Genomic DNA, 70,591 nt, shown 5'->3' with positions numbered 1-70,591 from the left:
ATAGCGTCTCTGTCACTATTCTGGGGCATTAGGACCAACACAGACCGCAGGGTGAGCGCCAACAGGTCCAACAGAGACAAGCAGTTCCAAGCTGAAGAGGTGTAAACGAGAACAAGCGAAAAGCAATAATAAAGCTCACATGGACACCGAGCGAGGAGGTCAGGGAAGACTGTGCTTCAGTGTATAATGAGATGGTGGTGAATGAGTGATCCGGTAGGTTGCCTAATTCAGCGCGGTCTACGCAACAGGGAAGCAGGGATCATAACAAGTAGCAAAGGAGCATTTTTTTCAAACATCAGCTGTATAGAGCCCTGTTACTCAGGAGTTAGTCAACAAGGCTCCCAAGAAGAGCTGGGTGTTGTAACTTGGGCATTTCTATCCACCTCCTCCATCTGAGGGTTTATGGCAGAAACTAAACTACACTTTGCCCAATACACAGCTCGCCTGTGCTTCAGAATGGAATGTGTTCAACAACTGTATAGAATAGTATGTCTTCCAGGGCGCCTTTTTGTAGGAAGGAAAATAATTCCCTCTTGCAAACAGGTTTCCTTTTCCTGCAGGTCTCACTCATCTAACATGCTTTATGCTCAGCTGCTGAATGATACATATCTGCTGTAGTCTTACCTGGTTGCTGCTTGAACTCAGTGTCTTACTGATACATACTCCAGAGAGGCTCTTTCCATTCAGACTGATATAACCTCTGACACCACCTTTTGTTTGTGTAACCATGGAGAGTATCAATATCAATCAATTATTTTGCACAATGTGTTTGAAAAGAGTCTTGTACATGCACATATACATCGTTGGATATATACTGTATATACTGTTGGTCAAGTTATTTTAGAGGCTAAAATACCATATAATAATCCCATTTAAAGTATTGCAAAAGAGAAAGTCAACATATACAGGCACTTTCTATACTTTACACATGCAAAAGCTTTTCACATTGCACTCTTTCAGTAAGAGTCTTCTCGCAAAGGACACAGAGATTTGCCACTCTTCTTAGCCACAAAGCGCCATCGCTGTTCATCATTCTTGAAAAGCTTGAAATTCCCCCTGATCTGCATTTTTTTTCTGCTGCAGTAACATTTTCACATATTGTTGTCTGTTAACATGGAACAAGAAAGCAAAATATTTAATTAAAAAATAAATATTGTAGTATTATTTACCCAAGATATTTCCTTTCAGTGACTTGGTCAGTGACTTGTACAGCTGTTCAGCTCATTGTAAGCCACCATTAGTTCTATATGCAGTTCAAAGCCACAGTCAAGTCTATATTTGTGAGCTTATTTGGGGAGCTGCTGGGATGAGACAAGACCTTTTCTCCTGACATCAGTCCAGCAGAACTGTGGACCAGCTCTCAAATGGGATCAACAGAGACTTTACTAACTCACTGCTGAGGTTCAGGCAGAATATCCCACAGTGTTGACCTCTCACAAACATGCTTTTTTATTTACAGGTCAGACACGTTGTTCAGCAAGATGTTCTCAATTTGAAAATCTGAGCTGTTCTATGATCAATTTACAAGAGTTGATCTGTTCTACAATCTTGTGCAATGACCTCACATCTCTAGACAACTAATATCAGAGTTTGTTTCCTGCTTTTCTAGGCACACAGAGCTGTCTGTTAATCACATGAAAGACACCTGATGTCAGGAACTAACGAGGGTTAGAACAATATCCACTGGTGCTCTAATAATGTTAGACACCAGATATTGCAATAGAAGATCGTAGGTCGACTGCATTATTTTAAAACTAATTTGACTAAAATCTCAAATTAAATTGAAGATATATCTGTTTCTCCTTTATGTGACAGGTGCAGATCTTCTGAAGGCTCTGCCCCAAGTTATATTAACTTTGGGTAGAAATATTTCAGTGGTAGTCAAAGGTATTTGGGAAGAATATACCCCAGACCCTGAATTAGCACTCTCTGGTTGTTCAGAGACAATGTTCACATTAACCATCAGCACTGGCGTTTGGAATAATTGTGGCTGAACAAAACTGCTTCTATAGCACAAGCAATCTGGAGCCATTCCATGAGATCTGGGGCCCTTTTTCTCAATATACTGTATCTAAAACATAGAGCTTTGTTAAATATCCCTGATAGTTTTATACAACCATTAATTGTGTGATTATAGCTGTCACAAATTTTGACTTAAGAACTGTTAAAAAGGCAGCAGCAAATTTGAGGATTTTTAATCTATTGTCTGTTTTTCATATGTTTCTCATTAAAAATATCAAAACTTTTTTGAAGATCCCAGAGAAGTCTATCCAGAGGCCAGTCAGCCAAGCAGCAGTGCCACCTAGTGGTCAGAAAGATGAGCACAGACGGGTAGGACTATAACGAGATGAGGGATAATGTGGGGAAAAATTATAAAGCAAATAATGTTAGGATATATAGTTAAGTGTAACAATTAAATCAGGAGATGCTATATCAAAACTGTACCACTAGTAATGCTTCATTTCAAATTTGCTGTCTGTCCAGCCCAAACTGTGAAGAGTGACCAGATACATCCTCAGGTTCAAGTGATTGTCCTGCACTATTCAGGGGCTCAATTTAAGTATTGAAAATCCTAAAGGGCAACAACAACTCTACTGTATGACCTTCACCTTCCTGTATGGAAACAGGAGTCACTTCTGTGCACAAAGTGTGGTCAAAAGTACTGTATGTAACCATCTTGTTGCAGTTGGTAATGATCTTTTGCAAAAACAAATCTCAATGACATTGTATCAGCAATTGTTACATACTCAGCCTACTTTTAAAGTTTAGAATGACATTATGAAAGATAAATGGAAAAACACTGATCACAAGTAAGAAAATAAAAATGTAAACAACCACCTGAAAAAAAAGTCACAGTTGAGTGGACTGTATGCAATACTGGGTCACATGATTACAAATATACACACACAACTTGAACTCGAACATTATTGCCATATGTAACCGGTACTGGTACAATGGAATTCTTACTTACAGAAAGTCTCTCGATTGTAAAACAAGTGTAAAAAAACAAAACAAAGTGCAAACAGTGCATCAAGACAATGTACAAACAAACAATAGACAATGTGCAAGTAAACATGCAGGCAGTTTGAATGTAAACAATACAGACGTGTAAACAATGACTGGAGAAGTACAATAAATAAATTACAATGAGGTAGATGGTGATGGTGTGGGTGTGGTCCGAGGGGGATGGCTAAATGTGTTCACCAGTCTCACTGCTTGTGGATAGAAGCTATTGAAGAATCTAGTGGTAAGTGTCCGTATGCTCTTATATCTCTTGCCTGAGGGCAGTGGGGTGAAGAGCTCATGTCCGGGGTGGTGACTGTCCTCTATGATGGCCAGAATTCTACCACGGCAGTGGTCCTCATAGAGCTGTTTAATCTCGGTGAGACCGCAGCCGATGATCTTCTGGGCCATATTGACCATTCTCTGCAGTGCCTTTCTTTCTCGCGAAGAGGTGTTGCCATACTACACGGTGATCCCGTTGGTGAGGACGCTCTCGATAGTGCAGCGGTAGAAGTTCACCAACACATGTATTGGCAACTCAGTAAAGTACTAATACTAGGTGTTATTTTTGCAGTATGTGTTGTAGGTATTCATATGGCATGGACTGTATTTTAAAGTTGTACAAGTTCACCAAGCCCCATCCCACTCAACTAGTTACAGCAATGTAGTATTACACCTGAACTTGAGCTAAACCTCAAATGATTCAACCATGAAGGTGAACTCAGTTGTAAAAACAAAAACCGAACAACACTGAAAGCACCCAGTCAACATGGTTAGGGATGTAATAGAAAGTTAAGACCAAGTGCTTAGTGCCAACACATTATGGGAACAAACATTACACTGGAGCCTCAACTCACATCCCTGTTTAGGGCCACTGGAAAAGACCAATCAGTGACGCTCCCCAAGAAACATGGGGTCATTTTAGCTAATCCATTCACGCCCAAAACAGGGACTAAGCTACTGTGGAAAGAGACTAGATGTTTAATTAGCTTATTATAGGCAAAGGACCCTGTGATTAGAGGGCTTACAGGTCTGGATAAGAATACTTACTGTGACATCCCAGGTAGTCTTACTCATTAAATCAGGAAAACTGGTTTTAAGTTCATTAAACTATCTGAAGTCACAGATTTAGACACCACAGAAGAACAGGGTTTTTCAGGCATTTTTATTGCAGCACAGAGAAAAACCAAGACAAGCATTAGTGCCTCATTCCACTCTGAATCCTTCATGCAGCCCAGTCATGTCTGTCACTTTCCACTCAGGACCAGACCACACAGGCTGCTCAGACCTGGCACCTCTGGACTCGGCCATCTTTGCACACAACCCAGAGGATCCCTCGGTCATAGGACACATGCCTGGCCACACCAACTGCCCTTAGAGCCCACCATCTACTGCCAAAGGGGTTACAGGCATCAATACCAAGCCTGCAGGAAAAGGCACAGGGTTAGAGCAGCATAGAATTAGGACAGTCATTCAGGCAACCATGTGCATTAAACCCTCCCCCAGCTCACCTCTTGAAGACCACTCCATTCCTGTTCACCCCATACACACTGCCATCTGAGCCCACCTCCACCAGGGACAGGGAGCCCTGAATGGGGTACCACCTGTCAGAGCCTCTGCAGGAATCCCCACTCACATCTAACTTGACAAAGATCTGGTCCAACCTGTTCACTCCCCAGCAGCCAAAAGGCCCACAGGAATAGTACTTGAGGGAGCCCACAACAGGAATCCAGGGGATGTTGCCCTGGCCAGCATACTGCAGCACAGGCCCGCTGTTCAGGCAGAAGATGGAATTGGCAGCATTGACACCAACCACGAACTTGTCTCCACCAGCATCAATCTGGATGAGGGAGCCTGCAGAGGAGAGCAAGAAATACAGCTGTTCTCAGCAGGGGGCAGTGCAGTGCTCATCCCTCAGTTACAAGGGAGTGAAATAGCTGCCTTCAGCCAGAAAACGCATTGACAGGTGGCCTGGCAGAGCCTGGTGGATTCATGGAGAAATCTGAAAGCTACCATTTCCAGCCTCTCTAGATGAGCTGTAGCCTCACCTGGTTGCACTCGGATCCACCTTCCTCCAAGCCACTTGAACACAAGGCTTGCGAGACTCACACTCCAGAGTCCTGCTGACCCCACACTCACATGTTTCCCCTTCATGGCCAGAGAGACCCAGCTGTTGCCCTGGTAGCTGACCAGGTTGTCTGCATTGTCAACTCCACACACCCTTCCAGCACCAGCATCTATCTGCTTCAGACTGCCAGGCACAGCCCGACACTGCAGGGCTTCAGCCACAGACACTGGGGAGGAGAGGACACCACTGGGTCAATGATCACGTGGAAGCAGCCTGGGCTGAGGGCAACATAGGATCATGAGCATCCGACACGGAGGGACTAAGTCAATATACGAGGACAGAAGAAACAAGCCAATAGGGCATTAATGAATCAGCAACAGCCACAAGTGAACAGAGCTCCATACACAGAATCAAAGGTTTGCAGAACTTCAAGAGCACACAAACATCCATGTTGTGGATTTAACACTCAGGCAACATCTATACTCAAGATCACATAACTATCCTGAAACCCTTAAATACTAGCAGCATGCAGTTAATCCTCCCATCTACCTTTGTGCTGCTCCTTTTATTCAAAGTAAGAAACCCAAACATTACCTAGAAAGAATCCTACAAGGCAACACAACACACAGCCTCTCCCTTCCATGTTGATGAGTGATCACACAAACCTCATGTATGGTATAAACCCCCACAGTGGCCTTTATATACTCAAGGCTGCTGGGCTTCAGCTCCTACACACACCTGTCTAACCAGGTGTTAAATTGTGAACCATAACGAGCTGCTGATTGAATCACTCAAGTATCAATTACAGAAGACATCATTAATTATATTCTTTCCATAGACCTTATCCTCAGGGTTTAGGAATCATGGCGACAAGAACTGAAATTGAAGCCCAGTGCTTCAGATAGTCATGAGCTGGATTAGTACTAATACCAGCAGTGACATCCTCCAGTAGTGCAGGTCAGGGGTGGTCTAAATTAGATAACGAGACAAATAGTTTCATTGCAAAGCTGAATGTTTGGTTACTCTTGCTCTTTGTCATGAGATATTTTTTTTCATTTCAGATTTGATCTCCCAGATTAAAGATTACATTTTTCTGAGCACTTAGAGGAAAATATCTGGGCCCTAGACTGAAATATTCCAAGTCCAGTCTTGTTTTCTCAGTTAATGTCATGTGGGAGAGGATTAGTGATAATTCAAATCTATGAAAGCACAAGTTCCTGCATTCAGAATGGGGAATTAATGATACTGTAGCTCTTAAAGCACTTAAATCACAAGTGACCATTTGGACAGCACAGTGGTGTGGATTAAGGACTGCAGCCTCACAGTTCCTGGGGTTGATGTCCAACTGAATTTCCTGCTGTGTGGAGCTTGCATGTCTTCCATATGGATTTTCTCGAAGGGATGTAATGGAAAGTTACTGAAAAAAAGTGTTTTATCCTAAATATGTCCGTTTACGGGCAGAGCTGTGTTGTAAAAGCAACTGGATTCTTAGAACAAAGTGTGATTGTACCCAGCGAGTCAAGGCCATGGGATGTTCTAAGAATATGTTGATCTCTGTCCCAGCAAAAAGGTGATGGGTAACTGCATGTAGCCGTCTTCTCTGTCCTAAGCCTAAGACCTATAAGGACTGGAAAATGACTGTCTCGCCTGTCTTTGTTTTACCAACCTACCATAATGAAGTAAACACGTTGAGGTGTTGCATCAGCTAAGTGTATAAAATAAGGGACCTTTTCCTATTTTACTTTGAAAATCAGCTCTCACTTGCTGCACAGACTGGTGGTTGCTGTTTTTCCCTATTGCGCAATATGAATAAATGCCTTACTGAGTGAATGAGAACACCTCTCCTGGCTCGTCTTTGATAAAATTCCAAGACAGGGACCAGTTTGCTACCAATTTAGAAAGGCATCCTGGCTTTTCAAAGTAGTTTACATGGATGTAAAAAGTTATGTCAATGATTAAAAAATTGCAGTTGGAGAAAGTGTGGACATTCAAAGGAAGTAGATAGATTGATACTTTATTGTTATAGCTGTATCAGTTTACTTTTCAGTCCAGAAACTGGTCCCTGTCAATGTTGCCTCTGCCCAGACACACAGTGGATGCGTTGTACAGTCTTATGGCAGAAGGCAAGAATGACCTCCTGTAGCGCAGGGCTTCCTTGGGGCGCCTCCCGGACATTCTCAGACTCAGCTGCTCCTGGACATCCTCAGACTCAGCTCGGACCACCATGTAACGGCCAGTGTATCCGAGAGTCAGAACTTCACTTCAACAAGTGAACTACAGTCGGAACTGTGGACAGCTGAATCTGTGGATTCAGGACTTGCGCTACATCAGGAACGAACCGGTCTTCTTCCTGTCTAAAGAGTGTGACCTGCTTGGACCCACAGTCACTTTTCTCCTGTGGACAAACTCTGCTAGTTTCAGCCAACACTAATTGTCTGCTAACCCTCACAATAAGATCTGTTATGTTTATATGCACATTTTATGTATTAATAAATGTATTGTGGTGTATTAGTATCCGTGTGTGTGTTGCTGAGTATCCCTCTGGGTCGGTCTTATAATAGCCATCAAAGACTCATTTTGTGACTTAATGCTACAATTAATAATTGTCCCAGTAAATGCACAAAACCCCTACATTTATTGGTGCCTCATGAGAGGATGCCTACCCCACAATTGCACAATTGCAGCACATCTGAGAACTTCTGCAGGTGGCATGACTCTGAGTTGTATTTAAAGTCCAAAGTATAGAGGGTGAAGCGGAACGGAGAAAGAACTGTCTCTGAGGAGCCCCTGTGTTACTTACTACCTGTTCAGACACAGTTCTGAAGTCTCACAGACTGTGGTCTGCCTGTCAGATAGTCAGTGATCCACAAGATCATGGAGGCACCGACTTGTATCTCCTCCAGCTTCCTCCTTAGAAGTAAGGGCTGGATAGTATTGAAGGCACTGGAGAAGTAAAAAAAAATAATCCTTACAGTGCTGCCAGCCTTGTCCAGGTGTGAGTAGGCCCTTAGCAGCATGTAGATGATTGCAACCTCCACACCAAAACTGGGCTGGTAGGCGAACTGTAGGGTGTCCAGTGATAAACTAACTAGAGATCTCAGGTGGGATAAGACCAGCCTCTCCAGTGCCTTCATGACATGAGAAGTCAGCTCTACTGGTCTGTAGTCATTGAGGACAGAGGGGCACCCTTTCTTTGGTACCGGGACCAGGCATGATGTCTTCCAGAGCACAGGGACTCTCTCCAAGCGCAGTCTCAGGTTGAACAGTCGCTGGAGCACTCCACTCAGCTGATCCGCACAAGCCCTCAAAACTCTGGGACAGACGTCATCTGGACCTGTGGCCTTACCCTGGTGAAGCCTCTTCAGCTCCTTCTTCACCTGGTCCGCCGTGATGGTCAGCCTGGCCTGGGGGATGGTGCTCATAGCGCTGTAGGTGCTGCAGGTGTTAATGGCGGAGGTGTTGGAGAGTGGCAGCTGTGGGGGATGGGGGGGTGAGTAGCTGTCGGGGGTTGTAGCTGTAGGCGGCCATGATTGTGGGGGATGGAGGAGGTGTTGGGCAGTCGCAGCTGTGAAGGCTTAGGGAGCGTGTGGCTGTGAGGGGATGGGTGTTGAGCCACAGAGGGCCCTAAATCAAACCTGTTAAAAACTGGTTCAACTTGTTGGGCATCTCCAGGTTCCCCTCCGTTGCACCCCCAGCCTGTTTGAAGCCAGTGATCTCTCACATGCTCCTCCATACGTCCCTCACCCTATTCCTTTACAGCTTGTCCTCTACCTTCCTCCTGTAGGCGTCCTTGTTCTCTCTAAACTTCTGCTTTAGTTCCCTCTGTACACCTCTTCCTTATCCCCCCTCCTAAAGGCTCTCTTCTTATCATTCAGAAGAGCCTTCAGGTCGCTGGTGATCCAGGGTTTGTTATTGGAAAAGCAGTGTACAGTACATCTTTGGTGGGGATGGTGTTGTGTACGCAGAAGTTAATGTAGTCAGTGACACAGTCCATCATGTTGTCTATGTCGTCCCCATGTGGTTCGCACAGCACATCCCAGTTGGTAGCCTCCAGACCACCACATAGATCCTTCCCTGCCAAGGGGGGGAAGGGCTGTGGAACTATATGCATCCTTAGCGTTGGCATAAAATAAGTCCAGTGTTTTCTGTTCTCTGGTCGGGCACTTAACAAACTGGGGGAAAGTAGGCAAAGTGATGGAAATAGAGAAGTGGTTTAAGTCCCCTGAAATAGCTATAAAAGCGCTAGGGTGCTTTGTTTGTAGCCTGGCTGTGACTGTGTGTATGATGTCACACGCTGCCTCTGCGTTCGCCGTGGGTGGAATGTAAACAACAACAAAGATGGTGCATGTAAACTCCCGCGGCAGATAGTATGGATGCAGTCCTATGGCAACCAGTTCAATGTCCGGGTTACAGAAGCGCTCCTTTACATGAATATGTCCAGGATTACACCATCTGTTGTTGTCAAGCAGAGCAGAGCCCCCTCCTTTCCTCTTACCGCTCATGGCGTTTCTGCCCGCACCGGCTGAAAGCCGCCGATGGTAACATTTGAGCCAAGTCTCGGTGAAACACATGATACTGTATTCTCTATACTCCCTCTGGCTCCTCACCAGTTCGTCCATCTTGTTCACTAAGGACCTCGCATTTCCCATAATGATCGAAGGAAGATAGGGTTTAGATCTCCTTCTCTTTGCCTTTCGCGTCACACCAGCCCTACAGCCTCGGCTTCTCCTCCTCAGCTACTCTGGAACTGATGGCTTCTCTCCAGTGAGTAGAGCTGGACGCGTTAGCGCTATCAGCTGGTTCCGCGTGTAGACAATGCCTTTGTAGCTATCGGCATTGCAACCCGATAGAAACAGAGGTCCGAGTATCAGAAAAAACAAGAAAAAGTATCTCAGCTTTCCTAGCATCCATCATGTTGTGATCGCAAATCTAGTTGCCGGCAAGGGTATGAAGAAAAAACACTAACACACTACCATTAACTAACTGAAAGAAACAAAAAGACAACAAAAAGACACAGAGCTGCTGTAGAAGGCTGCCACTAACACAGCGCCATCTTCTTAGATGCGTTGTTGTAGCTGCTTGTTGCCCTGTTTAAGGTAGAAGGTCACCCCTGTCTTAAGCAAGACATCCCACTGATTCTCTCAACGTTGATCTGCCAGTCCAGATTGAAAAGAGATGAGCACGTGGGGTTCAATCTGGAGCTCATACAGGACTGTGCCACAGTCATGGGATTCACAGTCTGTCTTGGATCTCCATTTACTCACTTGTGAGTTTCGGTTCAGTGCTGCAGGGGTTCAGGGAAAGACCTTCAAGCTTGTGGTGGTGGAACATCTGTTCCAGTGTGGGCTGCCCACGAAAGACCTGCTTTGATATGATTGGAGACATAAGACTTCAAATCAGCTTTCTAGATGAAGTGAAAAACAACTGAGCCGCCCTGCAGTGAATGGAACCTTTCTGAGCTGCTGTACATATCAGAAAGCACTCTGGCTCCTTCTGGATTCTCTCAGAGGTTGACAGCTCAGGGGATTCATTTTGTGTTGAATGTGGAGTTAGTCTTCTCCACAGCCTTCTCATAATGACAAAAATCACAGCTATTGATTTCACATGGGGTCATAAACTGCATACCATTTATTTTAATGATGGTGCTTGTTTTACAATAAAACTGAAAAAAAAAAGAATTAAAAAAACATCTGATTCAGCATAATCCAGTCCAATATAATAAAGTTTATAAAGTGTCAACATCATTAGAGATGAGGCAAGAAGATTTCAAATAAGATCCTGAACAGTGCTCCCAGGAGAAACAAATACAACTCAAATTAAACTTTATTGCCATATGTAACTTATACTCATTTTTCTAAACTGATATACTGGCAGGATGTAACACTGAGTTTTTGTCAGAGTTCCATCTCTGTTTACATCATGCTGAGTCTTGAGGAAGAGCTGCTAACAGTGTCCTGTTGTTCCTTGTCCCACTGTAGCTGCAGCCCAGAGCTCCCTGCAGTGCAGAGCACCTGACTCGTGTGCTTGTGGAGGATGTGCTGCTACTGCCTCTGCAGGATCCCAGGGGCCCTGAGCTCCAGGTAGGACTGCTAGACTCAGCTGCTAGTGTTCGGTACAGGCGGCAGACGGTGTCTTAAGAATACCTGCTCTTGCACTGTGGAACCTGTGAAAATTCACAATGGCTGTACATTCTTTTGCAGAGCACAATCCCTGACACATGTGCTGTACCCTTTTCTTAAAAATGACTCATTTCCAAGGTTTTGAAAAGGAGACATTAATTTGGAAAACATTGGCAGAGTATTTAATATTTAAATGATTAATTAAAGATTTGCCATTTGTGTACAATCACACACCCGATTCCTAGTCTCTACTTTGTCCTCTTCATCTGCTGCATCTGGTCAAGCTGCTTGGACCAAGGCTGCACTCAAAGGGTTCTGTGTTTTTTCAGTCTGTGTCAAGGAGGCCCTGAAGGAGTATGTCCTCATGAGCTTTGTGGCATCCCTTCACAACCCCAGCAATCAGGATCAGTCAGAGCTGCAGTGATCTGGCCTCACTGTGCTGCCATGTGTCTGTGCTCTGTATTCTGCTGCGCCTGGGAATGTGTGAAGTACTCCTGAGGTGTGTGGAAGGTGTGAGGGTGTTTGTGTGTCTCAGCGTGTGCAGACTGGTCCTCTGCAAACTGGATGTGCTGTTATTCCTGTCCTCAGGTGAAGTATCTGGAGTCGCAGGTCCTGATTGAAATGGGGCAGAAGGGCTACCTGGGGCTGGGGGCCACAGTCTTAGCTCTGGAGTACATAGTAAAGAACTGTGCCCTTGCAGATGACACCACCCAGGTATGGAGCTGCAGTTTACGGTTCTTTGTCAGTAATGTTCCTGAATGAACATGAAATAAAACCTTGGACTTCCTGTTGAGCAGCGCCCTGAGAACTGTCAGTCCATCCCAAGTGTTTGGCTTTACCTCTTCTTGCACAGCATGAGCACGTCCCTGCTCCACACACAGTGGGATAATGTGTATGTTTCTGTGTGTTCAGGCCGAGCAGAGTGTGAGCAGCAGCACTGTGAGGCAGAGCTTTGAGGCTGTGCTGGCCTGCTGGTGTGCCGATGAGAGTGTGACTGAAGTAAGTGCCTCTGTCTACAGTCTCTGCCACCTGAGACTGGAAACCTCTTCCAGCTCGATTCTCAGGCAGACTGTTGTCAAGCTTGTCTATTATCTCTTCCTGTATCCTTTCATCCTCTTTCACTGTGTTTCTTTAGAAAGTGGTGCTGCTTTGGTCGTACCTGCTGAAGTTCCTCACCTGGAGGAGTTATGAGCTTGGTTAGTATTGGGGATCAGATGGAGTGTCGCAGTCCAGTCCAGAGCAAATTTGCTCTTTGGTTCTGGGACTAATGATTGCCTCCTCTGTGTGTCTGCAGCTCCTCTCTAACACACTGAGCGCAGTGGCGGATGAGGTGTGGGCCTGTAGGCTCACTCAGGACACAGTCAGAGTGCTCTGCCCTCTCAGCTCCACCTCTGAGGAGAAGGTGAGTCTGACAAAAGGCTGAGCTACATGAGAATCTGGGACTTTTACTCACTAAAAGTCTTATTCCTCACCTAGTGTTGTGACATAGTGACATAGCAGGTTTGTCTGTAATTTGCTGTGTATTGGATGTTGTAAGGTGTGTGGCTGTTCAGGCTAGATTCATTCATGTGAGCTGTGAGCTGTGTTTCCATGAGCAGTGTTTGATTGTCCAGTAGAGGAGAGAGCCCATTCAGTGTGAAATGTGCGTTCTGCGCTCTACTTCAGTATGTTGTCTCCAGAGCTAACATGTCCTCTCAGTGCAGCTGTACAGAGCAGCCTCCTGAGCTCAGTGCTCACTGTCCTCTTCTCCGGTGTCACAGGCCTTCCTGTACCAGTGTGTCAGTGCAGCTGCCCAGAAAATCTCTCAAAAGGAGACTGTGAGAGATGCGCTTCAGGACAGTCTACAGGAAGTTCATTTTGAGAATCCTGCAGAGAGAGAGGTGAGGTGATCTGTTCCCACTCCTCACACAGACTCAGGGCTTCTACTGCTTCTACAGCCATGAAAACTGTAATTCTCTGAGCGTTTTCTTTCTACACAACTGATTGACAGACAAGGAATATCTTTGAAAATCTTCCCATCTGATCTCATACATGGAGTATGAGGACAGATGGGCAGTTTTCAAAGTACTTTTCCCAAGAGAGGCATGTTCTACCTTCTTCAGAAAGTCACTGAAAGCTGAGATATATTATTCTAGAAACTGACAACATATGAATGGAAAGTAAACATTATACCAATGATCTCTGGTATTCCTTTAAAGGGGAACTGTAACACATTTTTATATTTAGAGCTTAGAAACTATCAGCATTGATGAGTGTATTTTAAACCACAATAAAAGTCAGATGTAAGCTGGAGGCTTTACAAGTTACTGTGTACATCACAAAATAGACAACATTTCCAGAAATGCCCAACATCTGCGATTCAACAGAAATATTGCTCTCGACATTAAGACAGTCTAGCTGATAAATTGAACTGACTTGTTAATTCTGAATGCAGATCACACTGGAAACTTTCTGTGGTCAAATGTCTGCAGCACAACCTGTACGTATTCACTCGTACCTCACAGTACATGTATCATTTTAGTGACTAGTGAGCAGGAAGGGCCGCTTCACGGCGCAATTCATACGAACTCTTGCTCTCCCCGTGGAGAGAACAGGGGTTTGTGACAATATGGCGACTTACAGAACTTTCAAAACGTTCATGATTTTGTGGTTAATTCGATATTTGTCAATGTTTTCTATGCCGTTAATCAATTCATTTTGCTACAGAGATTTACTAACCGGTCTGAGAAACTGGGACTGCAGTTCCCCTTTGAAATTCTATCGGAAAGCTGGGCGGCGCATGAAGAACCTTTGACAGGCTTCCGTCACCTTGCCAAGACGTCACCTTTAATAATCAGCTCTTGCAGGTCCAGTCACTCGGAATGCTCCGGCTGCCACAAAGAGCACTGCAGCAGATCGAAAGGTATTGCCCAACACCGTTTCATATTTGCAGATGTTCAGGTGCAGGACAGCATTACTCTGCTAAACTGCCACGTGGCACAGTGAATCCTTAATGTGCCATGTATCTAACACACAGTAAATCTTACTTTTATAATTAAAATTAAATGTCTATTACTTATATCTGATGTACTGATATGTGACCATCTTTGCGTATTCTTTCAAGTTAAGTGAATTAAATTAAGTCAGGAAGAATGTATCTGAATCTTATGTTAAGAAACGCCACATCAATTAAACAACAGCTGAGAAGTTTAAAAACATTTTAAATAACGTTTCATGCACAGTGTCACCCCCTTCTTGCAACAATCTGGTTCATGCTCGGAAACTTAAGGAAACTTAAGAATATCACACTCACTCATAACACTCATTGGATGAATGAGGAGATACAGTACTTCAGCTTAAGAGAAATTGTCGCAAATCAGAGTGCTTACTGAGAAAACCTAAACTGCAGGTTCATTATGACTTTCTGAGAGAACAGATTTCCACCTACAATACTTCCATAAAAAGGGCAAGACAGTTGTACTTCTCTAATGTAATTAACAAACACAAAGATAACACTAAAGTACTTTTTCCCCCACTATAGACAGTTTAATAAACCTTACTTTTTCTCGTATTTTTTCTTATGATGTATCTTCTATAAAATGTGAAGATGTTTGCAATTCATTTCCAAGATAAAATTATTGATTAGACAGAATATAGCTCAGACAACAACGACGAGTCTCATCGATTGTCCTGATCAGCTAACAGACCTACATCTGTTATGACATCTGTTCTCTGTTATTAATCTTCAGACACTTAAAACTGTTACAGACATCTTCCACATGTGATCTTGACCCTGTTCCTACAACTCTTTTTAAGAAGGTTTTTGATTGTGTGTAAGATAATGTTTTTACTATTGTAAATTGCTGTCAGCTGGAGTTATTATGTTATTAGCAATTTTAGACCTATTTCAAATTGTTTTTATTCAATTAAAAGAATATCTGGTCTCTAACATTTTTTTGAGTAACTTCAGTCAGGTTTTCGTTCTAACCATAGTACAGAGACGGCATTGGTCCATGTTGTGAGTGACCTGAGACTGAGTGAAGATAAACATAATTTGGTTTTACTTGATCTCAGTACAGCTTTCGATACAGTTGATCACAAGATTCTGATCAACCGACTTGAAAACTGGGTAGGTCTTTCAGGGTTGGTTTTAGAATGGCTTAAATCTTATTTGAAGAATAGATCATTTTTTGTTGCTTTGGGAAATCAATCATCAAAACATTTTGACATTTCTTGTGGAGTTCCGCAGGGTTCCATTTTAGGACCTCTGCTCTTTTCATTATATATGTTACCTTTAGGTCATGTAATTAGGAACTGTGGGATCAATGCCGATGATATAAAACTGTATATCTCTGTTCCATCTGAAGATCAAAACTCCTTCAACAGACTAATCGGCTGTGTGTTAGATATATCTCAGTAGATGTCCCAAACTTTTCTACAGTTAATCAGGACAAGACTGAAATATTGATATTGGGTACTAAAATTCAGAAAGAACTCTTGCAGGATAAATTCAAGTGTTAAATCTGTCCATGCATTTGTTACCAGTAGAATCGAATATTGTAATGCTCTGTTTAGTGGGCTTCCCAAGAAAACAATACATTCCTTACAACTTGTTCAAAATGCAGCAGCACGGATCCTAACAAAAACAAGAAAGAGAACACATATCACTCCTGTTTTGAAAGATCCTCACTGGTCACCTGTATTTTCTAGGATAGATTTTAAAGTTCTTTTACTTGCTTTTAAAGCTCTAAACGGCCTAGCACATATGTACCTTACTGAATGTCTGTCATTATAGGTTCCTATACGTGACCTGAGATCTGCAAATACTGGCCTTCTGCAGATACCACATGTGAAATACAGAAAGAGTGGAGAGGCTGCTTTTTGTTTTTATGTTTCTAAATTATTAAACTCACTACCACTTTTTATCTGGTAGTCAAGCTCGGTACATTGTTTTAAAAAACATTTGAAAACATCTTTTTAATTTAGCTTTTAGTTAAAATGGTTCTCTGTTCTTTCTATTTATCTTTCTTTTTTATTTATCTTTTATTGTTCTTATTCTATTACGACCTTCCTAATTTCTATTTCTTTTTCAAGCATAAATTGACATTGATGTTGCTTTACTGTATTACTGTGTTTTCCTTTACAACTAAAAGTATATCTCTTAATTTAAGATTTTATTTGTACGCTTGGTTTGTAAAGCACTTTGAGATGCTCTCTGTATGAAAGGTGCTCTATAAATAAAGTTTATTATTATTATCAGGAGCACAGTTTAAAAATGTACATAGATTACTGGAGGAATGCAGGAAACTAGATGATGAAAGAGCTAGGTAGAGAAGGAAAAAAACAGAGGACTTCTGCTTTATAAGGCTGAAGCTGAAATTCAAGCTCTCAAAATTACACAAGGCAAATGAAAAGTTAGGACATGGAAGTGTTAGGAATGTTTATAAAAGGCTTAGACGCAGGGATAGTAAGCTTCGGACACTTGAGCAAAATGTTGTGGAATGTGAGCAGGCAGTCATTCTGAATGAACTGCAGAAAAGTGAGTGAGAAGGAAAAGGCACAACTAGAGAAGAGTACTGATGAATTGCAGGAACAGTTGCAAAAGATTAGATATACAGTACAAAAAAAGGAATCACAGAAGGTTGCGTATTACAAAAGGAAATGTGATTCTGAAGCAGATTTAGCACATGGGGAGAGGGACCTGGATGAGCAGGTGCAGTTCTGGCAGGGAGAATATGAAGGCTTGAAAACAGAGACAGACAGGAGAGTGAGTCACAATATTAGCACGTGTGAAAAAGGAAAGTATAGTGATGCTGTAAGAGAGGCTTATATGGATTTAGTAGCAAACATGGGCATTCGTGCAGGAAAGGCTTCTAAGATAGTCAGAATAGTTTTGGATAAATTGGTAGGTATTCAGGTCGACAGATTGCCAGGGGAAAGTTTTTGTAAATATCTTGTGTTAGAAGAGAGACAAGTTTCTAAAACATCTAAAAGAAAAACTGTTGCAAGAAAGTAATTGAAGCCTTGCCACAGATGGGACCACTTAATATGGCCATAAATATGGAACTGCAGGGACTTCTTTCCAGGAGGGTAGCAGGATGCATTTGGGACTCAGAGAGCAGAGAGGTGGTGCAAGATGTTGTTAACAGTGGAAGCAGGGATTCGGATGCAACGCTTTCTGAGAAGGAAATTGTCTACAAAATTACAAATCTAATTGGCGACAGGGCAAGTACAGAAAAAAACATTAATGAAATCCTGGCACGGTACAGAACTGATATCTTGCCTGAAATTGTATATGGATTTGATGACCTCAGTGAGACAGACAAGGCTAGGATCAGACTTATCAATGAGTTGTTCTCTGAATTGCATTTAATTGATGCCTTGGCACATGAGGCAAATGTTACACTTTCTGTCTGGGATGATTGTTGGTGGCGAAAAGGTGGGCAGTGTTAGTTTAGACTGGATGCCTAGAAGGGTTGGAGAGAGTGGTACAGTTAGATTGATTAGATCAGTGTGCAAAGCCATCCATGAATGAGGGTGTGAGAAAAGTGGCAAATCTGTACAGTTTAGATCTTTTTTGTTGAGCCAGGGAAAATCTGATCATGTCCCTCTGATTCCCTTTAAAGGAAACTGAATTAATGCAATGTTCCACAATGCAGCTAGAGTTTATTTTTTGCAAGCTGAATTGCTGGAATTCATGCATGATATACTGTAGGTGATGAAAACAAATTAATAGAAGCACTGTTTAAGGTGTTGAGTGTAGCTCAGTTGCAGGATGCAGAGCACTGGGAATTATTTGTAAGGTTGTGACAGAGCAGTTGTGGAGAGCTCTGGGAGCACGTTTTAGAAATGAATGCGAGATACAGGGAGCTAGTGTGTAAGCTGAAGGAATGGCAGGCTGATAGCAGTACGTTAGTCAGAGGTGAGGTACGCTTGTTTACCAACATGGAGGCAAATTCCGGACCTGTTCTGCAGAAGCTCACAGAATAGAGGAGCCCTGAATTATAGGACATGACTAGGCAGGCAGAGGAATTGATCCTTCCTAGTTTTGTAAAGGTGTGTTGTAGGATGGTAGCAGATCATTTGGAATATGGCAGGTACTGTATGATAAGGTTTCAGAGGAGATGTATAAAATGTTTGAATCAGCACCAAGACACATGTAAGCTATGAGAGGGACTTGGGAATCTTTGACAATTTACTTAAAATACTGGTCAGAGCAACTGCAATAGCTGTTGAGGGTTTGATCATGTTTAAGGAGAACAGGTCTTGGCAGTGGCTTGAAAAACTGGATTCTGAAAAGAAGGCAGAAGTTTTATCTCAAGCTAGAGTATCAGTTAAAGAGCAGAGGGCTGTGTTTTGGGAGAGGATGGATAGGATAAGAGATGCCAGGTTGCAGACACTTAGAGAGAAGAAGGAAAAAAAGATAGAAAAAGAAACGAGATATAAGGACAAAGGAAGTAGCGGTAGAGACAGGAAAGTATGGGGGACTTTGGAACAGCGAGGAAGAAATAGATGAGCAGCTGAGGCATTTAGATGAGAACAAGAAGCTTCCTGCAGTTACAGCACAGTTGAGGTTTAGGATATTTGTTAGAGGAATGAAACATGAAAATGGAGTTTTCAATTTTTCAAAGGAGGGGAAAAGGCTTAGTCTAGAACAGCTGATTGATAACTAAAAAAGTGTTTTCAGCAGGCCAGAGGAAATCCCAGGTACATCTAGAGAAGACAAAGATTAATGTTTGGCACCATCAGGACATACTGTTGAAGAAAAGGTAGAGATTTTAAAGGATGCTTTTAAGCAGCATTTTAAGGCTGGGGATCTAGGTAGAAAAATGGTTTGTATGGAAAGATTAAGAATTCTTATGTTAATTAAACCAGAACATTTGTTAGGAAAGAGAGTTAGACATGCTTTTGAAGAGAAAGATAGGAAGGTGTGATACAAGGGCACAGTGGTTGAAATGAGCCTAGATGGCCAGGAGTATGTTTTTAAATAAATATGATGGATTTAGAAAAATGTGGTGGTTTGCTTTGTGGAAAGATTATATGAATAGTTATTTAGAATTGCTTCCTGTTAGTGCAGAGGACTTTGTAGGCACAACAACACGCAGTGCCCACCAGCACCTGTACCACCTCCAGGCCCTGAACGAGGATATATTACTGATCATTAACACGGGGACCAATAACAGAGCCCAGGGGGACTCCTCCTATGACATCCTTAGAGCTAGGAAAGCACTGACTGTGGCAGGAAGGAGAGCATCTCCTTGTAAGGTTCATATGGCAATTTGCTCAGTTTTGCCACGGCTCTGCGATGCCTCTTTGCTGCTGGAGCTGTGAAAGAAGCTGCCCGGGCTCTTCTACAGCTCCCCTCTCACATGGACCATGTGCAGCTCCTCAGGAGCAACAGAGTGCTTCTGCAGAACCAGCAGCCCGTTGCTCAGGCCTTTGCTGCTGATGGGCTTCATCTCAGGGCCGATGGGAAAAGGAACTTTTCTCAGTAAATTTTACATTTTATTTCTCATTATTTTAGAACTTTGATATATTTTATTTAAATAGTTGTACATTTTATTTTTTATAATTTACTTGTTTACTTTCATTTTGTGATATTTTGATTTTAGTTTGTCAGATCAAATGCACATTTGACCAAAGTCTTGTAAATTATCACTTTTTACAAGATGTGGAAAAAAGTGCAACAATTGACTCCAACGTTATTTTAATATTCATGACTATATTTGAATTCATACCTTTTATTATGCATAATAATTATTAAATGTGTAATTTATATGTACATTGTTTTGTATAGGTGAAACCTTTTCAAAATGTATAAATCATTAAAGATGATTAAAAACATTATTTTCCATGTGTAATATAATTAGGAAGTACAATAAGATCCTGCTTTAACAATGTTATCAAATGATCAGTCTAATTTGTTAAAAAACCAAAGGACTTGAAGTAAAAAGAAATGACTAACATTGTTTGATTAATTTTAAACACTAAGTTATAAATGCAGACGCGATCGGTGCCATTAGCGCTCAGTCTGTGCTGCTAGGCTCTGCCCCCTCTGTGACGGACGCAGTGGGCGGGGCGCTGTTCTCCAGCCTGACTGGGGAACACGGACCCGCTGATCTGTTTCACACCACAGGAAGAGAAGAGAAGGAGATTGTTTCTGCACGAAACGCATGTTGTGTTTCACTGGGAGCGACAACACCCGAGATCAAAGCGTGATGAACTATTACGGAGCGGATATTGCCTTAACCCTCTGGGCTGAGGGCCGACCTCCTGCCCACAGGACGCAGGGTGCCCAAGGGGCAGCCGTTGGGGTGGAGCTGGGGTGCGAGAGTCGCATGCGAGGGAGAGGAGGAAATCATGCTGGGATTTATAGCGTCTGGTGGAGGAAGGATGACGGGAGCGATTGCTTATTACCGACAGCTGAGTACAATTGAGCGTGGTTGTTGTCACCCCTCCCGAACTTTCGCTATAAACTCCATTCATGAAATTCAAGTATTTTAAAGGGTTAATTATAAAGTAAAAAACGTACAATGTACACAAACATTATAAGCTGATCACCCGTTTCTTAATGATCTAATCCCGTTTTTTATAGCGTTTAAAGTCATGCAATGTTCCAAGCTGGGACACTTCACTGTATCATATTGTAACGCCCTCGCCTGGTGGTGAGGAGGAAGCGCCCCGAGTCAGCCGGGGGGCCAGACAAGGCGGCGGCGGCGGGGGCTGAGTGTTGCGTGGAAGCGAGGCGCACCGTTGAGGACCTCTACCAGCGGAGCTACAAGGGCCTCGATCAGGACCAGCGGCAGCGGCTCCAGGAGCTACTCGCCCAGAACGAGGATTGCTTTGCGGCGAGAGATGAGGACTGCACCCGCACTGCCCTGGTCCAACACGAAATCAACACCGGCGACGCTCGGCCCATCCGCATCCCACCGGGACGCATGGTTCACGCCAAGCGCAGCTCTCTGGGGTTGGCCTCGTACTACCGGAGGTTCGTCCGGGACTTTGCCAGCATCGCTGTCCCGCTGCACCGCCTCACCGACAAGGGCCGCCGTTTCGACTGGGACTCGGGCTGTGAGACGGCCTTCGGCCGGTTGCGTGAAGCTCTGGTGGGGGCCCCCGTGCTGGCTACCCTGACCCGTGGTTACCGTATGTTCTCGATACCGACGCGAGTAACTCGGGGGTGGATGCGGTGTTGGCGCAGGAGGGGCCAGATGGGGAGCGCGTAGTGTGTTGGCGCAGGAGGGGCCAGATGGGGAGCGCGTAGTGGCCTACTATAGTCGGGCTTTGACTAGGGCTGAACGGAACTACTGCGTGACCCGTCGCGAGCTGCTGGCGGTGATGGCGGCGGTCCACCACTTCAGGCCGTACCTGTTCGGGACCCGGTTCCGGCTGAGGACCGACCATGCGTCCCTCACCTGGCTGCTCCACTTTAAGGAGCCGGAGGGGCAGATGGCGCGATGGATAGAGATCCTGCAGGAGTACGACTTCACTGTCGTGCACCGTCCGGAGTCTCACCATCTCAATGCCGACGCCGTCTCGCGGCGCCCCTGCGAGGCCGCGGACTGCAACCACTGCGCCCGGCGGGAGCAGTGTGAGGAGGCTGTCCGCACCATGGCTGAGGCGAGAACCGCGGCCATGGCCCAGGAGGGGCCGCTGGGGGTGGGCCTGTCAGAGTTGGCGCAGCGTCAGGCAGCTGATCCTGACGTGGGGCCGGTGCTCCGCTGGAGGGCAGCAGGAGTGCGGCCTACGCGAGAGGAGCTCGCCCCACACCCGAAGTCCGTCAAGGCCCTCTGCGCCCTGTGGGAGGCCTTGGAGGTAAAGGACGGGGTGCTGTGCTGGGGGTGGCGGGTACCCTCCAGTGGCGAGGTACGGTGGCAGCTGGCGGTGCCACGGTCGCTCCGCGGGGCGGTGCTCCGAGCGGTGCACGGCCAGACGGGCGTGGGGCACTTCGGTGGTAAAAAAACCCTGCAGCGTCTCCGAGGCCATTTTTATTGGGGTCTTTGCCACCGGGATGTGGAGTGGTATTGCCGAACGTGTGCGGTGTGTGTGGCGCAGAAGGGCCCCCCTGAGCGCTCTCGGGCCCCCCTCCAACAACACCAGGTGGGGGCTCCTATGGAGCGGGTGGGGGTGGATGTTTTAGGCCCGTTTCCACGCACCAAGTCCAGGAACCGCTACGTCTTGGTGGCCATGGATTATTTTACGAAGTGGCCAGAGGCCTACGCCCTCCCGGACCAGAGTGCCCCCACGGTGGCCGATGCACTGCTGGAGGGGATGTTTGCCAGGCTGGGGGTGCCGGAGGAGTTACACAGTGACCAGGGGCGTAACTTCGAGTCCCAGGTCTTCGCCAGAGTGTGCCAGCGTCTGGGGATCACTAAGACGCGGACCACAACGCTGCATCCCCAGAGCGACGTGTTGGTGGAGCGGTTTAATTGGACGCTCGCCACCCAGCTGGCCACCCTGGTGTCCCGGCACCAACGGGACTGGGACCGCCACCTCCCCCTTGCGCTCTGGGCGTATACGACCGCGGTCCAGGAATCCACCGGGTGCACCCCGGCCTCGCTCATGCTGGGCCGGGAAATGCGAACCCCGGTGGACCTGGTCTTCTGCCCACCGCCCGGAAACGGGTCGGAACTGCCGGTTGGACCGGACTGCGAGTGGGACCTGCGACAGCGGATGCGGCGGGTGCACAGCTTTGAACGGACCCACCTGACTCAGGCGGGAGTCCGGCAGAAGCGGCACTACGACTTGCACTGCAGGGGGCCTGCTTTCCAGCCCGGGGACTAGGTTTGGGGGTACAGCCCGCGCCGCCACAGAGGCCTCAGCCCTAAGCTGGTGCCGTTGTGGGAGGGGCCCGCTGAGGTACTCGGGGTGGTGGGCGAGGTCTGCTACCGTGTCCGGTTGCGAACACGGGGGAGAGTGGTGGTCCTGCACCGAGACCGCCTGGCCCCCTACCGGGCCCGGGAGGAGGAGCCGTGTGGGGAGCCTCTAGAGGAGCAGCCGGGGCTGGGCCGGCCGATAGTGGGGCGTCTGTGGGTCGCCAGCCGTCACCGCGGCGCAGCGGTCGCTCACGCAGGGTTCCGCAGCAGTTGACCGAATACGAGTACAGCCTGAGGGGGGTGTTCGACGTCGGCGAGACGCCAGACGCTTCAGGTGGGGGCAGTGTAACGCCCTCGCCTGGTGGTGAGGAGGAAGCGCCCCTAGGCGCTCGTAGTACCGCTGGGCATGCTGGGCGTGGTAGCCGGGGAGAGTCTGAGGGTCAGCACGATGACCAGCGGCTGACCCTACCTGTGTAAATAATGTCATAGTAGTTCTAGTGTCTTGTGTAGTCTTATAAGAGTATAGCGTGTTGTTAAGTAATTACCACCCTAAAGATGTGTACGTGTTCCGTCAGTCTCCTCATGTGCGTGTATATTCTGTGTTTGTTTTTGTGCGGTTGTTAATGAATAAAGCAGCGCTTGGTTTGTTAATCACATCTCCACTGGTCCTTTGTTCTGAAAAGAACCTGTAAACGCTACAATATTTTCAATTTCTTTTTTTAAAACTTCAAAAAATCGTTTGCCCAGCAAGATTTTAATTTTACACGGTAACAATATATATCACGATATAGATTGTTTTCTCATAATTTCAATAGAACATGCTTTAAAAGGAGTACAACTTTTTTATTGCCTGGAGTTAGCTATTAGGTTATTATTAACTGTTGGTTAGCTACCGTGTTGTTCCTTTAGTATTTTTGAAATTTCACACTGAACTGAAGTGCATGTCGAACAGTTTAAGCACATTTTTATTTTGCAGAACTGAAACAATACAATAAACTTATGAACATGAATTAAATAAGTAAATATGTAATACTTCTTAAAACAAAATAAAGTAAAAAAATAAGATAAAAACTCTTCAGGCATTAAAGTAATAACCCCTCCAGTATTCAAACGGCTGCTTCGTGTCCACATGGAAGCCCGCGTGGTGAATGACTCGGGCAGCAATGTCTTTTCACCCCGACACGAGAGCTGCTGGACTCGCACCCCTGTTCCGTCTTGATCGGACGGAAGAGGGCGCTTGTACTACCGCCTCTGGCTAAAATCGCCGCCCGACAGAATTGGCAGAAAACCGGTTTCTGCTCACGGTCCGACTTTTTAAATCCGCGCCATTTCCAAACGACCGATGAAGCGCCCTCCTTCTCAACAATTCCGTATCTTGTGGCCGGCTCGCTAGCACTGCCTTTCTGCATTTCTCCGCGTTTTCCGCTTGTTAGTGTCCGCAGACCGGCCCGGCGAACTGGTGTTTGTTTTCAGGGAAAGGGAAGAGGACGCCCGCGTGTTTATATTGGCCGCCATGACCTCAGACGCGTCATAAACCGGACGCCTGAACCACCGAAGATCAATCATTCTGAACCTATCCGATTTCCAAATATCAGCAAGATGAACATTTTCAGAATTAGAGAATTGGAGCTAAAATATGGCAGAATTGTAAACTATGACGGTGCTGGTGGCGCAATCTGTGTAAACATCAAAATCCATTCTCTACCGGTATAAACGGTTTAGCCAAATCCATATCGGACACATGTTTCTACCGGTATACCGACTATACGGGTTATACTGCCCACCACTGTTTCAGTCCCCTCTCATCCAGCTCAAAATCTCTTTCAGCTTCTCCCCTCTGGAAAACATTTCAAATCCTTCCTCTCAAGGACTGCCCGTTTCAACCTCAGCTTCTATCCCACTGCCAGACGAACTGTGAATTCACGTTGAACTCTGACATTTAGTTGTATAATGATGCTGTTACATGGAAAGTTGTTTACATATGTGACAATGTTTGTCTTCTGTCCTATTTGAATTTGTACTGTATATGTTGTTTGTATGTCTCATCTGTGTTCTTTGCTGTACCGAAAGCCAATTCCACCAACTACTGTTGTGTGGCAATAAAGAATAATGAATGAATGAGTCCCTGAGGCGTACCGTCCAATATTTTGAAAGAGGGAAAAAACAAGCTTGCATGAGAGAAAAGGGTGCAGTGAACTGCGCAGAGTAGCTGACGTTGACCAACAGCTAAAGTTGCTTAAAGAATTTAAAATCCGTCTGACTACTGCAGATCTCATGTAATTGAGCAGAAAGTCACCGGGCTCTTATAAGCGGTTCTGTTAGCAGAGTTTGAGTTAACACACTGCACCCCTTTGAATGGATTTTTATCACCTTTATTACCTTTGCCTGTCTGGGGTATGGGGCTGTATCTCTTCCTCAGTTTAAAGTCTGATACGTCCGCAGTAAACCGAGAGACTAAAACCCACTATCGATAAAACATCTGCTTTGCGACACTTCTCAAACGGCTCCAAAGTCGGGCGCAGAGTATCATCCTCTAAACTGAAAGCTACAATGGAAACCACAATCTCCCGTAATATTCAATTGAATTCAATTTATTTTATATAGTGCCTTTCACAACAAGGTTGCCCCAAGGTGCTTAACAATGCAAGTAACCATGCATGTTGTAAATACAGAACAGAAGACCGGAAGACAACGGAGGAGAGGAACCCAAAACTCCTTAGGAAAAGAAAAACCTCTGGGGGTCCAAGGTCAACTGGCTGCCCAACTCCTTTGGGCATGCTAACATTATACAATTCAAAAAGGAAATAAATAAATGAGGGTATTAATCCATCCATCATGTCTTCTGTATGTCAGTATTACAGACTGCAGTACCGTAATATCTGTAATACAAAGGACCACCACAAACTAAAACAAGCCCAAGAGCAGCATGCGTGAACCAAGGAAAAAATATCAGCTCCACAAAACAAGTCCCCAAACATGCTACATCCCCACTATATTAACGGCAAGGTGAAAGTGGGGAGGTGATTTTTAATTTTTTTTAAAGAAAATTAAAAATAAGAAACAATGACATGCCCCTGCCTAACTTTATTGCATGGCTTTAAAAGCTATAAAACATTTTTAGATAGTTAAACACCACTTATGCATGAAAAGCAGCTGATTTTTCTTCCTCATGATCAGCTTAGAATCTTTGTGAGCGCTGTAAATTAAAATAAGACTGCCAATGCAACACGAAACGTATACACAAAAATCACATTCTTCTCTAAAACCAGGAATGACTTGGCTAAAGCTGCGTCAGTGACTATCGGGAAGGTGTACTGATGGAGAGTGGAATTACAGCCCGCTTCCCTCCCCCACTGCAAGGTGGTAATGCGCTGGCTGGCACGAAACAGCCCTGCTTTCCGGGTCTCCCGGTTCATTCATCAAGCTGTTACTTACAGACCTGCTGACCTGCTTCACACCACAAGAATAATAATAATAATAATAATAAACTTTATTTTATATAGCGCCTTTAAAGGTGGCTTCTCAAAGCGCTTTACAGGATGACAATAACAATAAATAAGAAGACTACAACAATAAATAAGAAAATTTCACAAGACAGGACACAATTATAATTACAACAATACAACAATAACAATAGAGGAGACCGTGGAAGATGGTATTAAGAAGAGCAGAGGGGTGAAGAATGGAAGCAGTTAAGTAAAGGCTTTTCTGAAAAGGAGGGTTTTGAGTCTGGATTTGAAGGAGTTTAGAGAAGGTGACTCTCTAATATCCTTGGGCAAGGAGTTCCAGAGCTTGGGGGCATAGCAGGAGAAGGCCCTGTCGCCCATACAATGTAGACGGGCTTGGGGGACAGTAAGGAGGGCAGAATTTGAAGAGCGGAGGTTGCGAGGTGGGGAGTAGGGCGATAAAAGTTCAGACAGGTATTGAGGTGCCAAGCCATGTAAAGCCTTGTAGGTGAGCATGAGGATTTTAAAGTCTACGCGGAATTTGACCGGAAGCCAGTGCAAGGACTCCAGGATAGGAGTAATGTGAACACTTGCACTAGATCTGGTCAGGATTCTGGCTGCTGAATTTTGGACATACTGCAGCTTGTTCAGAGTAGATTTAGATACCCCAGGGAGCAGAGCATTGCAGTAGTCAATTCGAGAGAATACAAATATGTTGATCAGCTTTTCAGCCACAGTTAATGATAGCATAGGGCGTAGTCTTGCGATATTTCTAAGGTGAAAAAAAGATGTTTTGACAGTATGCTGTACATGTGGGTCGAATGTTAAGCCAGAATCGAATATAACCCCAAGGTTTTTCAATTTTGATTGGAGCTCAAGTACAGAGCCATCTACAGACAGGGTTACAGGACTGGCTTTACGAAGTTGATGGGGGGTACCAATAAGCATGACTTCAGTCTTGTCACAGTTAAGATGAAGGAAGTTTTAAGTCATCCAAATTTTTATGTCAGAGATGCAATTAGATAGAATAGAGACAGCCACATCAGTGTCGGGTTTGGTATGGATGTATATTTGAGTATCGTCAGCGTAAAAATGAAAGCTGAGGCCATGTGATCTTAAAAGCTGACCAAGTGGGAACATGTAAATGCTGAAGAGCAAGGGGCCCAGTATTGAGCCCTGAGGGACACCAGACTTGACAAGACCAATTTCAGACCTGTACCCATTGAGAGAGACAAAGTGACAGCGATCAGTGAGGTAAGACTTAAACCATTTGAGGGCAGTGTCAGAGACTCCAAACACAGTCTCGAGACGAGAAAGCAAGATGTTATGGTCAACAGTGTCAAAGGCAGCACTGAGATCAAGAAGGATGAGTATGGAAAGAGAACCAGAATCAGAAGCTATTAGGAGATCGTTGGTGACTTTGACTAGGGCGGTTTCTGTGCTGTGAAGTTGACGGAAGCCAGATTGGAGGGGTTCGAAAAGGTTGTTTGTCATGAGGTGGTTATGTAACTGAAGTGTGACAGCACGTTCTAGAATTTTAGAGAGAAAGGGTAAGTTGGAGATGGGGCGAAAGTTGTTAAGATTGTCGAGAGCCATGTTAGGCTTCTTTGGCACTGGGGTAATAGCAGCAGTTTTGAGGACCGTTGGTACAATGCCGGTGCTCAAGGATTCATGTATTATATTGAGGACAATGGGACAGAGAGAAGAGAAACAGGACTGGAATAAAGTGGTGGGAATGGGATCTAAAATAGATGTGGTGGGTTTCATGCGACAAGAAGAGAGGACAATGTGATTCTTTCTGTAGAAAACACATTGTTATGTTTACAAAATTAAAGTGTTTTAAAAGTTTAATTAAAAAGTACAAAAACACTTAAGATCATAAGCTGATCATGAGAAAGAAAAGTCACCTGTTTATCGCACATAAAAAGTTGTTTTAACTATCGTTTTTTATAGCTTTTAAAGTCATGCAATGTCTGATTTAGGAAGGGACATGTTCTTGTTTCTTATTTTGGATTTTCTTTACAACGTTAAAAGAATCAGTTGCCCATTGTGCCATACAGTGTGATGTTACATTTTGTATGTTTTTAAGACACTTAAGAACACTTAGACTGATGCATAAAAATGTAGCACAATGCATTCTCACGTTATGAACTCGTTTACACCTGGGATCCACTTAATTCACACTAAGGTTTCTAAAAAGGCAACCTGGTACTAGATATTGTTTAAATAAAAGTTGTGAAAATCGCGATCTTTAAAATGCCTGTGCTTTGAAGGTTCTGTGTTACTGACATCAGAAACTTGTCTTATAAACAGGCATTTTAATTAGAAAGCAGAGGTAATGAAAAACGAAAAAACTGAAAAAAATACAAGAAATTTGAAATGATCATTTATTATTAATACATTAATATTGTTAATAATGATCAGATATATTATTATAGTTTTAGTGGCCTTTTTAATACCACTTTGTTATTCCCGATTATAATTACAAGGTATATGATTTCGTTTTAAGGCTTGTTGTAAAGGCTTGTGTTAAACTGCCCTACTGGGATGAATAAAGTATTTTGTATTGAACTTAATTAAACCGGTGGAACAGGTTTGTACTTCCACTGTTGACAGTATTCACATTTGCTCATTCATGTTTTTATTTTATTATTAATATCATTTAACACTGAATACACTGTGATATACAAAAAAATAATTTAAAATGTTAATATAGTCTCCATAATATTTATTGTTTTATTTTTTAAAAAGTGGACTACGGTAATACTACCTGATTTATATATAATATTTAGATCTTTAAATTAATATCGTTATTAATTTCTTTAGTTACGCGATTCCATATTACATTCCCTTTTAAACTGATTCTAAAAGGTACACATTTTTTACTGTAATAATAACAGCAAGCATGCATAGAAAAGGTTAAAACATTATAGCTTTTACAAAGTATATAAACTTAATATAGCCAGAACGAGCACGTCAAAACGTTTCCAGAATATCCACCGTAAGTGACCGTATTAAAGACTTTGATGCATAAAATGTTTATGAAGAAAGTGGAATACTGTTGTGTACTTTTTATTTAAGCAACCATTACCAGCCATATACAGTATGTATAATATATTTATATTCTTAAATTAATATCGTTTATGATGATATGACGTTCAGAGACGTTATGTTCCTGTCATTTTTATACTCAGCTACCAAAATTTCCCTTAAGTTGTAAAATTCCATATTAATATTCCAGATTAAGAGGATTTAAACATGCACAGCAGAGAGATTGAATGAAGCAATCGTTTCACTAACATCTAATGCACCACAAGTGCCACCTGTCGATCATCTCTGCCCAGCGAATCACGTGCCGTGGCAACCTGCAGCCCCAATCCCACGTTACGGGGTTTTACTGCGCATTGTGGATGTCTACATCTGTAACAGGTCATTTAAATCTCACATAAAGGCACACTGACAACTAGATGAAACGTTGCATTTACATTTTTGAAACTATACATTTTTTATTCTACTCAGTGTTCCACAAATCGGCCCATCTGACAGATGATCCTTTTAGCTGATAATTCAATTACTAAAATAACAGTAAGAACATGACTGAAATGTATCAAGTCAATTCCACACGGAGAGATTTAGCCCTCTGGCTTGAGTGCAATATAAATCCCGAAAGTGAATCCCAGCCGGACTGACCTCCCCATGGCCCCGCCCCCTCTTTAGATACTGTGCGCAGTCATGCCTCGACCAAGTCCCCACAGACACCAATGGAAACACAGAGCAAACCGCTCATCTCCACCTTCTCACAATATTTCACTGATCTGTCACAAATCCACGTTTGGATTAGGTGAGTCATTGTAACTAGACTAATGGTTACTAAGAGTTCAGTAACTAATCACCCAACTCGTCGATTGTCACTTTAGCTAATTGCCTTAATGAATTAAAGACTTGGATATGTGAAAACCTTTTGTCACTCAACTCTGATAAAACTGAGCTTCTGCTGTTTGGAGGCAACAGTGCAGATACGACTGCTATAACCTCAGCACTCAACTCTGAGGGTTTAAAAGTTTGCTTCAAAGATTCGGCACATAATCTAGGCATCATTTTAGACACAAGACTCTCATTTAACTCTCATGTCAATACAGTATCGAAGGCGTGCATCCTACAGTTAAGAAACATTGCAAAACTAAGGCATTTTCTCTCCACTCAAGACACAGAGAAACTAATACATGCTTTTGTATACAGAAGATCAGATTACTATAATGCCCTGCTATCAGGGAGCACCTATCACACTTTCAACACCTTATAGCGAATTCAAAACGAGGCAGCTAGAATTGGTACCAGGAGCAGAAAGTACGACAACACCTATACTTAGCTCTCTCCCTTGGCTTCCTGTCAGGTACAGGGCAGACCTCAAAATTCTTTTACTTATAAGGCTCTCAGAGGTCAGGTGCCTGTCTGATTAATGGAGCTGATTAATGTATACAATCCAAGTCGCCCATTTAGATCACAGAACACAGGTCTTCTTCTTAATCCACATATTAATAAAATAACAGCTGGCGGTAAAGCCTTCAGCTACAGGGCCCCTAGTTTATGGAACAGTCTGCCAGCCTACGTACGGGATGCCGAGTCAATCTCAGGACTTAAATCCCGACTGAAAACCTATGACTTCAGCCCAGCCTACTCACACCTTACATCATAGCCCGCTGGAGCTATGGCTGCTGGTGCTGCTGTACATGCCATTGTGTGTCTCTGTGTTGGCCCACCAGGTAGATACATCTGTTCTGACCAGACTATCCTATTCTCCTCCCCACATGTCCGGACGGCGCCCGGGCTGGGGACCATCTGAGTCGGATGCTGCATCACTGCCATGAATCTAAGGGGGACATCGTGAGTATAGCTATCGTTTAGGGAGGATTTGCTGGTCTACAGGGATCTGCATGGAGTACTGTCACACAGAGGGACATGATGGAAGGTTTAATACTACACACTTGGACCCCCAGAGGTTTTTCTTCTCCTTACTGAGGAGTTTTGGGTTCCTCTCCTCTGTTGTGTTTTGGCCTCTTCTCTTTCTGTACTGTAACACGTAGTGCAAATTACGGGGGAGCTAGGGGGAGCTTAGCTCCCTTGAATAAGACACGAGCTCCCCTGAAGAAACCATTTGCGAAATCTTGGGGGGTCACTAAAATATGGAAACTGTCAATTAAAAAAAATCCTATTTATACAGTATGGGTCAATTTTTCCAGTATAGACTACATTTGAGTTTCTGTTTTGAGTGTGTTGCTACCAAAGAAATACCTAAGCAATTGAACACTATTACCGATCAAGGCATGGTGGTGCTGTTACAAAAGTAGGCAACGTTCCTGTTCAAGTGACAAACAGACAAGCTAACAAGTCACTCTTGGTTATGTCTTCTCAAAAAAAAAAAGGCGCACAGTAAATATGCAGAGAAACTTTCCAATGACGTTCAGTTTTCAATACATATATAAAAAATTCAGTTTTCTATATATATTTCTGAAAAGCGGCGATAATGCCCAAGAGAAGACAGGGAACTTTACTCGCTAATTTTGGGTTCACAAAACAACCTAAACTGCGCGATCTGACTGTTGCTGCTAGCGGCTGGGGATGTGGACAATGTATTTTTAGACATCACAGAGCTGACGGATGGCACAGACACGGAATCAATCTACATTTGCCTGAGAGGGAGCCTTAGTAACCTGGGTTTGGATGATGAGTTCTTGAAGAAATATCTCATCAGCATAGCCACTGACGGGGCTGCAGTCCTCACTGGCAAATCCTCTGGACTGACTGCTATACTAAAGCGTGACTTTCCTAAAGTGCAGTCCATACACTGTCTGGCACATCGCCATGAACTGGCAGTACAAGACGCTCTCAAAGAAGTGGCTGGGTGTAACCATTTTAAATTCTTTATCGCAAAACTATATTCACTTTATCACCAATCGACTAAGAACGCTCAGATACTCGAGAAAGCAGCCGCAGACCTAAATGTGCAGATTTTGAAAATTGGCCAGATTTTAAATATTAGTGGCAAGCAGTTTTAATACCGTGAAAGCAGTATGGAAAGCATTCCCTGCATTAGCACACCATTTTCAAACAGCAAGCGAGGGAGGATGCATCACGCAGTGCCACTGAGAGACAGAAACACAAGGGACTACACAAACGCGTCACTAACTCCTCATCTGTTGCTGATTTGGCATCTATGAAAGACGCTCTCCGTGAGCTGCTGGGCCTCTCCCTGAAACTCCAAAACACAGACACATCTCTGGTGGACTCCAGTTGCCACATTCAGCAGACCTTCGATATCTTGACAGCCAAGAAAGACACCGGCGGTCAATCCGCAGTGAAGGCCGAGCAGCGCTCGTCACTGGGCGTGTTTAAAGATGTTGACATCTCAGAGGGTACAGGAAAGATAAACCGGCTCCAGGTCTATCAGTCTGTGATCAGTAGCCTTACAAAGTGACTCTGATTCTGAATAAGTCCAGATGCTGAAACCGCTGGATAAGGGCTTCTGGCCACAGGATCGTGATGTCTTAATTCTTTACGGTGAAGTTGGTGCGCTTGCTAAAGCACTGGGCGAACCCGTCAGAGAGGCAGTGGAGGAATTCCGAGACTGGAAATTACAAGGCAAAGCATCAGGACAGACGCTGGGAAAACTCTACACCAGGCCGGACGTACCTCACCACCTCAGCCGGCTGCGAGCGGGGGTTCTCTGCCCTGAGTGACACTAAGAGAAAACGAAGCCTCTCCTCACTTCTTTTTGTTGATCTGAATGGACCTCCTTTGGAGAGATTCGATCCCTGCCTCTTGTATCATCTTGGAGTAAAGTAGGCCACCGCTCGTCCACCTCTTGGGCAACAGGACGGACACCACAGACAGCTGAGTCCAGACCTCTGTGGACACTTCTATTGTAAGGTAAGAGTAACTCCAGTTAAACTATAACTAAATAATCCAGTGCTCACTTTGTATGCGCTAGTTGACTGGCCTTTCACACGTGATGCGTCCCCCCCCAAACCAGGGGTGAGCTCCCCCTAATGCCAAGATATCATTCGCACCCTGCTGCAACATCATGTGTTGTCACACAGCTTTGTTTAGTGCCTTGGGGCAACCTTGTTGTAAAAGGCGCTATATAAAAATAAAATAAATTCAATTGAATTGAAATTGAATACAGGACAGCTTTTGTCCAAGTCATTTCTGTTTGAGGAGGTGCCAGTTACTGAAAGTAACGATTCACACACTTCAGACACCACTTTCCTTATTGCAAGCACTCCGAGTAGCCTACACAGTAAAAAACCGCTCCAGTCACAAGGAATCACAGCCCTACCTGTGAACAGACTGTGAGTTTCTTTAAACGCTGAGTTCCAGTACGATGAGCTGTATTAACAATGTGATTTGTGCCACAGAAAGTAGTATTTGTGCTGCTTTTGTTCCTCAGATATATTGAACTGATGACTAAAGCTAGAATACAGCAATAGCTAGTCTGTATTTTACATTGTTTACATTTTTCTAATTTACTCATATTTTTAGCTGTGGATAAATATTTTTTCCTAAAACTAGATTAGTCCAATTATTTCAAGCAAAAAAAATATCTGGTTAATTATGACATTTTTCTGTTATGTAGTATTCTTTTTTCCAACCTTTTTATAAAACGTATCTGGCGAATTCTGATCAGCTTCCCCAGCAGAATTTAGGTTTGACTGTAACTATAAATATCGTTTGCACCCTTTGTGTCATCAATGTGTCACTGTCAAGCTTAGTTCGGTTCTGAAGAGGTTCGGTAATTCTGTTTTTATCCTCACCTGCTTATCGACATTGATGCTCTGCAATGAACTGTTGAATTTAAAAGACCAGACAGTTGTGAAGACTTATTGTTCATGAGTCCAAATCACGTCCATATTAGCTCAACCCAACAGACAACACTGAGGACTGGATGGAAATATTACACCATCATGAGAGCTCTCCGCTGCTGACAGTCTCATCACACTCTGTTGGTAAAGGTGAGCTGCAGGGATCAGTGTGTGTGATCGGGAACAAATGGCAAATCTTTAATTAATCATTTAAATATTACATACAGATGAACCGCAATGTAACTGAAATCACAAATTGGAAATAAACTCTGCCTCCTTCTGTTATCTTGACACAGGTAGATTTCAGCTTGACTGGCTGAGCCACTTTCTGACACCCAGCCAACTGCAGTCTCAGACCAACATGAGTTAAAGCCCAATGTTTTTCAGGAGGATGATTTCAGAAACACGGACGAGATCAGCTTGAGTGTATTTCAGTTTAACACCATTATATTTATGTGTAGTGAACTTCATTGGGTCAGCATTATTTTGATACTAAGATTTCCATATTTTTTCCAAATTAATGTCTCCTTTTCCAAACCTTGGAAATGAATCAATTTTAAGAAAAGGATACAGCACATGTGTCAGGGATTGTGCTCTGCAAAAGGATGTACAGCCATTGTGAATTTTCACAGGTTCCACAATGCAAGAGCAGCTATTCTTAAGACACCGTCTGCCGCCTGTACCCAACACCAGCGGCTGAGTCTAGCAGTCCTACCTGGAGCTCAGGGCCTCTGGGATCCTGCAGAGGCAGTGGCAGCACATCCTCCACAAGCACACGAGTCAGGTGCTCTGCACTGCAGGGAGCTCTGGGCTGCAGCTACAGTGGGACAAGAAACAACAGGACACTGTTAGCAGCTCTTCCTCAAGACTCATCATGATGTAGACAGATGGAACTATACAACCTGTCACTATAACTCTTTTAGAAAAAGCATGACCACAGGCCAGTCCACAGTATGTACGGCTACAGAGCTGTGTGTCCGAACAGATTGTTAGCAGTACTGTCCTAGCTCCATTCCTGTTCACCTTTTACACCTCTGACTTCAGGTACAACTCTGAGGCATGTCATCTGTAGAAGTTTTCAGATGACTCTGCAATTGTGGGGTGTATTAGAGAGGGGAGGGAGGAGGAATATAGGAGCTTGATTACCAACGTTGTGGAGTGGTGTCATCTTAACCATCTCCAGCTAAACACCAGCAAGACCAAAGAAATGGTCCTGGACTTTCGAAGGAATAAGTCTCTGCTGAACCCTGTTTCCATCCAGGGTGAAGCCATAGAAGGGGTGCAGTCCTACAAGTACTTAGGGGTACACCTGGATAATAAGCTGGAGTAGTCTGGTAACACTGACGCCCTGTACAAGAAAGGCCAGAGCTGACTCTCAGGTCCTTTGGTGTGTGTGGAACACTGTTACACGTTTTTTATGAATCAGTGGTGGCAGCGGCCATCTTCTACACTGTTGTATGGTGGGGTAGCAGCATCATGACAAGAGATGCAAATAGGCTCAATAAACTCATCAAGAAGGCTGGCTCTGTGTTGGGGCTGTCACCCTGGAGCTGGTGGCTGAGAGGAGAATGCTGACCAAGCTCACAGCCATCATGAACAACGCCTCTCATCCGCTTCATGGGACTGTTACTGGGCAGCAGAGCACTTTTAGCAACAGACTGTTCCAGCTACGGTGTTCAAGGGAACATTTCCGCAGGTCTTTCCTCTTGGCTGCTGTCAGGGTGTATAACGCTGCCCTAGGCTAGGACTGTTAGCCCTTCATTTGCTCGTCTATGGACAGCATGTTGCTCCATTGTACTTTTTGGACACTCAATCTGTATATACCTATGCACATTTTGCACATATTTTATTGTTTTTACAGTGACTATAATCATATTTTGCACACACCTATGTATTTATTTTAATTTATTTATTTTATATTTATTTATAACTAATTTCTCGTCCACCTAATGTCTGTTTTTGTTTTGCTTCTCTTGGTCTGCTGTAACACATCAATTTCCATTCAGGATCAATAAAGTCTAATCTATCTATCTTATTGCATCAAACATAATGCCCATCTGCCTCAAACACACTTAAAAATGTAATTGTGAAGAAATGGAAGCAGTGAAGGCAGTTTCATCAGGAAACAGTACCTCAGTGTGGAACAGGCGCGCAGGGCCTGCAGACAGACAGCTCGGCTCAGGGCATCACTGGGCTGCTTTTTAACAAACGCCTGTGAAGAGATGGGAGAGAAATGTAAACCCCACTTCCCTCCATCAAAAGACACAAGGACAGGGCCTGTGCTCATCTAGAGGCACAGCTGAGAGTCCAGAGACTGTGTGCAGCTGCAGCGAGGAAGAGAGCGAGGGCACCTCTCTCCCCTCTGATTTCTACTGACAGTAAGGACTGTCAGAGCATCCGTGTGGGAAAACAGCAGACAGGCGGCTGCGTCAGACACACTGACCATCATTGTCGCCAGGAGCTCAGTCTTGGCAGGGAAGCTGGGAGCTCCGGAGGGACTGGCGCTGCGCACTGCCTGTGCCATCATGCCCACACTGCGGCACAGGCTCAGTCTGACACTGGGCTCCTGCAGGGGGACACACAGCAGCTCACTCACTGACAGCCCAGGCAGGCCCTACAAGGAGTGAAAAACTCACTGAAATAAATCCTGGCTGCACACACCTTACAGAATGTACCAGCAGGTTAGTCAAGTCTGCAGAAAGCAGTTGTGAGGTTCACACTATGAGATCTTCTGTTCTTAATAACAAATTGAAACATAAAAAAATTAACTGTGATCTTTAAATTTCCTTCCTCTCTGGTGGTCAAATGACCAGTAAAACTAGTTTTAGTTCAAGTCCTGGGGTGATTGCTGTGTGGAGTTTGCGTGTTCTCCCTGGGTTTCCTCCAGGTGCTCCAGTTTACTCCCACAGTCCAGCGACATACTGGTAGGTTCACTGGCCTGTGGTAACATTAGCCTGGTGTGAGTGTCTGTGTGCCCTGTGAAGGACTAGCGTCCCGCCCGGGGTGTACCCCGCCTTGTGCTGTTGCTTGCTGGGATAGGCTCAGGCAGTACACGACCTGCACTGGATAAAGCAGTTAGAACACTGGTTTAACGTTTACTTTCCATTCATATGTTGTCCGTTTCTAGGATGACATATCTCTACAGTCAGTGACTTTCTGAAGAAGGTGGAAAATGCTTCTCTAGGGAAAAGTGCTTTGAAAATCTCCCCATCTGTCCTCATACTTTTAAATGCTCCCCGTCTGTCAGTCGTGTAGAAAGGAATCACTGAGATTATGGTTGTCATGGCTGTCGTCAACAGCAGTAGAAGCCCTGAGTCTGTGTGAGGAGTGGGAACAGATCACCTCACCTCTCTCTCCATAGGATTCTCAAACCCTGCTTCTTTCACACTGTCCTGAAGCGCTTGTTTCACAGTCTCCTGCTGAGAGGTGCTGGGCAGCCGCACCGACACACTGGTACAGGAAGGCCTGTGACACTGGAGAAGAGGACAGTGAGCACTGAGCTCAGGAGCACTGAGCTCAGTGAGCACTGAGCTCAGTGTAGCTGCTCTATACAGCTGCACTGAGAGGACATGTTAGCTGTGGATAGGGATGCTCCGATCGATCGGCCGCCGATCGATATCAGCCAATTTTCACACAAAATAACTCGATCAGTGGTATCTAAACTGACCAATCTCAAAAACCAATTTTGCAATGACTACATTTCCGACATTACCTGAACATACAGTAGCAACATGTCCTCCCTGGTCTGGCAGTTTTTCCACACTTCTACAAAAGACGAAAAATTTGCAGTTTGCAATACATGTGCAAAAGAAGTCACTCGTGGGGGATCACCAGCTAAAACGTTCAACACCATGAACCTCATCAGAGATTTGAGAACTCAACACCAAAAAGAATCCGCAGAGTGTGAACAATTAGCAAGTGCAAGAGCTGCAGCGACTCGCAAACCGACTCTCGCTCAGCCATCAATAACGGCAACACTTAACACACTGGAGCCTTACAGTAGGCACAGCAAGACAGCCGAAAGAACTAGGGGCAGGATCTCTGCAGGCGACGTATGAGGAGATTCTGAATGAAGATAAAACCGATGGTTGGGACAGGAATGACTCAACAGCATCAGAGATTAATCTCCACCTCAGTCAGCAACTCATCCCAAGAAGCGCAGAGCCAATGGCTTTCTGGAAGAGCAATCCAAGCCGTTTCCCTGCCTTGGCAGAAGCAGCTCAGGTCTGCCTTGGTGCTCCTTGTACGAGTGTGGACAGCGAGCGTCTATTCAGTACACCAGCTCACATTTTGCATGAGAAGAGGAACATATTGTCTTCAACACACGCACAGCTGCTCCTATTCATAAACAAGAATCTGCCCTCAATGATTAGTAAACAAGAGGCTCAGTAGCTAAAGAGACAAATTATTCTGACTTGTTTTCTTTTGGTCATAGTCAGCTTGTTAAACATCCTATTGAACATTTTATTTATTTTATTTTATTAAAATTGTGGGTTGTGATTAAGACAAGCCTTTAATTTTATTTTAGCTGTTTTTTTTGCTATATATGTGCCAAATGTATATGTAATATTTTTAAAGGTTTTGTGTGCATGTTTGATGAGTAAAAAGTTTTTATTTTATTTTAAGTGATTATTTTATTTCTTTTAGTCAGGAGTTTTATTTTATTTTACAATAAGCCCACTACATATCACTGTGTTAATAAAAATAAACAAATTATACCGGTGGTCTAGTTTATTTTAATTGGAAAAAATAACCAGGGTAACACTTAGCCATGGGACATGAGGCGTGTACAGGGCTTATTGTAATGATTTTAACAGAAAAAAGCGTCCGATTCTAATGACAGGGAATCAGCCCTCAACAGCCTGATGGGAGCATCCCTAGCTGTGGAGACGACACACTGAAGCAGAACACAGAGCGCAGAACCCTGAAGGGGCTCTCCCCTCTACTGCACAATCAAACACTGCTCACAGCTCACATCAACACAACAGCACACACGTATGAACCTAGCCTGAACAGACACACACCTTACAACATCTAATACACAGCACATTACAGACACACCTGCTATGTCACTACGTCACAACACTAGGTGAGGAATAAGACTTTTAGTGAGTAAAAGTCCCAGATTCTCATGTAGCTCAGCCTTCTGTGAGACTCACCTTCTCCTCAGAGGTGGAGCTGAGAGGGTAGAGCACTCTGACTGTGTCCTGAGTGAGCCTACAGGCCCACACCTCATCCGCCACTGCGCTCAGTGTGTTGGAGAGCAGCTGCAGACACACAGGGAAGGCAATCAGGTCCACAGCAGAATGAGCAAACACACCCACACACCACACTGGGCAGCTGAAATTACTGCACAGCTATGAGGACTGACAACGATTCTCTCTCGCTGCAGCACATTTCTGTGCTTTGTAAAGACAAAATATAAATCCTAAATGGGAAACACTAAACTAGAAAAGGCTACCGATAAAAAAGACTTGTGTGTTAAAGTTCCCACTTTGTGTGTGGAAAGTTCAGGAGAGGAAGCACAAGACAGCTGTTACTGCATCTGAATGATATGACATTACCTAATAGAGGAAGAAGATCACTTTCCCTGTCTGTGCGCCCTCCTTCTCACTGTGTGTGTTATCAATCCCCACTCCACACGCTTCAGGAGAGCCAGCACACCCTCTCAGGAGCAGACACGCCGGAACGCTCCTTCCTCCGTGACGTCACTGCTGCGGGCCGGAGCAAACTCTCCCAGAGTGCTTTGCGGGAACTGAAGCCCATCGCCGCTGCAACCCGGACTCGCTGAGTCTGAAGGCAAAACCTCTCTTGAGAGCTTCGCTGTCAGTGTGTGAGACTGACACACTGCTGCTGGAAATACCTGCGGCCGGGAGCAGCAGAGACCCGTCGCGGAGCGGGGCTGCAGGTCTGCCCTCGGCTCTTCTCCGCAGTGACAGGAGGCAGAGAGAGCCGCGCCTCAGGAGCCCCACACGCCTCCACAGGGATCAGCCGCAGGGAGACGATCGCTCCTCCGACACACAGCCGCTCACAAATAACGGCTGCGCTCCTCTCGCGCCCTCAGCGGAGCGGGCAGCCGCGAGCCGGAGCCGGAGGGGCGGAGACGCCGAGCGCGCGGACCTGCGACTCAGCCAATCAGAAGCCGCGATCAACAGGGGGCGGGGCCTGAATGTTACACAATAGTACAGTAGGAATATTTTAGAGTAATTATTCACACAGTAATAACACAGGCGCCAGTGAAAATGCTTGTCAGATACACCTCAGTTCAGCATCCTTCCTTTCCTTAAAAGAGGTTTCAGTAACATGGCTGGGTAGCTTGTCCCACACTCCTACAATACTTTGTGTAAAGAACTCACTCCTGTCCTGACTGGTGAGTCATGTCCAGCTGTTTCCTGAAAGACGCCACTGTTGGGCAGCTTGTTCCACACTCCAACAATAACATTTCCATGTACTGGGTCAGTTTCTTGAGAGACTCCTGTATCTTCCTTTCCAGTTTTAACACGCCGGCAATTCATGTTTGTAGTGAAAGGCTCGTCCCATTCAGGGAGATTTGAGTTGTATTTGTTTCTCCTGGGAGCACTGTTCAGGATCCTATTTGAAATCTTCTTGCCTCATCTCTATTGATTTTAACACTTCATAAACTTTGTTAAATCGGACATGATTATGCTGAATCAGATGTTTTGTTCATTGATTGTTTTTTTGGTTTTATTGGAAAACGAGCACCATAATTAAAATAAATGGTAGGCAGTTTATTACCCCGTGTGCAATCAATACCTGTGATTTGAAATCAGGTATAGAATCAGGTCATTATGAGAAGGCTGTGGAGAAGTATGAGCTCCAGATTGAACCTCAGCTGCTTGTCTCTTTTAAATCTGGACTGGCACACTAACGTTGAGAGAATCACTGGGATGTCTTGCTTAAGACACAGGTGACCTGATGCATGAGGTGATGGAGGGGTTCTCACCTGCAAGAACATGCCTGTAAACTACATTGACATTGTTAGGACCCCCAGCCCCAGTGGAACAGTGTCAGGCAGCGTGTGGGTGAGCAGTCCCCAGGAGTAGATCCTGGTGAGAATGACGGAACTAGCAGGACGAGCAGTTCAGTCCCTCTGACCGGTACAATACCTTGGCTGAGTGTTTTCCTCCTGGAAGAATCTGGTGCAGCACAGCTCCTGTCCCTCTGTGTGTTATTGGTGCACAAATGATAAGAATCGTGTGAATGGGAAGAGCTCTTTTCAGCTGCCTCACATTTTCAGCAAGCGCTTCACAGGAAGGGTGGGGCCCAGTGCTGCCACCAGGGACTGGAGACCAGCCTGAGAGACACACAGCAGCCAAACAGGGGCACCAAGGGGAACGCGCCCACCCTCGCGATCAGTGCCAGTGAGAGTTTCCACACCCACACAGCCAGTGTCTCAGCTTGATGTCTCAGCTGAGGATGTTCATTATATCTGGAGGTGAGGACAGCTTCTCCACCAGAGTGTTTCCTCTCTCGGACCCCTGTCAAACAGCCCTGGAATTTGAGCTGTTAATTCAATGATTAGGTCAGTTTGGTTGCATAAAACACATTGGATTGTCACTAAATCTGATCCCAGATAGCTCAGATTGATGTTTCAAGAGCTCATCATTGACATGAATCTGTTTCTTGCATGTGCACTAAACATTAATGTGTCTCATGTCTCGTTAGCTGTGAGGAAAGACTGTAAATACTGTCTGCAGCACAAGTGAGTGTGTGTGTGTCCGTGTCTGTGTTTGTGTGTGTCTGTGAGTGTGTTTGAGTGTGTATGTGTCCGTGTCTGTGTTTGTGTGTGTCTGTGAGTGTGTTTGAGTGTGTGTGTTTGTGAGTGTGTTTGAGCGTGTGATTGATAGATACTTTATTGATCCCATGAGGGAAATTGCAGTGCAACAGCAGCTTTACACAGACAACACAGCCACAGTGTAATGAATGATACAATAATAATAATACAATACGTACAATACAATCAGTACAGTGAAGGTGCACTAAAAGAGTTACTCACAGTGCGGACACACAAAGAACAAACTAGAACAGAACAGTACCCAGAAAAATCATATAACACATATATGAATATAATTATAGATGTAAATATAGATATAAATATAAATGTATTGCACGGGTACCTGGCATATATTGCACAAAAAACAGTATTAAACAGGAAAAGAAAGAGAACAGATGTAGCAGTAGATGTGTAGATGTGTTCAGTCCAGAAACAGGTCCCTGTCAATGTTGCCTCTGTCCAGACACACAGTGGATGCGTTGTACAGTCTTATGGCAGAAGGCAAGAATGACCTCCTGTAGCGCTCCCTGTCGCACCGTGGATGAATCAGTCTATTGATGAACGTGCTCTTTATTTCTACAAGCATGTCATAGAGGGGATGGGAGATGTTGTCCATGATGGCCTCTAGTTTGGACACCTTCTCCTCTCAGCCACTAACTCCAGGGGGTCCAGGTCAGACCCAATGACAGAGCTTGCTCTCCTGATGAGCTTGTTCAGCCTTTTAGAATCCACTGCTCTAATCCCAGGGCCCCAGCATACCACTGCGTAGAAAATGGCGCTCGCTACCACCGACAGAACATATGTAGCATCTTACTACATACATTGAAGGACCTGAGCATCCTCAAGAAGTAAAGTCGGCTCTGGCCCTTCTTATAGAGGGCCTGGATGTTTTTAGACCATTCCAGTCTATCGTCGATGTGCACTCCCAGATACTTGTATGAGTCCACCATCTCCACGCCACTCCCAAGGATGTAGACAGGAGTAGGTTTGACCTTGTTCCTCCTGAAATCTACCACCAGTGTGCGTGTCTGTGTTTGTGTTTGTGTGAGTCTGCCCTGCAGTGGACTAGTGTCGTGTCCAGGGTGTATCCTGACAAGCGTCTTGCTTGCTGGGACAGGTTCAAGCTCCCTGTGACCCTAATTTGGATGAAGTGAAAATGGACAGACGTTTCCATAATCAGAATTTCCTAAAATAACGGAACTGCAAGCTCTCTTACAACATTGATATAACAAAGGATCAAGTTTCTCAGCCAGAATCGGGTCCCCAAAACTGATCAGGACAAAATCCACCTGCCTTTCGCTGCTTCTCTCTGTCTGTCTTTGTTCTTCCGTTTGGTGTTTTACTCCCCTTTTCAGGTGCTTAAAGGGCTGTAGATGTTCGATCGAAGAGCTAACTTGGAGTCTCAGCTGATCAGCTCAGTAAATGGCTCCATCGATACACTAGGAGCTCAGCAGGAATGAAAACCTGTGACCAGGGTCCCCACTCCTGTGTGTCTGCAGGATTTCAGTCCAGCTGGACTTTCAGTGACCTCAATTAGCTCATTATTGGCTTAATTGGACCAGTTTTACAGCTTCTGGGTATCCAGGAGCAGGACTGGGGCTGAGCTACAGCAGGGCTCACCAGAAGCAGGCCTGGAGAGCCTCACCTGCAGCTCACAGTGTGAGGCTGGCCTCAGCTTCACTCACGGTCTCCTTCGCTTTGTCTCCAGATGCTTTTGCAGGGACTGGATATCGGTCTGATAGTGTTTGCGGATCTCCAGCTGCGTGTGACCGTCAGTGTGTCTGTTCTGGGCTTGAGGGCTCTGAGCCAGACCGAGACCAAGGTAAGGAATCAGCCCAGCACACAGCTGCTCTGCTGCAAAAGTCGAGTCACCACCCGTCCCACAGGAGACTCAGATCAGGACAGTCTGGGGGTGTCTCACAGAAACTGGGACCTAAACTGGCCACGATCTGGTTTCTGGTAGGAGGTATCGCAGTGTCAGAACACTGACCAATAGATTCAAAAACAATTTCTTCCCCAGGGCAGTCCGCATCATAAACAGCTCAAATTAGCACCTGCACTTTAAGGTACTGCACTGTTTGCACTATGTCCTGTCTTGGGTGTGTTATAATGTCTATTGTCTAAATGTATTGTCCATGTCTGTTTGTTATTTCTTTTTCCTCCACTGTTGCTGGGTACAGCTGAACGAGTAGGCATTCCAACACACTTGTTGTATATGGCCAATAAAACATCTTGAATCTTGAAAGTGACTGCCTGCAGGAAAGCTTACTTTGCCTGTTCAGCAGTAGGTTAAACTGACGAGTTCTGACAGAAATGCTCATTTTATGTGCAGCCGATTTTTGATACTACTCTTCTGGTGAAATGAATGTACTGAAAAAAAAATTATCGAAGTTCAGTTGGTTTTAGAAGCAGAAGGAAAATGACCACTTGGAAGAAACACATGTTGCATATCCTGCTGTTAAACCTCCAGCCATTTGGGTTTCAGTCAAATGAGGAAAAAAACGATTCAAATTCAGTTCTTTTTCATTTCATCCAGAATGTCGTGGACAAGTTGTCATGAAGACAGGAAACAAGCTGTTTCACACAGAAATGGATCCAGCTCATGGTGTATCTGACAAGTATTATCATATCCATCTGTTTTATTATTATATTAATAATCTAACATATTCCTACTGTATTCTGTTCTTCATTCAGGCCCCGCCCCCTGCTGATCGCGGCTTCTGATTGGTTGAGTCGCAGGTCCGCGCGCTCGGCGTCTCCGCCTCCTCCGGCTCCGGCTCGCGGCTGCCCGCTCCGCTGAGGGCGCGAGAGGAGCGCAGCCGTTATTTGTGAGCGGCTGTGTGTCGGAGGAGCGATCGTCTCCCTGCGGCTGATCCCTGTGGAGGCGTGTGGGGCTCCTGAGGCGCGGCTCTCTCTGCCTCCTGTCACTGCGGAGAAGAGCCGAGGGCAGACCTGCAGCCCCGCTCCGCCGCTATGAGAACCAGCGGGTCTGCAGGACCGTCAGTCTCGGACCTCCTGCGGCCCAGCGACGGGTCTCTGCTGCTCCCGGCCGCAGGGCTTCACACACCGTGGCGCTGCTGCAGGGCGCTGCAAGACGAGCTGCTTCAAGACCAGATGTGTCGTTGCGGACTGGTTAGAGCACAAGGTCTGTGCGTGAGCGAGCGGAGTGACCATGAGGAGGAGCCGGAGAGCAGATCTGCAGGGCGAGTCTGGGTCACAGGAGGACTAATGAGCAGGCTGTGTCTGGGAGAGGTCTGGCAGGAGACTGGAGTGACAGTAGAAGCCCTGATGAGCGAGTCGTGTGAGAGAGGAGGGAGAGGCGAGTCTGGATGGAGGGAGGAAGGGGTGTCTGACGTCATATCGTGAGCAAGACGCTCCGCTCCGTGTTTTCTGAAACTTTCCGGCTGACACTTTGGAAATCAGACAATTAGTGCTTCTGTTGGTAGAGTTGGGAAAAATCAGAAAGCATATAAAATTGTAATTTTATAATTAAATATAGTGATTATAATGACTTATTAAACGTGAGCGTGACGTCGACACATCGGGATTGTGACGCAACAATTGCGGTCCGGGAAAGCGCTCCGGTGCTGCTGAGTCGCTCAGCGCTGATGCTCGTAGCGAAGAAAACACTTCAGCTCGACACGGCTTGTCAATATTCTCTGTCTTTTCACTGAAGATCCTGGTGGTTTACGGACGAGGTAGGGACCTGCCGAGGCTCCGTATCGCGGTTCCGATTGTTCTTGTTTCTCCTGGGCAGATCGAGCTGTTATTGTGTTAACACGGTGTTCAGTGAGAGGGGGTTAAAAGCTCTTAACCTGCTGGAGTTTTATTAATGTCCAGAGTGCTGATCTGAACAGGAATTAATTGCTGCTTCTGTTCCTTTCTCTGCTTTCACTGATGTGAAGAATTTGCTTGTGTTCTCAATATCCCGTGTCTGCCCTTCAGCCTGTTGGGTTGTATTCCAGTAGGACCAGCTGGTTAGAGAGAGTTCTGTGGTGTCTAGTTGGTCTGCACTGGCCTGTCAGCAGTACCTTGACTCCCAGTGTGTGAGAAGCGCCGCCCAGCTCCCTGCTTCACTGTGCTGTTCTACTGGCTGACTGACAGGTCCAAGATGAGCCCGAAGGAGTGCAGCTGTGAGCCCAGCAGGGTGAAGTGGCTCTCCTCCTGTGTGCAGCGCACAGGCTGCCAGTGCCCCGGGCCAGGTATGACACAGCTGGATCTAGACCAGTGCCCCCTGAAGCCAGTCCCCCCACACACTGACTCCTGGCTTCCCTTTCCACTGGGACTCCATCCCTGGGCTCAGCTCTGACTGACCTGAGGGGCTCTTCGCTGTCACCCTGCAGGTCTCCTCAGCTCGAGGCAGGGAAAGCAACAGCAGTCTCTTCATCTTTTCAACTAATGATGATTTGAGCAAAAATAAACAGAAGATTTAAGCTAAAATAATAAGATATAAAATAAAATAATTTAGTATGAGAGTATTTTTAAGAAGACTAACATCCATGTAAGGTATGAAACTATTGAAAGTGTTTAAAATGAGTAAGTCACAGTGGTTATGAAATGAGCTGTGTCTGAGTGATGTACTGCAATTATTCTTTCATTTACATTTAATTGTAACTTTGGGAAAAGCAAATGTATATTGATGAAGATCTGTCCAAGTCCTTTTGACTGGGTGTGAGAGACGCTGAATTAGAGGCTCTAATCCCCTTAGAGCAGCAGAAGGAGGTTCTCCACCTGGGAGCAGAGCTGCTGCCTGATTCTTCTTCAACACTGAGATCCTCTGTTTGCGGAGGAGCAGCTGCTAACAGGACTGATGTGACCCAGGGAGCAGCTCTCTTTGTGGGCTCTTCAGGGTTCAGAAGTCCCAGTGGCTGCAGCTGTTATTCAGGACCATGAAAACAAAACCCTGCACTCTGAAGCCTCCTGCCCTTAGAGCAGATCTGTATTCCTCTCTACTGGAAAACTGTCCGGGGTGAAAGAGTCCCAGCTTTTACGGGCTGTGGATCAAAAATCATTTTGATCTTTCTAATTCTCAGACACGTGTCAGTAGGGTTATAGGTCCCTCAGACAACAGGTCAGTTTAAGAGTTTTCTCCCTAGAAGTCTGTGCTGCGGCGACACCAGTGTTTCCCCTGTCTGTGTGTCTGCTGTAGATGAGGTCCTGGCTGTTCTGGAGGGAATGAGCAGCTCTGATGAGGAATCTGGGAAGCTCCTGATAGAAGAGCTGCTCTCCCTCCTGCAGAGGAACACCAAGGGGACACTGCCAGTCATCCTGGGATTCCTCGAGAGCCCCCAGGTAACATGAAGGAGCTCCCTACACACCTCCTGACATACTCGTTGCAAACGCACTCTAATCAGGAGCCCAGTGTGCTCCAAGATACTGTCTGTGCTGTTTCTTACAACTAGAAGTCAGAAGATAATCCCTAACGTGTTGTCATCTTGACAGATGTGCTTCAGTGGAAGCCTGGGGTTTCTCTGTGTGTTTCCACTCCCTCGTGTGGTGAGCTGGGGTGGTTCTGCTGTTTCACCCTCAGTGCCCGTTGGCCAGGCTGACTGGCCCTGAAGGAGAAGCCTTTGAACAGACACTCTTGGTGCTGTGATGAGAGCAGCAGTCTCACCCCTGGCTTTGGTTCTTCCCTGCTCTAGGTGACAACTGCCCATCGCTCTGCTGTCCTCCAGGCAGTGGAGAAGCTGCTGCGCAAAACATCTGCGCAGCATCTGGATGAGTCCTTGGCCAAGAGCACCGTCTCGATGGCCTTGAATGAGATGACGATGTCACCGGTATGTAAACCCCTTTTATTCCTGCCTATCGAACTGTTGTCTTGCTGTAGTGCTGTGGTCTGTTTCCTTGCCTGTAGCACACGTGATGCATCTAATGGAAGCAAATCATTGTATGTTAACTTGTGTGCTCATTGGCTTGATCCAAGCTGCAGCTTCAACTCCAATACTATCGACTCCCAAGACGCTCTGATCTCTTTTTACTGTTGTTTCAGAAATGGCTGCCTGACTGGCAACAGCCAGCCAGCAACATTGTCGTTTGTGTGGTGAGAGACCACTACGACAGTACCATGGATATGGTGCTGTTCTTCTTCCAGCCCGGAGTGCTCCCTCACCACACGCTGCTGAATGCTGTAGGAGATATCTCCCGCAACTGCAGTAAGTTCTGTGCTGCTAATGGGGTGTGATCTGCACAGATATATTCCAGATTTTTTACTGTGCTGTATTTCAAACTTCATGATACTGGTCGTATCTGTCCATTCAAGCCCTGATACATGAAATTATTATGAAGGCTCAGTGTTTGTTACTCATGCCGCTTCTGAGTCTCTAGTGTTATCATGAGCCTTGGTCCCTACCCAGTGTGAAATGTGTTTTCTTTGAAGGTCGTGACATAGCAAGGGATATAGTGAGACTTCTGGACCTGCTGATGCCTGTTCTTCCCCTTGCTGTGACTGATAAAATGAAGGCAATGATGGCTTTTGGTAAGTGTGCAAGCTGTCTCATTTAGGGGGACAGTTGTTATCAATGCTTGGTTCCACTGGCAATCCACTGACAAGGCCTGTTCAGACCGCTTCCCACTGAACTACAGGACTGCTTTGATGTATCTGAGGAGTGTAGCAGGCTGTTCCTCTCTTGTGTTGTCAGCATTGGAAGGCCTGTATGAGAGCTGGGCAAAATTCCAGGGTCCCGGGCAGTGTGTTCAGGACTGTTCAAGCCAGGTCATCATAAGTTTTGATATAGTGCACAGATGGCTGCCATCTTCTGAGCCAAAGGTATGGGATCTTTAATCCAGTGTAGGTTATTTGACATCTTATTAATCATCCTGAATTCTCAGATGTTCTGGAGGAAATAATGGACTTGAATGCCAAGAAAAGATGTGTCCATGCAGGTATTAGGGAAGGGTATCAGGGTCCAGGGTTCAGATCACAGTAAGCAAAGTTGAATAGGGTGCACTTATGAAGCAGGTTTTATTCATTGCTCAAAGCTGTTCTAACTGTCTGTGGTTTTAGACAAGTTTGCTTTCCTGTGACTGAATCCTTTCCTTGAGGATGATGGTGTTTGTGTTTTGTCTGAAGGTGACGGAGGCCATTGTCTTGGCCCTGGCAGCTATGTGCTGCCTGCTCCCTGAGGAGAAGTTTCAGAGTGAGCTGCCAGCAGTTTTACAGGCCTTCCAGCCACTGTATGCAGCTGAGCTGGACATCAGCTACTCCAGAATCAACAAGGTAGGGCTGTGACCGAGATGGGCCTTTAGGTGTACAGGTTGTGGATTGCGAGGTCCGTTTCTTTTAGAAAATGGATTTTGATTCCTTAAATTGTAGATCGAAACAATCACTAGTAGCACTTTCCCAGTGTCCCTTTGTCCACAAGCTCCAGTGTGCTGGTGAGGCCCAGTGCAGAAGAGGATTATGGTCTCTGGTGCCCCATGTGATTGTGGAAGGGTGTGAACAAGATGGATCTGCCAGGGGTAGAGTCCAGGGGAGGCGTTATCCTGCTCTGTCAGATTTTTGTGTGTGATCAAACTACCAAAATCCTAATGCTAACGTGTTATTGCATACACTGAGAGAGTGAGGCCTCTTGAGGAAGCAGCAGTGCCTCTCCAGATTGACTCCAACGTGCTCTTCTTTCAGAGTCTGAGCGTGCTTGTGGGGGCAGCAGTGCCGAAGGCCAGACCAGTGCTGGAATCCCAGCTGGAGCAGCTGCTGACCATGGTCCACGCCCAGGTAATGGGGACAGCAGCCCGCTCACCTGCACAGAGAGACGTTACAGTAGTCAGTAAGAGTGTCTGTCTGAGGGGTGAAGCCCTCAGGAGCCTCATCAATGACAGCAGCTCAGTGCTGTGATCTACCCCTCTCCACAGCTCATGGCAACACAGAAGTGCCGTGTATCTGACTGCTGAAGCCCTTATTCATTCAGTTGAACGGATATTGATGACTCGGCTCATTTTATCATGGCATTAGAACAGCAGTCCATGAGAGAGTGTGCATGATGCCCTTGTGGGTGTTGTAAGAGTGCCCTGATGCCTGTCTGGTGTCCCAGGATCTGGCAGTGCTGATGGGGCTGTGTGCCAGTGTGCACCTGGATGTGGTGCTGTCTGTGCTGAAGAGACTGGAGACCCAGCTGACTGACCCAGCCTTCCCCTGCAATGAGCAGGGCTCTAGGGTAGGTGTACTGCATCAGAGTCCTGACAGACAAACAGAAGCTGCTCTTAATGTCAGCTTCTACCTACAAGTTTCAGCACCTTGATCTGGATTGTCATGCTTGTTACTGCAGAGTGATTTCACCTGTGCCCTGATTCTGTGCTATGGGCAAGTTGCACTTAAAGCACCTGCAGAGGATCTACTGCAGAGAATGGACACTGACTTTATGGAGAGACTGAGACACCATGTCACCACGAAGGTAGGCAACATGTCCTCCTTTAAGAACAAGAGACCTGACAGAGAGAACCTCACAGCTCCTGTCTGAAGAGTGTATTCAACCACTGATACATTCTGTAATGTGCTTCTCTAACGCAGGGAGGTATTCGTAACAACTCTCAGGCAAAAGTTCTTCCTTATTTGTTCTGCTACTTTCCTGCAGTGTCTGGGTAGACATTGTTAATTATACTTGAACCTGATTGGATTGTTCTGGGGAGGAGGACACAAGGATACAGTGTCCGAGGCTGTCCAGGCTGTGAGTGTCCATCACAGCCCAGGGCTGGTGGAGGTGAGGTGGCGTTTGGGCTGTCAGTGAGTGAGCTGCTGTGTGTCCCCCTGCAGGAGCCCAGTGTCAGACTGAGCCTGTGCCGCAGTGTGGGCATGATGGCACAGGCAGTGCGCAGCGCCAGTCCCTCCGGAGCTCCCAGCTTCCCTGCCAAGGCCGAGCTCCTGGCGACAATGATGGTCAGTGTGTCTGACGCAGCCGCCTGTCTACTGTTTTCCCACACGGATGCTCTGACAGTCCTTACTGTCAGTAGAAATCAGAGGGGAGAGAGGTGCCCTCGCTCTCTTCCTCGCTGCAGCTGCACACAGTCTCGGGACTCTCAGCTGTGCCTCTAGATGAGCACAGGCCCTGTCCTGGTGTCTTTTGATGGAGGGAAGTGGGGTTTACATTTCTCTCCCATCTCTTCACAGGCGTTTGTTAAAAAGCAGCCCAGTGATGCCCTGAGCCGAGCTGTCTGTCTGCAGGCCCTGCACGCCTGTTCCACACTGAGGTACTGTTTCCTGATGAAACTGCCTTCACTGCTTCCATTTCTTCACAATTACATTTTTAAGTGTGCTTGAGGCAGATGGGCATTATGTTTGATGCAATAAGATAGATAGATTAGACTTTATTGATCCTGAATGGAAATTGATGTGTTACAGCAGACCAAGAGAAGCAAAACAAAAACAGACATTAGGTGGACGAGAAATTAGTTATAAATAAATATAAAATAAATAAATAAAAATAAATACATAGGTGTGTGCAAAATATGATTATAGTCACTGTAAAAACAATAAAATATGTGCAAAATGTGCATAGGTATATACAGATTGAGTGTCCAAAAAGTACAATGGAGCAACATGCTGTCCATAGACGAGCAAATGAAGGGCTAACAGTCCTAGCCTAGGGCAGCGTTATACACCCTGACAGCCGCCGAGAGGAAAGACCTGTGGAAATGTTCCCTTGAACACCGTAGCTGGAACAGTCTGTTGCTAAAAGTGCTCTGCTGCCCAGTAACAGTCCCATGAAGCGGATGAGAGGCGTTGTTCATGATGGCTGTGAGCTTGGTCAGCATTCTCCTCTCAGCCACCAGCTCCAGGGTGACAGCCCCAACACAGAGCCAGCCTTCTTGATGAGTTTATTGAGCCTATTTGCATCTCTTGTCATGATGCTGCTACCCCACCATACAACAGCGTAGAAGATGGCCGCTGCCACCACTGATTCATAAAAAACATGTAACAGTGTTCCACACACACCAAAGGACCTGAGAGTCAGCTCTGGCCTTTCTTGTACAGGGCGTCAGTGTTACCAGACTACTCCAGCTTATTATCCAGGTGTACCCCTAAGTACTTATAGGACTGCACCCCTTCTATGGCCTCACCCTGGATGGAAACAGGGTTCAGCAGAGACTTATTCCTTCGAAAGTCCAGGACCATTTCTTTGGTCTTGCTGGTGTTTAGCTGGAGATGGTTAAGATGACACCACTCCACAAAGTTGGTAATCAAGCTCCTATATTCCTCCTCCCTCCCCTCTCTAATACACCCCACAATTGCAGAGTCATCTGAAAACTTCTGCAGATGACATGCCTCAGAGTTGTACTTGAAGTCAGAGGTGTAAAAGGTGACAGTCCCCTGTGGAGCCCCAGTACGGCTAACAATCTGTTCAGACACACAGCTCTGTAGCCGTACATACTGTGGCCTGCAGGTCAGATAGTCTATAATCCAGGACACCAGGGGAGTGTCCACCTGCACCGCCCTTAGCTTGTCTCTCAGTAAAGGTGGATGGATGGTGTTAAAGGCACTGGAGAAGTCAAAGAATATAACTCTCACAAAGCTCCCCGTCTTCTCCACTTCAATAAGTGCCATTTCCTAACATCAATATGTGGTGCATCAACTGCAGTACTCCTAAGTCTAAAACAATACATTACAAATATATGATGTGATGTATTTTCAGACCTTGATAATGGCTTCAATAGGACTGGCCTGTGGTCATGCTTTTTCTAAAAGAGCTATAGTGACAGGTTGTATAGTTCCATCTGTCTACATCATGATGAGTCTTGAGGAAGAGCTGCTAACAGTGTCCTGTTGTTTCTTGTCCCACTGTAGCTGCAGCCCAGAGCTCCCTGCAGTGCAGAGCACCTGACTCGTGTGCTTGTGGAGGATGTGCTGCCACTGCCTCTGCAGGATCCCGGGGGCCCTGAGCTCCAGGTAGGACTGCTAGACTCAGCCGCTGGTGTTGGGTACAGGCGGCAGACAGTGTCTTAAGAATAGCTGCTCTTGCATTGTGGAACCTGTGAAAATTCACAATGGCTGTACATCCTTTTGCAGAGCACAATCCCTGACACGCGTGCTGTATCCTTTTCTTAAAATTGATTCATTTCCAAGGTTTGGAAAAGGAGACATTAATTTGGAAAACATATGGAAATCTTAGTATCAAAATAATGCTGACCCAATGAAGTTCACTACACATAAATATAATGGTGTTAAACTGAAATACACTCGAGCTGACCTCCTCCGTGTTTCTGAAATCATCCTCCTGAAAAAATTGGGCTGTAACTCATGTTGGTCTGAGACTGCAGTTGGCTGGGTGTCAGAAAGTGTCTCAGCCAGTCAAGCTGAAATCTACCTGTGTCAAGATAACAGAAGGAGGCAGAGTTCATTTCCAATTTGTGATTTCAGTTACATTGCGGTTCATCTGTATGTAATATTTAAATGATTAATTAAAGATTTGCCATTTGTTCCCGATCACACACACTGATCCTTGCAGCTCACCTTTACCAACAGAGTGTGATGAGACTGTCAGCAGCGGAGAGCTCTCATGATGGTGTAATATTTCCATCCAGTCCTCAGTGTTGTCTGTTGGGTTGAGCTAATATGGACGTGATTTGGACTCATGAACAATAAGTCTTCACAACTGTCTTGTCTTTTAAATTCAACAGTTCATTGCAGAGCATCAATGTCGATAAGCAGGTGAGGATAAAAACAGAATTACAGAACCTCTTCAGAACCGAACTAAGCTTGACAGTGACACATTGATGACACAAAGGGTGCAAACGATATTTATAGTTACAGTCAAACCTCAATCCTGCTGGGCAAGCTGATCAGAATTCGCCAGATACGTTTTATAAAAAGGTTGGAAAAATGAATACTACATAACAGAAAAATGTCATAATTAACCAGATATTTTTTTTGCTTGAAATAATTGGAGTAATCTAGTTTTAGGAAAAAATATTTAGCCACAGCTAAAAATATGAGTAAATTAGAAAAATGAAAACAATGTAAAATACAGACTAGCTATTGCTGTATTCTAGCTTTAGTCATCAGTTCAATACATCTGAGGAACAAAAGCAGCACAAACACTACTTTCTGTGGCACAAATCACATTGTTGATACAGCTCATCATACTGGAACTCAGCGTTAAAAGAAACTCAGAGTCTGTTCACAGGTGGGGCTGTGATTCCTTGTGACTGGAGCGTTTTTTTACTGTGTAGGCTACTCGGAGTGCTTGCAATAAGGAAAGTGGTGTCTGAAGTGTGTGAATCGTTACTTTCAGTAACTGGCACCTCCTCAAACAGAAATGACTTGGACAAAAGCTGTCCTGTATTCAATTTCAATACAATTGAATTTATTTTATTTTTATATAGCGCCTTTTACAACAAGGTTGCCCCAAGGCACTAAACAAAGCTGTGTGACAACACATGTCGTTACTGCAGGGTGCGAATGATATCTTGGCATCAGGGGGAGCTCACCCCTGGTTTGGGGGGGGACACATCACGCGTGAAAGGCCAGTCAGCTAGCGCATACAAAGTGAGCACTGGATTATATAGTTATAGTTTAACAGGAGTTACTCTTACCTTACAATAGAAGTGTCCACAGAGGTCTGGGCTCAGCTGTCTGTGGTGTCCGTTCTGTTGCCCATGAGGTGGACGAGCGGTGGCCTGCTTTACTCCAAGATGATACAAGAGGCAGGGATCGAATCTCTCCAAAGGAGGTCCATTCAGATCAACAAAAAGAAGAGAGGAGAGGCTTTGTTTTCTCTTAGTGTCACTCAGGGCAGAGAACCCCCGCTCGCAGTCGGCTGAGGTGGTGAGGCACGTCCGGCCTGCTGTGGAGTTTTCCCAGCGTCTGTCCTGATGCTTTGCCTTGTAATTTCCAGTCACGGAATTCCTCCACTGCCTCTCTGACGGGTTCGCCCAGTGCTTTAGCAAGCGCACCAACTTCACCGTAAAGAATTAAGACATCACGATCCTGTGGCCAGAAGCCCTTATCCAGCGGTTTCAGCATCTGGACTTATTCAGAATCAGAGTCGCTTTGTAAGGCTACTGATCACAGACTGATAGAACTGGAGCCGGTTTATCTTTCCTGTACCCTCTGAGATTTCAACATCTTTGAACATGCCCAGCGACGAGCCCTGCTCGGCCTTCACTGCAGATTGACCGCCGGTGTCTTTCTTGGCTGTCAAGATATCGAAGGTCTGCTGAATGTGGCAACTGGAGTCCACCAGAGATGTGTCTGTGTTTTGGAGTTTCAGGGAGAGGCCCAGCAGCTCACGGAGAGCGTCTTTCATAGATGCCAAATCAGCAACAGATGAGGAGTTAGTGAGGTGTTTGTGTAGTCCCTTGTGTTTCTGTCTCTCAGTGGTGTGCTAATGCAGGGAAATATTTCCATACTGCTTTTACAGTATTAAAACTGCTTGCCACCCATCTAATATTCAAAAACTGGCCAAAGTGAATATAGTTTTGCAATAAAGAATTCGAAATGGTTACACCCAGCCACTTCTTTGAGAGCGTCTTGGACTGCCAGTTCATGGCGATGTGCCAGACAGTGTATGGACTGCACTTTAGGAAAGTCACGCTTTAGCCTAGCAGTCAGTCCAGAGGATTTGCCAGTGAGCACTGCAGCCCCGTCAGTGGCTATGCTGATGAGATATTTCTTCAAGAACTCATCATCCAAACCCACGTTACTAAGGCTCCCTCTCAGGCAACTGTAGATTGATTCCGTGTCTGTGCCATCCGTCAGCTCTGTGATGTCCAAAAATACATTGTCCACGTCCCCAGCCGCTAGCAGCAACAGTCAGATCGCGCAGTTTAGGTTGTTTTGTGAACCCAAAATTTGCGAGTAAAGTTCCCTGTCTTCTCTTGGGCATTATCGCAGCTTTTCAGAAATATATATAGAAAACTGAATTTTTTATATATGTATTGAAAACTGAACGTCATTGGAAAGTTTCTCTGCATATTTACTGTGCGCCTTTTTTTTTTGAGAAGACATAACCAAGAGTGACTTGTTAGCTTGTCTGTTTGTCACTTGAACAGGAACGTTGCCTACTTTTGTAACAGCACCACCATGCCTTGATCGGTAATAGTGTTCAATTGCTTAGGTATTTCTTTGGTAGCAACACACTCAAAACAGAAACTCAAATGTAGTCTATACTGGAAAAATTGACCCATACTGTATAAATAGGATTTTTTTTAAATTGACAGTTTCCATATTTTAGTGACCCCCCAAAATTTCGCAAATGGTTTCTTCAGGGGAGCTCGTGTCTTATTCAGGGGAGCTAAGCTCCCCCTAGCTCCCCCGTAATTCGCACTACGTGTTACAGTACAGAAAGAGAAGAGGCCAAAACACAACAGAGGAGATTAACCCAAAACTCCTCAGTAAGGAGAAGAAAAACCTCTGGGGGTCCAAGTGTGTAGTATTAAACCTTCCATCATGTCCCTCTGTGTGACAGTACTCCATGCAGATCCCTGTAGACCAGCAAATTCTCCTTAAACGATAGCTATACTCGTGATGTCCCCCTTAGATCCATGGCAGTGATGCAGCATCCGACTCAGATGGTCCCCAGCCCGGGCGCCGTCCGGACATGTGGGGAGGAGAATAGGATAGTCTGGTCAGAACAGATGTATCTACCTGGTGGGCCAACACAGAGACACACAATGGCATGTACAGCAGCACCAGCAGCACCAGCAGCCATAGCTCCAGCGGGCTATGATGTAAGGTGTGAGTAGGCTGGGCTGAAGTCATAGGTTTTCAGTCGGGATTTAAGTCCGCCAGCTGTTATTTTATTAATTTGTGGATTAAAAAGAAGACCTGTGTTCTGTGATCTAAATGGGCGACTTGGATTGTATACATTAATCAGCTCCATTAATCAGACAGGCACCTGACCTCTGAGAGCCTTATAAGTAAAAGAATTTTGAGGTCTGCCCTGTACCTGACAGGAAGCCAATGGAGAGAGCTAAGTATAGGTGTTGTCGTACTTTCTGCTCCTAGTACCAATTCTAGCTGCCTCGTTTTGAATTCGCTATAAGGTGTTGAAAGTGTGATAGGTGCTCCCTGATAGCAGGGCATTATAGTAATCTGATCTTCTGTATACAAAAGCATGTATTAGTTTTTCTGTGTCTTGAGTGGAGAGAAAATGCCTTAGTTTTGCAATGTTTCTTAACTGTAGGAAGCACGCCTTCGATACTGTATTGACATGAGAGTTAAATGAGAGTCTCGTGTCTAAAATGATGCCTAGATTATGTGCCGAATCTTTGAAGCAAACTTTTAAACCCTCAGAGTTGAGTGCTGAGGTTATAGCAGTCGTATCTGCACTGTTGCCTCCAAACAACATAAGCTCAGTTTTATCAGAGTTGAGTGACAAAAGGTTTTCACATATCCAAGTCTTTAATTCATTGATGCAATTAGCTAAAGTGACAATCGACGAGTTGGGTGATTAGTTACCGAACTCTTAGTAACCATTAGTCTAGTTACAATGACTCACCTAATCCAAACGTGGATTTGTGACAGATCAGTGAAATATTGTAAGAAGGTGGAGATGAGCGGTTTGCTCTGTGTTTCCATTGGTGTCTGTGGGGACTTGGTCGAGGCATGACTGCGCACAGTATCTAAAGAGGGGGCGGGGCCATGGGGAGGTCAGTCCTGCTGGGATTCACTTTCGGGATTTATATTGCACTCAAGCCAGAGGGCTAAATCTCTCCGTGTGGAATTGACTTGATACACTCCAGTCATGTTCTTATTATTATTTTAGTAATTGAATTATCAGCTGAAAGGATCATCTGTCAGATGGGCCGATTTGTGGAACACTGAGTAGAATAAAAAATGTATAGTTTCAAAAATGTAAATGCAACGTTTCATCTAGTTGTCAGTGTGCCTTTATGTGAGATTTAAATGATCTGTTACAGATGTAGACATTCAGAATGCGCAGTAAAACCCCGTAAAATCCCCGTGGGATTGGGGCTGCAGGTTGCCACGACACGTGATTCGCTGGGCAGAGATGATCGACAGGTGGCACTTGTGGTGCATTAGATGTTAGTGAAACGATTGCTTCATTCAATCTCTCTGCTGTGCATGTTTAAATCCTCTTAATCTGGAATATTAATAACTAAAGGGAAATTTTGGTAGCTGAGTATAAAAATGACAGGAACATAACGTCTCTGAACGTCATATCATCATAAACGATATTAATTTAAGAATATAAATATATTATACATACTGTATATGGCTGGTAATGGTTGCTTAAATACAAAGTACACAACAGTATTCCACTTTCTTCATAAACATTTTATGCATCAAAGTCTTTAATACGGTCACTTACGGTGGATATTCTGGAAAAGTTTTGACGTGCTCGTTCTGGCTATATTAAGTTTATATACTTTGTAAAAGCTATAATGTTTTAACCTTTTCTATGCATGCTTGCTGTTATTATTACAGTAAAAAATGTGTACCTTTTAGAATCAGTTTAATAGGGAATGTAATATGGAATCGCTTAACTAAAGAAATTAATAACGATATTAATTTCAAGATCTAAATATGATATATAAATCAGGTAGTATTACCGTAGTCCACTTTTTAAAAAATAAAACAATAAATATTATGGAGACTATATTAACATTTTAAATTATTTTTTTGTATATCACAGTGTATTCAGTGTTAAATGATATTAATAATAAAATAAAAACATGAAAGAGCAAATGTGAATACTGTCAACAGTGGAAGTACAAACCTGTTCCACCGGTTTAATTAAGTTCAATACAAAATACTTTATTCATCCCAGTAGGGCAGTTTAACACAAGCCTTTACAACAAGCCTTAAAACGAAATCATATACCTTGTAATTATAATCGGGAATAACAAAGTGGTATTAAAAAGGCCACTAAAACTATAATAATATATCTGATCATTATTAACAATATTAATGTATTAATAATAAATGATCATTTCAAATTTCTTGTATTTTTTTCAGTTTTTCCGTTTTTCATTACCTCTGCTTTCTAATTAAAATGCCTGTTTATAAGACAAGTTTCTGATGTCAGTAACACAGAACCTTCAAAGCACAGGCATTTTAAAGATCGCGATTTTCACAACTTTTATTTAAACAATATCTAGTACCAGGTTGCCTTTTTAGAAACCTTAGTGTGAATTAAGTGGATCCCAGGTGTAAACGAGTTCATAACGTCAGAATGCATTGTGCTACATTTTTATGCATCAGTCTAAGTGTTCTTAAGTGTCTTAAAAACATACAAAATGTAACATCACACTGTATGGCACAATGGGCAACTGATTCTTTTAACGTTGTAAAGAAAATCCAAAATAAGAAACAAGAACATGTCCCTTCCTAAATCAGACATTGCATGACTTTAAAAGCTATAAAAAACGATAGTTAAAACAACTTTTTATGTGCGATAAACAGGTGACTTTTCTTTCTCATGATCAGCTTATGATCTTAAGTGTTTTTGTACTTTTTAATTAAACTTTTAAAACACTTTAATTTTGTAAACATAACAATGTGTTTTCTACAGAAAGAATCACATTGTCCTCTCTTCTTGTGGTGTGAAGCAGGTCAGCAGGTCTGTAAGTAACAGCTTGATGAATGAACCAGGAGACCCGGAAAGCAGGGCTGTTTCGTGCCAGCCAGCGCATTACCACCTTGCAGTGGGGGAGGGAAGCGGGCTGTAATTCCACTCTCCATCAGTACACCTTCCCGATTGTCACTGACGCAGCTTTAGCCAAGTCATTCCTGGTTTTAAGAGAAGAATGTGATTTTTGTGCATAAGTTTCGTGTTGCATTGGCAGTCTTATTTTAATTTACAGCGCTCACAAAGATTCTAAGCTGATCATGAGGAAGAAAAATCAGCTGCTTTTCATGCATAAGTGGTGTTTAACTATCTAAAAATGTTTTATAGCTTTTAAAGCCATGCAATAAAGTTAGGCAGGGGCATGTCATTGTTTCTTATTTTTAATTTTCTTTAAAAAAAATTAAAAATCACCTCCCCACTTTCACCTTGCCGTTAATATAGTGGGGATGTAGCATGTTTGGGGACTTGTTTTGTGGAGCTGATATTTTTTCCTTGGTTCACGCGTGCTGCTCTTGGGCTTGTTTTAGTTTGTGGTGGTCCTTTGTATTACAGATATTACGGTACTGCAGTCTGTAATACTGACATACAGAAGACATGATGGATGGATTAATACCCTCATTTATTTATTTCCTTTTTGAATTGTATAATGTTAGCATGCCCAAAGGAGTTGGGCAGCCAGTTGACCTTGGACCCCCAGAGGTTTTTCTTTTCCTAAGGAGTTTTGGGTTCCTCTCCTCCGTTGTCTTCCGGTCTTCTGTTCTGTATTTACAACATGCATGGTTACTTGCATTGTTAAGCACCTTGGGGCAACCTTGTTGTGAAAGGCACTATATAAAATAAATTGAATTGAATTGAATATTACGGGAGATTGTGGAGTCCATTGTAGCTTTCAGTTTAGAGGATGATACTCTGCGCCCGACTTTGGAGCCGTTTGAGAAGTGTCGCAAAGCAGATGTTTTATCGATAGTGGGTTTTAGTCTCTCGGTTTACTGCGGACGTATCAGACTTTAAACTGAGGAAGAGATACAGCCCCACACCCCAGACAGGCAAAGGTAATAAAGGTGATAAAAATCCATTCAAAGGGGTGCAGTGTGTTAACTCAAACTCTGCTAACAGAACCGCTTATAAGAGCACGGTGACTTTCTGCTCAATTACATGAGATCTGCAGTAGTCAGACGGATTTTAAATTCTTTAAGCAACTTTAGCTGTTGGTCAACGTCAGCTACTCTGCGCAGTTCACTGCACCCTTTTCTCTCATGCAAGCTTGTTTTTTCACTCGCCTCAGGGACTCATTCATTCATTATTCTTTATTGCCACACAACAGTAGTTGGTGAAATTGGCTTTCGGTACAGCAAAGAACACAGATGAGACATACAAACAACATATACAGTACAAATTCAAATAGGACAGAAGACAAACATTGTCACATATGTAAACAACTTTCCATGTAACAGCATCATTATACAACTAAATGTCAGAGTTCAACGTGAATTCACAGTTCGTCTGGCAGTGGGATAGAAGCTGAGGTTGAAACGGGCAGTCCTTGAGAGGAAGGATTTGAAATGTTTTCCAGAGGGGAGAAGCTGAAAGAGATTTTGAGCTGGATGAGAGGGGACTGAAACAGTGGTGGGCAGTATAACCCGTATAGTCGGTATACCGGTAGAAACATGTGTCCGATATGGATTTGGCTAAACCGTTTATACCGGTAGAGAATGGATTTTGATGTTTACACAGATTGCGCCACCAGCACCGTCATAGTTTACAATTCTGCCATATTTTAGCTCCAATTCTCTAATTCTGAAAATGTTCATCTTGCTGATATTTGGAAATCGGATAGGTTCAGAATGATTGATCTTCGGTGGTTCAGGCGTCCGGTTTATGACGCGTCTGAGGTCATGGCGGCCAATATAAACACGCGGGCGTCCTCTTCCCTTTCCCTGAAAACAAACACCTGTTCGCCGGGCCGGTCTGCGAACACTAACAAACGGAAAACGCGGAGAAATGCAGAAAGGCAGTGCTAGCGAGCCGGCCACAAGAAACGGAATTGTTGAGAAGGAGGGCGCTTCATCGGTCGTTTGGAAATGGCGCGGATTTAAAAATTCGGACCGCGAGCAGAAACCGGTTTTCTGCCAATTCTGTCGGGCGGCGATTTTAGCCAGAGGCGGTAGTACAAGCGCCCTCTTCCATCCGCTCAAGACGGAACAGGGGTGCGAGTCCAGCAGCTCTCGTGTCGGGGTGAAAAGACATTGCTGCCCGAGTCATTCACCACGCGGGCTTCCATGTGGACACGAAGCAGCCGTTTGAATACTGGAGGGGTTATTACTTTAATGGCTGAAGAGTTTTTATCTTATTTTTTTACTTTATTTTGTTTTAAGAAGTATTACAAATTTAATTCGATAAGAATTTTACTTGAAGTATTACATATTTACTTATTTAATTCATGTTCATAAGTTTATTGTATTGTTTCAGTTCTGCAAAATAAAAATGTGCTTAAACTGTTCGACATGCACTTCAGTTCAGTGTGAAATTTCAAAACTACTAAAGGAACAACACGGTAGCTAACCAACAGCTAATAATAACCTAATAGCTAACTCCAGGCAATAAAAAAGTTGTACTCCTTTTAAAGCATGTTCTATTGAAATGATGAGAAAACAATCTATATCGTGATATATATCGTTACCGTGCAAAATTAAAATCTTGCTGGGCAAACGATTTTCTGAAGTTTTAAAAAAAGAAATTGAAAATATTGTAGCGTTTACAGGTTCTTTTCAGAACAAAGGACCAGTGGAGATGTGATTAACAAACCAAGCGCTGCTTTATTCATTAACAACCGCACAAAAACAAACACAGAATATACACGCACATGAGGAGACTGTCGGAACACGTACACATCTTTAGGGTGGTAATTACTTAACAACATGCTATACTCTTATAAGACTACACAAGACACTAGAACTACTATGACATTATTTACACAGGTAGGGTCAGCCGCTGGTCATCGTGCTGACCCTCAGACTCTCCCCGGCTACCACGCCCAGCATGCCCAGCGGTACTACGAGCGCCTAGGGGCGCTTCCTCCTCACCACCAGGCGAGGGCGTTACACTGCCCCCACCTGAAGCGTCTGGCGTCTCGCCGACGTCGAACACCCCCCTCAGGCTGTACTCGTATTCGGCCAACTGCTGCGGAACCCTGCGTGAGCGACCGCTGCGCCGCGGTGACGGCTGGCGACCCACAGACGCCCCACTATCAGCCGGCCCAGCCCCGGCTGCTTCTCTAGAGGCTCCCCACACGGCTCCTCCTCCCGGGCCCGGTAGGGGGCCAGGCGGTCTCGGTGCAGGACCACCACTCTCCCCCGTGTTCGCAACCGGACACGGTAGCAGACCTCGCCCACCACCCCGAGTACCTCAGCGGGCCCCTCCCACGACGGCGCCAGCTTAGGGCTGAGGCCTTTGTGGCGGCGCGGGCTGTACCCCCAAACCTAGTCCTCGGGCTGGAAGGCAGGCCCCCTGCAGCGCAGGTCGTAGTGCCGCTTCTGCCGGACTCCCGCCTGAGTCAGGTGGGTCCGTGCAAAGCTGTGAACCCGCCGCATCCGCTGCCGTAGGTCCCACTCGCAGTCCGGTCCAGCCGGCAGTTCCGACCCGTTTCCGGGCGGTGGGCAGAAGACCAGGTCCACCGGGGTTCGCATTTCCCGGCCCAGCATGAGCGAGGCCGGGGTGCACCCGGTGGATTCCTGGACCGCGGTCCTATACGCCCAGAGCGCAAGGGGGAGGTGGCGGTCCCAGTCCCGTTGGTGCCGGGACACCAGGGTGGCCAGCTGGGTGGCGAGCGTCCGATTAAACCGCTCCACCAACGCGTCGCTCTGGGGATGCAGCGGTGTGGTCCGCGTCTTAGTGATCCCCAGACGCTAGCACACTCTGGCGAAGACCTGGGACTCGAAGTTACGCCCCTGGTCACTGTGTAACTCCTCCGGCACCCCCAGCCTGGCAAACATCCCCTCCAGCAGTGCATCGGCCACCGTGGGGGCACTCTGGTCCGGGAGGGCGTAGGCCTCCGGCCACTTCGTAAAATAATCCATGGCCACCAAGACGTAGCGGTTCCTGGACTTGGTGCGTGGAAACGGGCCTAAAACATCCACCCCCACCCGCTCCATAGGAGCCCCCACCTGGTGTTGTTGGAGGGGGGCCCGAGAGCGCTCAGGGGGGCCCTTCTGCGCCACACACACCGCACACGTTTGGAAATACCACTCCACGTCCCAGTGGCAAAGACCCCAATAAAAATGGCCTCGGAGACGCTGCAGGGTTTTTTTACCGCCGAAGTGCCCCACGCCCATCTGGCCGTGCACCGCTCGGAGCACCGCCCCGCGGAGCGACCATGGCACCGCCAGCTGCCACCGTACCTCGCCACTGGAGGGTACCCGCCACCCCCAGCACAGCACCCCGTCCTTTACCTCCAAGGCCTCCCACAGGGCGCAGAGGGCCTTGACAGACTTTGGGTGCGGGGCGAGCTCCTCTCGCGTAGGCCGCACTCCTGCTGCCCTCCAGCGGAGCACCGGCCCCACGTCAGGATCAGCTGCCTGACTCTGCGCCAACTCTGACAGGCCCACCCCCAGCGGCCCCTCCTGGGCCGTGGCCGCGGTTCTCGCCTCCGCCACGGTGCGGACAGCCTCCTCACGCTGCTCCCACCGGGCGCAGTGGTGGCAGTCCGTGGCCTCGCAGGGGCGCCGCGAGACAGCGTCGGCATTGAGATAGCGAGACTCCGGACGGTGCACGACAGTGAAGTCGTACTCCTGCAGGATCTCTATCCACCGTGCCATCTGCCCCTCCGGCTCCTTAAAGTGGAGCAGCCAGGTGAGGGACGCATGGTCGGTCCTCAGCCGGAACCGGGTCCCGAACAGGTACGGCCTGAAGTGGTGGACCGCCGCCATCACCGCCAGCAGCTCGCGACGGGTCACGCAGTAGTTCTGTTCAGCCCTAGTCAAAGCCCGACTATAGTAGGCCACTACGCGCTCCCCATCTGGCCCCTCCTGCGCCAACACTGCACCCACCCCCGAGTTACTCGCGTCGGTATCGAGAACATACGGTAACCACGGGTCGGGGTAGGCCAGCACGGGGGCCCCCACCAGAGCTTCACGCAACCGGCCGAAGGCCGTCTCACAGCCCGAGTCCCAGTCGAAACGGCGGTGCAGCAGGGCAGCGATGCTGGCAAAGTCCCGGACGAACCTCCGGTAGTACGAGGCCAACCCCAGAAAGCTGCGCTTGGCGTGAACCATGCGTCCCGGTGGGATGCGGATGGGCCGAGCGTCGCCGGTTTTGATTTCGTGTTGGACCAGGGCAGTGCGGGTGCAGTCCTCATCTTTCGCCGCAAAGAGATCCTCGTTCTGGGCGAGTAGCTCCTGGAGCCGCTGCCGCTGGTCCTGATCGAGGCCCTTGCAGCTCCGCTGGTAGAGGTCCTCAACGGTGCGCCTCGCTTCCACGCAACACTCAGCCCCCGCCGCCGCCGCCTTGTCTGGCCCCCCGGCTGACTCGGGGGCAGGATCCGGCACGCTCGCTCCCCGGCTCGCAGGCCTGGCCTGCCCCGGCGACTGCCGCCGCCGCCGCCACTGCCTCTTTTTCCCCCGGCTTCGGCAAGCCCGCATCCCTCGGCCTTCGCCGGGCCTGCCCTCCACCAGGCGAAGTCGCTCCCCCTGCCACACCAGCTCCTGCCGGCTCAAGTCCAAACTGGCCCCCACTCGCTGCAGTAGGTCCAGGGGTGGCGCACCGTCGCTGCACCTAGACGGAAGGCAAGCACCTGTTTCCCCCTGACTGCAGCGAGCTGTCCCGTCACGGTCTTCAGCCGCAGGCTGGAGGCCTCCCATCCTGCTGGGTTGGTGCCCTCGTCGTCGGGGAGGACGCCCGGCCGGAGTAGGGTTACCGATGAACCGGTGTCGAGTAGGGCCAGGCAGTTGGTGTCGAGTTGGTCCTCGATTTGGCAGTGGAGGTACAGGCCCCGGCTAGAGCCGACTCGCCCTACAGTGGCGTGAGGGGCGCCGGTCTTAACAGCTCTCCCCGGAGCGGGGGTTGAGGTGTTCAAGGGGCAGCCTTCCCCGCGCAGAGCCGCCCCGTTCCCGTTTCCCGACGCCGATCGAGGAGTGCGAGGTTCGGGTGCCCGGCAGAACTGGGCTCGGTGTCCCCTCTTCCTGCAGCGGTTGCAAATCAGCGTGCGGGGCTGTTCCGCGGGGGTCGCTGCACTGGCTGGCTCCTCTTCCCCCTCGCTGGATTCCTCCATCGCCGCCTCGGTCAGCCGGCAGGGTGCACTGCGTCTGCTGGTGCTTCCAGCCACCCCGAACACGGCCTCAGCCCGTGTAGCAAGGGCCAAGGCCTGCTCCAGTGATGTTGGCGCGGCCAGCTGCACGTGGCGCCGCAGCTCCTCGGGTGAGAGGGCCTTGAGAAAGGCGTGGAGAGCCATCTCCCGCTGCCCCTCCCGAGGAAAAGCTGAGTATCCTCGGCGGGCGAGGAACGTGACATCAGCGGCAACCTGGCCCAGCCGCTCTCCTGGTCGGCGCCGCCGCAGGGCCAGCCTCTCCAGCATCAAGTCCGGCGCCTCCTCCACACCGAAGCGCAGCTGTAGAGCTGCTGCCAGCGCCGTGTGTTCGCCTCTGTCCTCCTCCGGGACGTCCAGGAGCACCTGGCAGGCCGCTCCTTCCAGCGCCGCCGCCAGGTGGCCGGCCATCTCCGCCCGGTTCCAGCCATTCGTCCAGGCCGCGAGCCGGAACTGCGCCTCGTAGGTTTCCCAAGGTGCTTCACCATCGTAGCGACCTGATCGCACCCGCGCCGATAGGTGTGGGAATCACTGATCGGCTCCGGCAGGGAGAGTATCCTCTCTCTGGGGTGCCCGCTGACCAGGAGTAGCGGCCAGTTGCCCCAATTCTACCGGTGGGACCACTACTGGGTAGCCCTGGTAAGGGCTGTGGCCACCTGTCGCACCCAGGAGTTGCTCAGGCTCCCTATGTGCGCTGCCGATGGGTTCTGTTTCTTTCAGCGTCAGCCGGCGCTTAACAGAATCGGGTAGTGTCTGCCACGATTTGTCCATCCTGCCTGCTTCTGACACCAATGTAGCGTTTACAGGTTCTTTTCAGAACAAAGGACCAGTGGAGACGCGATTAACAAACCAAGCGCTAGCTTTATTCATTAACAACCACACAAAACCAAACACAAAAACCACCAGGCGAGGGCGTTACAATATGATACAGTGAGTGTCCCAGCTTGGAACATTGCATGACTTTAAACGCTATAAAAAACGGGATTCGATCATTAAGAAACGGGTGATCAGCTTATAATGTTTGTGTACATTGTACGTTTTTTACTTTATAATTAACCCTTTAAAATACTTGAATTTCATGAATGGAGTTTATAACGAAAGTTCGGGAGGGGTGACAACAACCACACTCAATCGTACTCAGCTGTCGGTAATAAGCAATCGCTCCCGTCATCCTTCCTCCACCTTCTTCTTCTTCTTCTTCTTTTTCACAGCCTTAGTCCCAGACTGTCCTGGGGTCAGCTGCTTTGGTTGCTCTTCTCCATTTGTCTCTGTCGAGCACATCTTCCTCACTCACTTCACATACCTCCATATCTTTTCTCACACAATCTATCCATCTCTTTCTAGGCCTGCCTCTTCCTCTGTTACCTTCCACCTCAAATTCCATTACCCTCTTTGTTACTTCCTCAACGTCCCTCCTCATGATATGTCCATATATCACCGTAACCTCGCCTCTCGCATCTTCTCAACCACATCCACCACCCTACATCGTCTACGGATTTCTTCATTTCTGATCTTATCCTTCATTGAAATCTGTAGAATCCATTTCAACATCCTCATTTCAGTTCTTCTCATCAGGTTCTCTTCCCTCTTTCCAACTGCCAAGCATTCAGCTCCATATAGTAGTACAGGTCTAATCACAGTCTTGTACATTTTGCACTTTAACTTTCTGGGAATTTTCCTGTCACAGATTATTCCAGTTATTTCTCTCCACTTGTTCCATCCAGCTTTCACTCTTTGTTTTACTGCCTCCAGTGTTTCTCCTCCCTTTACCAGTTTTGATCCAAGGTATTTAAAGTCATCAACTTGTTTCAGTTTTCCTCCATTTGTCTCCTCAACATTGGTCATAGTATCTCCTCTTCTCTCCATTACCATTATTTCAGATTTTTCTGCATTCATTTTCAGTCCACCCTTTTCCAGACTCCTCTGCCGTTTGAACACTTTCTCCTGTAGTTCTACTTCTGAGTCTGCCATCAGTGCCACATCATCAGCAAAGATGAGTTCCCAAGGCACTTCTGTTCTTACCTCCTCTGTCAGTGTGTCAATAATGTTTATGAAAAGGAAAGGACTTAGTGCTGATCCTTGGTGTACTCCAACTGTGATTTCAAACTCTTTTGTCTCTCCCTGTTGTGTTATCATCTTCGTAGTTGCATCTCTATAGGTTGCTTGAACTAAATTCACCATGGTTTCTGGTACTCCTTTCTTCCTCAAGCACCAATACACCACCTCTCTGGGCACACGGTCATATGCCTTCCAGAAAGTCCAGAAAGGCCACATACAGCTTTTTCCCTTTCTCTTGTGTCTTCTCCTGTAACTGTCTCATCACAAAAATGGCATCTGTTGTGCTTTTCCCCGCTGAGAATCCAAATTGTGAGTTGTGGATCCTGATTATCTTCCTGAGTCTCTTGTCCAGAATTTTTTCCAGGATTTTCAATCCATGTTCCAGAAGTTTTATTCCTCTATAGTTTTTACACTCCATTGGGTCTCCTTTCTCCTTGTAGATGGTAACCATACTGCTTTTTGTCCATTCTTCTGGAATTCTCTCTTCCTTTGCAATATTGTTTAGCAATCTCGTCAGCCACTGAATCCCCTCTTCATCGAGGTTCTTAAAGTGTTCTGCTGCTATTCGTGATGGTCCAGTTGCTTTGCCCACTTTCATCTCTTTGATAGCTTCTGTCACTTCCTTTACTGAAATTTCTTGGATTGGTCCACACACTACGTCTGCCTCCACTAGGTTCTCCCTCTCATTTTCTACATTTAACAGATTTTTGAAGTACTCCAGCCATCTTTGCTTGATCTGTTCTTCTTTAATCAAGACTCTGCCTTCTCCATCCTTGAGTACCGCCACCCGGATAATATCTTTTTTCTGTCTCGCTCTATGTTTAGCAATCTTGTAGATTTGGTCCTCTCCTTCCTTTGTTTCAAGTTTCTCATACCATTCTTTCCAGGCTCTTTCCTTTGCTCTTGCTACACTTCTTTTTGCTAGCTTCTTTAGTCTCTTATATTCTTGTAATTCTCCAGTGCCATCTTTCAGTGCCTTGTATGCTTTTTTCTTTTCCTTCAGTGTTTCCTGAACTTCCATATCCCACCACCACTCTTCATTTTCCCTCGGTCTGCCTCCTCTTGTCTTTCCACAAACCCTGGTAGCAGCCTCTTCTAGGATGTGGCTCATCTCAGTCCACTCTTCTTCAGCTGAAGGCTCCTCTGTTTCCTCTGTGTTGTTTTTCATTTCTTTCACCAGCCTGTTGAAATCTACTTTGTTTTCTCTCAGTTTCCACACTTTTGTTCGTGCTGGGTGTTTCCTCTGCCTTATTCTTCGCTCCTTCAATATTGTGATGTCCATCACCAGTAGCCTGTGTTGTCTGGTAACAGCCTCATAGGGCAGGACTTTAGCATCTTGGACTTTAGCTCTATCAATTCTTCTCACTAATATGTAATCTATTTGGGTATCATGGCCTCCACTCCTGTATGTCACCTTTTGCTCATAATTCTTCGTGAACCCTGTGTTCACTGCAAACAATTCAAGAGCTTGGAGTGTTTCTAGTAGCCTTCCTCCTTCTTCATTTCTCTCTCCTAGCCCTCTCTGACCATGTTCATCTGGATAGTCTGGGCATTTCTCTCCTAAATGTGCATCGAAGTCTCCTCCAATTACCACCATTTCATTTCCTGGGATTCTGCTAACCACTTCTTCGAGATCTTCCAAAAAGCTATCCTTTTCCTCCTGTGGTCTTCCTACCTGTGGTGCATATACGGAGATGATATTCCATAACCCACTCTCAAAAGCCACCTGTACATTGATAATCCTGTCTGAGTGTCTAACCACCCTCACTATCTTGTCTGCTAGGTCTTTGCACACTATCACACCCACTCCATTCATTTTTGTACTCTTTCCAGCATATAGAATCTTGTATCCCTCTCCTAGGTGTCTTGAGCTGTTTCCTTTCCACTTGGTTTCTTGCACACACAAGATCTCCACTTTTCTCCTTGCCATAGTTTCAACCAATTCTCTCCCTTTCCTTGTCATGGTCCCCACTCTCATTGACTTAACATTCCTTCCAGGCCCCTTCACCTTGTTTCTTTTCTGTAGCCCCCACTCTACAGTTTTCCCCACAGTAGCATAATTTCCATTAGTACCCTGTTGGGACACAGCACTAATGGCGGACGTTGTTAACCCGGGCCCCGGCCGATCCGGTATGTGCTTTGTGTTCTTTGCAGCCATGGTTTTGGCAAGATGGTTTTACGTCGGATGCCCTTCCTGACACAACCCTTTTAGTCGCCTCTTACGACAGGCAGGGATACCCAGTAGGTATTCTGATCCCCCTCCCGAGGGAACATCCTTCCTCCACCAGACTCTATAAATCCCAGTATGATTTCCTCCTCTCCCTCGCATGCGACTCTCGCACTCTCGCCAGGAGGTCGGCCCTCAGCCCAGCTGGGTAAAGGCAATATCCGCTCCGTAATAGTTCATCATGCTTTGATCTCGGGTGTTGTCACTCCCAGTGAAACACAACACACGTTTTGTGCAGAAACAATCTCCTTCTCTTCTCTTCCTGTGGTGTGAAACAGATCAGCGGGTCCGTGTTCCCCAGTCAGGCTGGAGAACAGCGCCCCGCCCACTGCGTCCGTCACAGAGGGGGCAGAGCCTAGCAGCACAGACTGAGCGCTAATGGCACCGATCGCGTCTGC

At 45.9% G+C, this 70,591-nt stretch overlaps 3 protein-coding genes and 2 pseudogenes across 8 annotated transcripts; 2 read left to right on the top strand and 3 right to left on the bottom strand.

The window, feature by feature from the left end:
- Positions 1-4,150: 4,150 nt before the first annotated feature.
- LOC148639805 (fish-egg lectin-like) lies at positions 4,151-5,760 on the bottom strand. Its single transcript, XM_088620491.1, has 4 exons — positions 5,666-5,760; positions 5,052-5,297; positions 4,515-4,857; positions 4,151-4,427 (listed from the first exon to the last, which is right to left on the bottom strand). Exons 1-4 carry the CDS (start codon positions 5,712-5,714, stop codon positions 4,286-4,288), a joined length of 780 nt encoding a protein of 259 aa, XP_088476617.1. The 5' UTR covers positions 5,715-5,760; the 3' UTR covers positions 4,151-4,285.
- Positions 5,761-34,808: 29,048 nt separating this feature from the next.
- LOC148639804 (uncharacterized) lies at positions 34,809-40,409 on the bottom strand. 2 transcript variants are annotated; one of them, XM_088620956.1, is made up of 6 exons: positions 39,855-40,409; positions 39,450-39,557; positions 37,638-37,755; positions 36,734-36,904; positions 36,423-36,502; positions 34,809-35,107 (listed from the first exon to the last, which is right to left on the bottom strand). In XM_088620956.1, exons 2-6 carry the CDS (start codon positions 39,524-39,526, stop codon positions 35,071-35,073), a joined length of 483 nt encoding a protein of 160 aa, XP_088477082.1. In that variant the 5' UTR covers positions 39,527-39,557; positions 39,855-40,409; the 3' UTR covers positions 34,809-35,070. The 2 variants fall into 2 exon arrangements, with proteins under 2 accessions (XP_088477082.1, XP_088477081.1); XM_088620955.1 differs by lacking the exon at positions 34,809-35,107 and having other exon boundaries at positions 35,875-36,502.
- Positions 40,410-44,834: 4,425 nt separating this feature from the next.
- LOC148639803 (maestro heat-like repeat-containing protein family member 1) lies at positions 44,835-53,217 on the top strand. Of its 5 annotated transcripts, none has more exons than XM_088620772.1 (14): positions 44,835-45,783; positions 46,051-46,287; positions 47,235-47,377; positions 47,728-47,862; positions 48,075-48,237; positions 48,462-48,560; positions 48,724-48,851; positions 49,155-49,301; positions 49,707-49,799; positions 50,116-50,238; positions 50,350-50,475; positions 50,835-50,957; positions 51,189-51,268; positions 52,863-53,215. In XM_088620772.1, the coding sequence occupies exons 2-14, from the start codon at positions 46,197-46,199 to the stop codon at positions 52,897-52,899; spliced, it is 1,488 nt and encodes a 495-aa protein (XP_088476898.1). In that variant the 5' UTR covers positions 44,835-45,783; positions 46,051-46,196; the 3' UTR covers positions 52,900-53,215. The 5 variants fall into 5 exon arrangements, with proteins under 5 accessions (XP_088476898.1, XP_088476899.1, XP_088476902.1 ...); XM_088620776.1 differs by having other exon boundaries at positions 45,739-45,783; positions 46,190-46,287; XM_088620773.1 differs by lacking the exon at positions 48,462-48,560 and having other exon boundaries at positions 46,190-46,287; positions 52,863-53,213.
- A 10,670-nt stretch (positions 53,218-63,887) lies between these two features.
- On the top strand, positions 63,888-65,565 carry LOC148639802 (uncharacterized; annotated as a pseudogene).
- Positions 65,318-67,079, bottom strand: LOC148639801 (uncharacterized; annotated as a pseudogene).
- Positions 67,080-70,591: the final 3,512 nt, after the last annotated feature.

Source organism: Lepisosteus platostomus, chromosome 26 (genome assembly GCF_059453375.1).
Source record: "Lepisosteus platostomus isolate fLepPlt1 chromosome 26, fLepPlt1.hap1, whole genome shotgun sequence".
Classification (NCBI taxonomy): Eukaryota; Metazoa; Chordata; class Actinopteri; order Semionotiformes; family Lepisosteidae; genus Lepisosteus; species Lepisosteus platostomus.
Note: the sequence above shows the minus strand (reverse complement) of the source record. Positions and strands in the feature narration are given on the sequence as shown.

Coding starts and splice junctions, on each gene's coding strand:
- LOC148639803 (XM_088620772.1), top strand. CDS start 46,197: ATGAGCCCGAAGGAGTGCAGCTGTGAGCCCAGCAGGGTGAAGTGGCTC. Junction 46,288..47,234: donor CTGCCAGTGCCCCGGGCCAG/GTATGACACAGC, acceptor TGTCTGCTGTAG/ATGAGGTCCTGGCTGTTCTG. Junction 50,239..50,349: donor GCAATGAGCAGGGCTCTAGG/GTAGGTGTACTG, acceptor TTGTTACTGCAG/AGTGATTTCACCTGTGCCCT.
- LOC148639804 (XM_088620955.1), bottom strand. CDS start 39,526: ATGAGGTGTGGGCCTGTAGGCTCACTCAGGACACAGTCAGAGTGCTCT. Junction 36,905..37,637: donor AGAATCCTATGGAGAGAGAG/GTGAGGTGATCT, acceptor CACTCCTTGTAG/GGCCTGCCTGGGCTGTCAGT. Junction 36,503..36,733: donor AGCTCCTGGCGACAATGATG/GTCAGTGTGTCT, acceptor ATCTCTTCACAG/GCGTTTGTTAAAAAGCAGCC.
- LOC148639805 (XM_088620491.1), bottom strand. CDS start 5,714: ATGGAAGGGAGAGGCTGTGTGTTGTGTTGCCTTGTAGGATTCTTTCTA. Junction 5,298..5,665: donor CCTTGTAGGATTCTTTCTAG/GTAATGTTTGGG, acceptor TCTCCTCCCCAG/TGTCTGTGGCTGAAGCCCTG. Junction 4,428..4,514: donor AATGGAGTGGTCTTCAAGAG/GTGAGCTGGGGG, acceptor CTTTTCCTGCAG/GCTTGGTATTGATGCCTGTA.